The 61,659-nt window shown below is 32.2% G+C and overlaps 3 protein-coding genes, 1 long non-coding RNA gene and 2 pseudogenes across 4 annotated transcripts; 1 reads left to right on the top strand and 5 right to left on the bottom strand.

Annotated features, from left to right (window-relative positions):
* Positions 1–26,710: 26,710 nt before the first annotated feature.
* On the top strand, positions 26,711–28,401 carry LOC105116696 (WD repeat-containing protein 48 homolog). Its single transcript, XM_011014150.1, has one exon. The coding sequence runs from the start codon at positions 26,966–26,968 to the stop codon at positions 28,277–28,279; it is 1,314 nt and encodes a 437-aa protein (XP_011012452.1). The 5' UTR covers positions 26,711–26,965; the 3' UTR covers positions 28,280–28,401.
* Positions 28,402–38,536: 10,135 nt separating this feature from the next.
* LOC105116700 (uncharacterized) lies at positions 38,537–40,695 on the bottom strand (annotated as a pseudogene).
* Positions 40,696–40,749: 54 nt separating this feature from the next.
* On the bottom strand, positions 40,750–41,325 carry LOC105116694 (uncharacterized). The gene is made up of 3 exons (XR_840574.1): positions 41,254–41,325; positions 40,898–41,007; positions 40,750–40,763 (listed from the first exon to the last, which is right to left on the bottom strand). It is a non-coding gene; the product is annotated as an uncharacterized LOC105116694 (long non-coding RNA).
* On the bottom strand, positions 41,269–42,058 carry LOC105116698 (uncharacterized; annotated as a pseudogene).
* Positions 42,059–43,282: 1,224 nt separating this feature from the next.
* On the bottom strand, positions 43,283–49,737 carry LOC105116697 (uncharacterized). Its single transcript, XM_011014151.1, has 3 exons — positions 49,338–49,737; positions 48,990–49,251; positions 43,283–43,443 (listed from the first exon to the last, which is right to left on the bottom strand). The coding sequence occupies exons 1-3, from the start codon at positions 49,488–49,490 to the stop codon at positions 43,283–43,285; spliced, it is 576 nt and encodes a 191-aa protein (XP_011012453.1). The 5' UTR covers positions 49,491–49,737.
* A 1,511-nt stretch (positions 49,738–51,248) lies between these two features.
* LOC105116695 (uncharacterized) lies at positions 51,249–54,744 on the bottom strand. The gene is made up of 7 exons (XM_011014149.1): positions 54,456–54,744; positions 54,221–54,328; positions 53,688–54,136; positions 53,322–53,458; positions 53,045–53,187; positions 52,314–52,805; positions 51,249–52,092 (listed from the first exon to the last, which is right to left on the bottom strand). Exons 1-7 carry the CDS (start codon positions 54,654–54,656, stop codon positions 51,475–51,477), a joined length of 2,148 nt encoding a protein of 715 aa, XP_011012451.1. The 5' UTR covers positions 54,657–54,744; the 3' UTR covers positions 51,249–51,474.
* Positions 54,745–61,659: the final 6,915 nt, after the last annotated feature.

Raw genomic sequence — 61,659 nt, 5'->3', positions numbered from 1 at the left:
ATTATTATTATTATTATTATTATTATTGTTCCTATTGTTATTGTTGTTGTATTATTGTTATTTATAATTTGTACAATTAACCTCTCTGTGGTTCGACCCCGGTCTTGCCGGGTTATTTATTACTTCGACACTCCTGCACTTGGGAGAAGACATCAATCTTTTAGTCGTGTCATTTACTTACTTTTGTATGTTGATGACATAGTCCTCACTAGTAGTGACCCTTCTTTGATTCATACCTTTATTACTTGGCTTTCCCAAGAATTCTCCATGAAAAATTTGGGTGATTTTCATTATTTTTTTGGTATTGAGGTTCAAACTAATGAGAAGGGCTTGTTCCTTAGTCAACTTGATCTCTTGCAATGAGCTTCCATGACTTATGCCAAACTTATTTCTATACCATTTGTAGTTGGTCAGCATCTGTTAGCTAAAGGCAAGTTGTTCTCTGACCCTACTATGTTTTGCTCATTAACTGATGCTCTATAATACTTGACCATCACCAGGCCAGATTTATCATTTTCTGTTAATTTCATTTGTTAATTTATACAAGCTTCCATCGAAGATCATTTTCGTGCTTTGGAGTGTATTTTGTGCTATGTTAAAGGCATAAATCATTATGGACTTCAACTTCATATCCATTCATGTAGATTGGGCTGGTTGTCCTGATACACATCACTCTACTACCAATTATGCTATATAATCTCTTGGTCCTTTAAGAAACAAAGCACTATCTCTTGTTCAAATGCATAAGTCGAATATCGCTCCTTAGTTGTTACCACTACTAATATTGCGTAGCTTGCTTAACTCTTTCGAGACCTTCATGTTACACTATCAACTCCACGCTGAAATTTTTTATGACAATCAAAGTGCAATTTTTATGGCAATCAATAGTTATTCATCCTTGGTCCAAACATATTGTAATTTACTATCACTTTTTTCGTGAGCTTATCGCTATTGGAACTTTGAAAATTAATTTTGTTCCTTCACACTTGCAACTCATTGATTCACTAACCAAAGGCATCACCAAGCCTTAGTTTTTTCTCTTTTGAAGGAAGCTTAGTGTTATCCCTTCTCCCATACTCACCTTGCAAGGAGGACAAGGAATAATCAAATGATTCTCTATAATATCCGATGCACTCCTTTTTTGTTACCATAATATTTACGTATGTATAGTTGTAAAATAATTACTTGATTATTTGTATCCTGATATTTCCTATTATATAGGATCACGTAGCTATCATTATGTTATATAAGGAATAAACTTCTTCCTTACATGTTAAGGAGACTTTCAAACATTACCTCTGTCTGTCAAACCTCTTCAAAGGCACATCCTATAATTTTCAAGGAGGAATACATGGACTAGTACTTGGATATAACACATTGAATTATTATACCAAACCTAATGCAAATTCCTCCATGCAAGGACATGCAGTGTAATCCACATGCGTATCAAATTGAAAATGTTGTAAATATTTGTAACTCCACATTCACTTGATGAAAAACAATGTGATTTATTTATGGATCATTAAATATATGTGTTTAATATTGGGTTGCGCAATTGTTACTTGATGGTCAACATGCCCATCTGATATTCGGTATTTCAAAGATGATGATGGACATGCTTATTATTATGCATCTTCTTGGTTCGAGAAATGTCATACTACACTTGAGTTATAAAGAGAGATATTAAGTCTATATGATGTTGTCTTAAAGAATAAAACCATACAAATAGGTGAAAGTTGTGTTATTAATGAAGTTGGCTCAACCACTCATTGTTGTAGATATAGATAAACTTGGATGTGTTTATTTATGTTGTGTATAATTATATTATGTTATTTTTGTAGTTAAGATTTTTGTTATTATTACTTTTGTAATATTGTTTGGGCCAATTATCAGGTTGATTTTAATATTGTCTTACATATTATGAATTTCTTATATTTATTTTGGATAAGTAGAATTTAAAATTATTAATTTACAAGTGAACATATGAACACAACAAACAAATTATTTATAATTTCAAATTAGGCGTTTATAGGTTAAAAAAAGGCATATTGTTATATTCTTTTATTGCCAACATCAATTATGTTTATAATTAACAAATAAAAATAATATTTAAAGATTGCAAGAATAATCGTTACTGTTACAATGAACGAGTAACACAATGTTGAAATATCACTCCAATTATCATTATAACACCAATTATGAGTTTACACTCATTCAGGGTTTAAGTTTAAGGTTTATGGGCTTAAAGTTTTGATGTTAGAATTTAGAATTTTAGAATTTGGGGTATAAAGTTAAGAATTATAGGCTTAAGTTTAGGGTTTATAATTTTAGGTTTAAGGTTAGGGTTCGTGTTTATGGTTAGGGATTTGAGGTTTGGATTTTAAGGTTTACAGATTGAGGTTAGAGTTGTCTATGTTAATTTATGGTTAAGATAGTTTAGGGGTTTTTGTTTAGGGTTGATTTAGGGTTAGGATACTTTAGGGTTTGATTTAAGTTATGGTAGTTTAAGGTTCTACTTAATATCAAAATCAGGCTTCTTATTAGTGATTGCTTAATTAAACTGATATTTTCATTAGCGGTTATGTAAAAGTATGTTATTTTTCAAATACTTTTCTAGCCTATGATATAATATGAATCCTATGGATATAAATAGAAACTCACAATCAAATTGACTCTTCTCAAGAAAGCTAAAATCAAGTTTGTAATTGAGGATGACATAATGATAACCTATATCAAGGCACCAAGATTATAAGTAATCGAACCCCCACTCAAAGACTATAAAAAGACATGAACAAGAAGTATAGAAGACACCATGAAGCTTGCTAATTCTTTGATAAATCAAAGTAGTTCAATAAAGAATCAAAAAGTATAAGCAAAACCTCTCACACACAATAATAATTGTCAAAATCAAAGTTTGTTCCCCCCCAAGAAAACCCAAATACAAGTTAAATAATTCCATTTATAATAAGTAAAAACATCTTAAATAGTGCTGAAAAAATAATATAAGAGTTCTAAATAAAATTTAAAAAAAAAACTAAATATAGTAGGAAACTAATATAATTTTTGCACAATAGTTTTGAACTTTATCACAAGGCCTTCCTAATTCTTTATTGCCTTGAAAATCTAACCCAATATAGAACAAGATCTCTATAAACTTTTGGTAAAATTTTAACTTGATTTAAGTTGGATTGAGAATTATGTTAGAGTAAAACTATGCATTGAAAAAAATAAGCCTTTAACTGCCAAAATTAATTAGCCTATAAAGTAGATGGATAAGGCCTTCCTTGTGCATTAAATAAATTGACTAAGGTTTTATCTTCACTTATTGATGTTTCCTTATTGAAATCCACCTTTGCCTAAATATTTTGAAAAAAAACTCATTAAATGTATCTTTGAGATTTTTTTTCTCTCTTGATCTTGTAATTTGACCAATTAGAACATGCAATTGATTTTTTTGTGTAGTTTTAATCGTATCATGTTGCATGCTTAAAACTTTAACCAAACAATGTTAGTTTAGTAAAAGACCACAAATCTTATGGATTAAAAATCAAGATAGTAACTAAAGCAAACTATAAACTCCCGACTAAACTTTTTTTGAAATATAAACATTTTAAACTGGAAATAAAATGGGTTAAATTAAGATTTAGGATGTAAATCTTTAGATAAAAATCCATAATATTAATAAAAGGAATAAGGCTAAATAGGGAAAGTGATAATTAAATTATGAGAATGATAATAGTCTTAGGAGTTTGAAATAAAATGATATATACAAGTGATTAAAAATAAAAATATGAAAAATACCCAAACAAATATAAACACAAAAACACGAGAAAAATTTTAATGGAAGTGATTTATACAAAAATCAAAAGTACCAATATGTAACTAAATGAAATTCAAAATAGCGCAGGTAAAATTTATTATAAACAAGTGTCAGGATCTAAGAATTTTATCTGTAAAACATAAAAGTGTAATATTAAGGGATATAATGGGAATTTGACTAATTGTTAGATATGTGTGTATATGTGTGTGTGCCAACCATGAAGAGAAAAGGAAGAGAGGAAAAATAAATTGCTATCTTACTTGAGAAGGTGATAAAAATCCTTAGGAAAACTTTAAAAAGTTGAGAGAAAATCTTGAGAAAACATAGAATCAAACATATTAAACACAAAATTTGAGAAAAAAGGCAAGTGAGGGAGAGTAAAGGAAGAGGCAGGGGAGGCGACAAAGTGAGAAGAAGAAGGATTGGAAATATTTCTTTGGTGAGTGTTTGGAGCCTTAATTATTGCTTTGTAAAGTGTTTTGACACATTTGAATAAGTTGTTATGGATTAATACTTTAAATTGATTGAATTCTTATAAATTAAGGTATAGGGTTCTTGAAAATTTTTTGAAGGAAATGGAGATTGGTTGTTAATTAGTGTAATGATTAAATGATTAGAGAAGGTAAGGAATTTATTGAAATTGAAAATTATGGTGTCTAGAAGTGTTAGTGGGCGGCCAAAAAGGGGATGAAATATGAATGTATTATAATGTAGTTAGATGTTGTAAATTGTATGTATAATGATGATTTGAAATGAAATAAGAACTCAAATGTTTATTGTGAAGGAAATTTGATTATGTTTTGCTTTAAAAACCTTGTTAATCTTGATAACTTTATGAAAAAATTGTGTTGATGATAGGTTTATCAAGTGTGATATAAGGTGCACTTTAAAGTATAATAAGTTGGAAATAATTTTGAGAGGATGAAAATAAAAATACTAGTTATTCATGGTGAAAGTTTAGACATGCATGTTATGTTTACGAAAATAAAGTTGTTTAGAATGCACTAACATATAAAATTATGTAAGAATTTTTTTTGGAAGGAAACAATGAGGGAATAAAATAAAAGAATAAAATATCAAAAATGATTTGGTAATTAAATAAAAAAAATTGTATATTGGATTAAAAAATTCTTCTTATGTGCTCTTTGAATCTAGGCAAATTAGAATTATTGATAGGTTAATAATATGATAAAAATCCTATTGATTTAGGAGAGGTTATTGAAGCAGGATCTTAGGCGGGAGAAGTTGGATCATCTCAAATAATTAGTAGGTGTTATGTACCTTATCACTTTTCTTTTCCTAGTTTATTGTAATAATTAGTTGTAAATATAATGATATGTGGTGTTTGTAATTGTGGTTTAAGATATATGAAATTAGTTTTCTGATAATAGGATTAATGCTCAGTAGAAGATGATGGAATTAGATTCTTAATAATGAGACTAATACTTGAGAAGAGATAAAAAAAAAAAAAAATTATTTTTGGTAACAAAACTAATGTCAAGGCATGGGTGAAAGAAACAAGGTACCTAGAGAAGGGGTATTATCTAGAAAACAAGCTTGGGAATTTTGATATAGACTATTGTTGGAAATAGGTTGATTACTTTAGATTGACGATGACCAAGAAATTTTGATGTGAGGAATGAATTTTATTGATTAATAAAACAAAGTTAGTGATAATGACGAGTTTACAATTTAAATGTATTATTATGGTTGTTTCTTATTTGTTAATTTTTTTATAGTATTATTATTTTTATTATGAAAAATTAATTAAAAGTATCTCACAGTTAAATGATATATGTTTAGAAAGGTTTTATTAATTTTGAATGATAGGTAATAGATACTGTTTTTGTCCTATAAATAGGTTATGTTACAAATTATAGTCATATTGAAGTTTACGTGGCTTTAATTAGATCTTTTATATAAATTTATGATACTTTATTAATTTTTTCTATTGCGTCAAAAATATAATTGCATATTATTGTGTTACATTAATTTTATATGAAATTATTATTTGCATATATACATACATATGCATTTGTGTTTATATATATTGAGAATTTGTGTTTGAGATACTCTTGACTTGGTGATATAATGTATTTAAGATGAATGAACAATGATTTAGATGTAAATTGTTGCATATTGAAGTAAAATAATTTTTAGTCGATAATTTAAAACTTTCTTGTATAGAAAAGACTATCAAAATTTTAGTAGATATTTCAATGAAAGATTATATATATATATATATATATATAGAGAGAGAGAGAGAGAGATCATGTGTTGATTGCATGTAAATATGAAAGATGTTGCATCAACATTCCAAATTAGTCACTTTGACTTTACCACTTACTTTGCATTTCAATCTTCTTTTAGATATATGATTTATAACTAGCATGATATATACTCTATTAAATATTATCAAGTTTAAATTCTTGTCATTGTTCCCTCAATCCTGTCTATAGAAAAAAAAAATCATGTTGGTTATATTGTTTGGTAAAAGTTAGGGGGTGAGTAGTGTTTCAACAAAGATCCCAGATTATGAACTATAGTGTTGATTTTGTTTTAAAAAAAAATAAATTTTGACCTCTCATGTATTATATTAAGGATTTTTTTAAAAAAAATATTAAAAATAAATCAATTTTAAAAGCTATTTTACTATCCGTTTATGTCTAAAAAGTGATAAATTTAGACAAAGTTAATACAAAGATACCATATTACTAATAAATATTCAAATCAAAATATTTTAAAGGATGATATTTATAAACATTTTGAAAATAAGTATAAACCTTTGAACTATCAATCATTTTGATTAGTATCTTTTGTATTTTTTTTCTTTCAATTTTAATACCTAAACTATGTAGTATTTATACAAGGTCCTCTATCATTAGATTTCATCACTATTATATTGAGTTTGATTAATGTACAAGGATATAAACATTTTTTATTCGATGAATAGAGATAAAAATATAAAATAATTTTATATTTAAAATAGTTTTAAAGTGAATTTTTGAATTTTTAAAATAAAAGATACAAGAAGATATATTTCCTTTGTTTTTTTTTTAAAAAAAATAATCAAATGTCACTTTAGAAACGAGAACACCACCAAATAAAAGTTATGATGAAAACAAGTTAATTTAAACCAATTTTAAATCCAATAATTACTAAATTTAAGTATTTTGAGATTTGCAAATTTCAAAAAAAAAAACAAAACTAAAAGTCAAATTTTGAGTTCATTTGAGCTTTGAAAGGGTTTTTTATGTTAAAATATTGTTTACAAGATTGAAAGAATTATTCTAAATCAGCATATTGTAATTTAAATCATAAATCGCAGCAACATGTATCTGATATAACCCATATTTGAGATAACCCACCTCAAACCCATCTAAATTCAACTTCAAGTCTAGGGTTTAGGATGATATAGAAAAAAATTGCATAAAGTTCAGGATGGAATTGTGAAATTACATTATTTTTGTATGAAATTGATACTCAATAATTCACTATGTGGTTTACAGACTTTTTTCTTCTTCCCAACTTTTTCCAGCTGAAAACTAAAAGTCTAATTCTCTTTCCCCTAATTTCAGCACATTTACTCGACGAGAAGCCTTTTTCCCCCCCCCCTTTTCATTTGTGTCTAAGCAATGCATCAAGAACTCTACAACAGTAAAGAAAAGAAGAGAAAAACATTGAAGCATCTTATAATAATAATAATAATAATAATAAAACAGAGAGAACGGAGACAGAAAGTATCCTTACAACAAGAGATCCAACATTGAAGCATCTTATTCACAAATTACAGTTTGCCAAAAAAGAAAAAAAAACACAGCCAGTATAATTCTGAAAACCACACTGTTTTACAATAACACAAAAGTTCGAAAAGGAAACAAAAGAAAAACACAAATACAAACAACTAGCAATCATCCTCGTGGAGGAGGGGTATATATATAGCCAGTTTTGGGGTTGGTATTTGGCTTTGGATCCAAATCGTAGTCCAATGCATGCATTCCCCCTGAATTCCCTGCACTTTCCTGGGAAACAAACACGGATCAATTTACCAAATTATCGGCAACAGTAACAACTATTATAAAGAGACAGATGAAAAAAAAATAGAGGAAAAGAACCAACCTCTAATTCAACCGAAGAATCTCCAAACTCAAATGTCTCAATCACTTTCCGACCGAATCCTACAATTAACATCAAAAAATTGTAAACCCCCCTCCCCCAAAGAAAAATGATTCCTTAGAAAAGTCATACAAAAATAACCCATCAAGAGGTTGTAATATACCACGTCCATGGGTGAAGCTTGGGAGAACCAGAAGAGCTAAAACAAGAAGCACCCTGAGAAAGCAAGACCAACCCATCATTTTTTGCACAGTTCTGGGAAATGGGTATGCCTTAGACTCTATGTATAGCCTTTGGGCAACTGTGAAACCGCTCAAGCTACAGATCCAAGAAAGAGGGTTTTTTAATGCCTTCTTCGGTGAGTAAATAATACCAAGGCACTTGGGAAGAAATGCAATCCTACATTAAGGCAGTTAACGTGGCCTAGGAGACAGTAGGTGTACGTTATGATTTTATTAGGACATCGAGACCCTATTTATAGTCAAACCTCTCTGACATGGAAAGTGCAACGGAGGTTTCGAGTGTTTTCTATTTATATGTTGTTCGAAACAGCTTCGATGATGTCAATGAGAAGAAATCCTCAATTCAGTCAGGTCCAACCTTGTGACTTCATTTCTACTGTTTTTTGTTTTGTTTTGTTTTCTTAAACCAGTTCTTCATGTTTGATAGGTAGTTTAAAGGCATCAATCATGCATGTTTAAGAATATCTTTGTTTCAAAATCTGTGGTTACTTTACCCGATTCAGTCAGGTCCAACCTTATGACTTTATTTCTACTATATTTTATTTTGATTTGATTTGATTTTTTTTTTTTGAAAACTAGTTCTTCATGTTTTATAGGTAGTTTAAAGAATCAATCATGCATGTTTAAGAATATCTTTGTTTCAAAATATATGGTTATTTTACTGGGATAAAATAACAAAAAATAATAGAGTTGTGTTTGGTTAGAAAAATAAAAATAAAAATATAAAAATGAATTTATATGAGGATAATTTTGCAGTATTTTTATAGTTTTAAAACAAGAGGGACATAGAAAACATGCCTCAAATGACAATATTTTTTTTTATTTTTAAAATATCTTTGTAAAAAACATTTAATTTCAAAATTGTTAAAGTAAGTCATGTAAAAATAAAAATGATTATTATTATAGTTTCAAAACTCAACTCAAGAGTCGATTAGGATCAAAGCCAAGGTCACAAGTCGAATTGACTCAAGTTAGCATTAGAATAAAAATGATTATTATCATAGTTTTAAACCTTGATTTGAGGATAATGAGTGAGATTGCTCTATGACTTGGGTCAAGATAAGGACAAAAATAGTTATTATCATATTTTTAAAATCTGATTTGAGAGTTGACTCGAAATAAGGTTGGAGTCAAGTATTAGGAAAGTCAACTCAAAATAAAAATATTTATTATCATAATTTTACAACTTGATTTGGGAGTTAACCTGGACTAAGTTCTAAATCACAAATCAGGCGGGTCAACTCGAGTTGACTCGAGTCAATATAAAGATAAAAATTGTTATTATCATAATTTTAAAACTTAACTCATGGATCAATTCAAGTAAGGCCCAAGACATTTATTAGAAGGGTTAACACAAATTGACCCGAGTTAATGTATAAATAAAAATAAATATTATTATAAATTTAAAATCTGACTACGGAGTTAACCTAAGACATAGATCACGAGTTGGGGTGGTCAACTTGTCAAGTCGGTCTTGGTTCGATAACTAGTGTTATTATAATATTATCAATGTCAATACTCAATATAAACTAAAGTAAGAGCAAATATATCTAATTATTTTTCTAAATAGATAAGTTTGACAATAATAAATATTAAGGGTAAAATAAATTATTTTTTATATTTTATTTTCTCTTATCAACCATAACCAAATAGCATAAAAATATAGTCACTTTGTATTATACATCATTATCAAATATAATTCTATCTTTATTTTATTTTTATTTTTTTATCTCATTTATTTTTTTTATCTTTATATTTTTTATCTTGAGACAATAACCAAAACCAAAAACTAAAAAGAATAATGTTTTTTATATCCCTTCATAAGTTTCTTCATAGTTGAGTTGCTAGGAATCATTTCATTTCTTTTTTTTACTTTTTTATCCTTTTATGAATAAACAAATGTAAGTCTTATATGTATGTATAATCGAATCTTAAACTTATCAATGCTTAAGTTGAAATAATTCATGATATATCACAACTCAGGAAGCTAAATTTAGTGTACAGAAATTAAAGATACTCAAACTTAACCTACTACTTATATATTTAATAATTTTGTTTAACCTAGTAATTATGCATATGATAATCTTGTTTAATAAAACTTGGTTTTGATGATCAGAGGCAAAATAAATTTTAAAATGGAGGAGCCACTGTAAAAATATCTTATGATAAGTTTGAAAATGAAATAACAAACAAAAGACTAAAAGACTGCAGAGATATTACATAATGTTTTAGGTACAACATACATATTTTCTAAGAAATAAGTATGAAATTTAAGAGTAATTTTTTTATAAAAAAATCAAAATTATAGGACTAAACTATAAACTTCCTCAAAGTTTAGAGGTCTGGCAGCCTTAACCCTATACCTAATTATGCCCACTACTAGTGATTTGACTAGAAATTACCTAGTAGAAAATTAATCAAGCATAGACGGTAAGAGAGGTGACCTGCCTGACACAACAAAAAATTTGATATTTTCTCCCAAGTGCAGGAGTGTCGAAGTAATAAATAACTCGGCAAGACTGGGGTCGAACCACAGGGAGGTTAATTGTACAAATTATAAATAACAATAATACAACACCAATAATAATAATAACAACAACAACAATAATAATAATAGTAAGAACAACAATAATAATAATAATAGTAGTAGTAGTAGTAGTAGTAATACTAATAATAATAGTAATATAATAATAATAATAATAATAAAGAAAAAGAAGGAGAAGAAGAAGAAGAAGATGAGAACTTTAAGATGGAATATTAATGTAACGATTAAACAATTATAATAACAAATGTCAAGGTTAGAGGTTCCACTAATGGTATGTCAAATAAGTATAGTATAAACTCTTATTATTCAATTGGAAACCACACATAAAGGAGGTTCCAATCTAATTATAGATTGTTAACATGATTACATGAGTCATCTTATTCGATTAATGCTAATACTTGTAAATCTTGTCAAGCATTCATGATTATAATTTATGTTAACAACAAATCAAGTTCCTTTCATAGCTCAGGTGTCGGTTATACCATACAGTATGGGCTATGAAAGTGCCAAGCATTTGTTGTACCAAGTGTTATACAACATAAATCAAGATTAGTAATTTAACAAGCAAAGTATTAAAGAGTGAATAAGATAATAAATACAAAACATGTTAGTATCAAATATTAAAGTCCATATTAAATTTACACTATACTTATTCTTACACCATTAGTGTAACCTTTTCACCTTGACATAATAAACTTAGCTAAACATAATGAAAGAAAGGAAAATAAATAAATAAAAGAAGAACATAAATAAGATAAGAGTTAACTAAGTAAAAGAAAGGAAATGAAAGGCATAAACTTGATATTAATGAAAGCAAAGCCTAAACATTATAAAAAATATAAAGAGAGAAAGGAAGAGCATGATCTTAATCTGGAGACCAAGATGCCTAAATGCATGGCAAATGCCTCCTTTTATAGGCCAAAATTGGGAACTATTGATTTGATGACTAATTGATGAGTGGGTGGTCAACTCTTGACTTGGTGACAATCCTTATCTTCTCTTGTCTGCCCAAAACGTTATTGATAACGTCAAAATTGGAGCCACTTGAAAACATAAAAGTTGTAGGCAATTATCTCATCTTTCTTGTGTAAAAACTTCAGCTTATTTGGACTTCTAGAACTCTATATATGGCCAAAATACTGAACAGTACTCAAGCTAGAGGACAGATTCAGACTTCTTTGTTATTGCTACAATTTGGACTTGAAAATGGCCTTTCCAGATCTTGGGCTCCATATGAAAGTTGTAGGCCTATGTCTTACCTTTCCATCCATATAAAGTAGACCTAAATCTGAGATCTATAGCTCTAGATATGACCCAATTACCGAACAGTGTTCCGGTTTGGATTGCACCGACATCTCTTTTCTAATTTTGGTCATCTCTTTGCCCTTGCAATTTAAGTTCTTAAAGTCATCAATCAATCCTTTCATTTATGTGATAGGCCTGTATTTAAAATGAACATTTACCACAAATTAAAGGTATCTTATATTATTAGATAAATTATTATAAAACATGTTTTAGTTAAGGAGTTATTGATACTTCAAGTGCAAAATGATGATATAAAACCATGATAAAAATGCACTTTTAATTACTAATCACACCCCCCAACCAGCTTATTACTAGTCCCTAGTAATCAAAGCGTTAAAATAGAAAAACAATTTACAAATTCCACAAAGCAAGGTATTCATCATTTAACTTCTATTAATCTATCCAGATAAATAAACTCTCGTTAAATTTATATACCTGCTCAATACCTCTTAACAAGATATTAATAAACCTTTCTTTTGTGCTCAATGTATCAACACATAATTATGGGGCTTTTCTTGGAAGAAAACAAAAAATTTTGTTCTAATGTTTAAGGTTAACTTCCTTGGGTTGGGATTACTATTTTTGTCTTTTTTATTTTTAACTCTATATACATATACTTTAAAAACATCATGTATCTTTAACCCATGTAACGAGCTTTCAGCTAATGACTCCCAGACCAGTTGGTCTTAGGGCATTAGGTGTTAAGACACCCCTACGAGCTTAGTAACTCGGGTCGCAGATACTGATATGTAGATAGTGCAATGTTTGATTCCCTTAAGCTTTTCTCCTTAACCCATGTAACAAGCGTTGGGCCAATAGCTCCCAAGTCAGTTGACTTTAGGGTATTAGGTGTTAAAACACCCCTTCGGGCTTAATTGCTTAGGTTAGGGAGGCTACGAAACCAAACTTATCTACATTTTTATTATTATCATTTTTTTTTCTCTTTTTTTCTTTTTTTTAATTATATACAATTCCTTTCCCTTAGTTGTTACCTTTAACAAAAGAACATAAATAATATAATAATCCAATATGCAACCCACAATCATATGTTAAAGTGTGTGTGTGTGTAAATTAAGGTTTAAGAATACATGTTAAATAAGTATATGAGCAGAATTAAGTGATAACAATGTGAGAGTTTGTAAACCTGAATATTTCCAGAAGTATTATAATAGACCTTGTTAAGAATGGTTACTAAGATGCGTCTCAAGAGTCACTTTAACAAAAGAGCTCCTTTACTCTGCCATCCTAGTAACAACAATTATGCACATGCTTTATGAAATGAAAAATATATATATATTTTTTTATCAACTACTACCCTCTCCCCCTAACTAAAATGAGACATTGTCCTCAATGTTTAAAGGTAGAAAGATAGAGTATAGAAGATATCACCTGAAATAACGAACAATGACAAACCTGAAACACATTGAAATAAAAATAAGAAATAACAAAACACAATAATAAAACCAAAAGACACAAAAATTCACAAATGAAGGCTCAAATCCAATTTAAGCTTTTTACGGCTTTCCTTAGTTGACCAATTTATGCGACTCATGGAAGGATCAATTACAGGAATAAAGGATTGTCGTTGGTCAATTAATTGTTCAGCAGTAGCAGCAGAGATTATGATTTGTCGTGCAGAAGATGTTAGAAATTCCTATTCCACAGCATGTTCAAGAAAAGACAACAACTTATCATAATAACTATTAACATTTAACAAGCCGACATTGTGGAGACCTGAAGTTCCTCTCCAATTGTTTTTCCAATTATGTCCCCTTGTGCTAAAGCTTCGGGGACGACCCCCAAAACTTAACTACCTCTTAAAAATACTGCTATTGACACACCTCCCATTAACCCAAGACTGCCTCCTCCATACACTAAATGAATCTTTCTCTTAGCTAGCACTTGACCAAGATGATTTGTTGATTCTAAAAACTCATTTTCTTTCCTAGGACTAGATCCACCGAAAACACAAATATTTCTTATATGATGACTTGAGGAACTTGTCATTTCTACACACTTCTGTATTTCTTGAATGTATGGGTTGTGTAGAAATGAAATGAAGGAAGAGAGGGTTTTATAGATGAGAAATTAGAAAAGCAATCGTAACACCTATATGTAGGCCAGCTGGAATCTCACACACTCTCTCTCTCTCTCTCTCTTTATTTATTTATTTATTTACTTTTGAAAAAGCATGTGTATGTACAGGTGGTTGTGATTGTGGCTCACATCTTCCCTTGGTTTTACGTCCAAGAACGACTTAAACACCCTCCATGGGTCGAGGATAGGCTTCCCATCCAGTTTTCTTAAAAACTGGCAAACAGGGTCTTTTTCAGTCAGATTCCCAAGACTAAGTCGATCATGTTCTTTATGAAATAGTGGCCATAAATCATGAATTGCACGATGCACATCTCCACTAGGATGCGTCTCAAGAGTCAATAGAAGATTATCTAAAGACTCCTTACTCAGGCCATCCTTAATGAATTGTATTTTATCTTCACGGTTTATAGACACCATTCCTAAAGAACGACATTGTGTATTACAAGTCCATCTAGCACATCGATGACAGACTTTCAGTCGTTTTGCACGACGTTTCTTTGCAAAAGTACTTTTACCTGTTCCAGGCATGTGTGAAATGAAGGAGTTAGAGGACTCACCTGATAATCGGACCTTTACTTCAATCAACCAGCGAAAAAATCTTCAGGAATTCCATGATTCATTAACAATCTCAATCTTGCACATCTAGCATGGTAAATTTTTGTAATCGCATTCTAAGGCAGAGCGGGAAAATACTTTTTTAATTTTTCAAGATTAGTGTCCATTATCAAATGAGAATTGAAAGAGAGATTCAAAGAATTGCACAAATATATACACATATATCAGTTATTGTGGGAAACCGAAAGAACCGACTTAAGTCACGGAGTACCGTTATCCGCCATTTGACCGGGGTGAGAGAAACTAGCAAAAATCACTCAAAAAGAAAAAAAAATGAATCTTTATATATAGGATCACCCAATTCGATAGAGTCATGTTTAACTGAAAAATTGTCAAAGTAAACTTTCAAACGATGTCCATTTTCCTTAAAATCATTGTCATTCATTGAATTCTCAATATCACAGGCCCCATAAGGATTGCTCCATCTTGGTCTTAGCTCTCTAGGGAATGCATAGAGTTAAGAATTATAAAACAAAACTTTTTGACCAGTATCAACTTTTTGACAATTTTCACAAGTTTTGCAGAATGCATGCGTATCCTTGAACATGGTGGGCCAATAAAATCCATTTTGAAAGATTTTTTTAGTTGTCTTTTTTTACGAGAAATAACTTCCACATGCTTCAGAATGACAAAGTTTAATGACACTACTTACCTCATTGTCGGGAATGTATCTTTGAAATATTTGATCAGGACAATATTTGAATAAGTTAGGGTCATCCCAATAAAAGTTCTTCACTTCGTTCAAAAACTTTTCTTTATCTTGAGTACTCCAATCAGCTAGCAAATCTCCTAAAGCAAGAAAATTGATATTTTTATCATACCAAGGCATTGGACTAAGAGAAAGTAGGGATTCGTTAGGAAAGCAATCATCGATTGGTGTGATGTTAGATGTCGAATTTGTTGTCACTGTTGACAAAAGATTCGCATCAACATTTTCGGTGCTTGTTTCATCCGTGATTTTTTCCTTAGAATAAATCATTTGCAAATCTTCAGATTCATCTAACTTATTTTTACTTAAAGTAGATTCAAGTTGATCATAAACTAATTCATCAATATGATCTACTTCTTGTAAATCATTATCATCTATAGGTTGCTTGCAAATGTTGAAAATATTCATCTCCAATGTCATGTTTCCAAATGATAGCTTCATCAGTCCATTCCTACAATTAATCAATGCGTTAGAGGTTGCAAGAAACGGACGTCCTAAAATAACAGGAAATGAATTACATGCTTCAGTAGGTTCTGTGTCCAAGACAATAAAATCCACAAGATAAATGAATTTATTGACTTGTACTAACACATCTTCAATTATTCCTCTAGGCACTTTTACAGATCTATCGGCAAGTAAAAGAGATATAGAAGTTGGTTTTAACTCACCTAGATTAAGATTCTGAAAAACTGAATATGGAAGTAAATTCACACTAGCACCAAGATCAAGTAAGGCTCTTTCAATTTTATGCTCTCCAATAAAGCAAGAAATTGTAGGACAACCAGGGTCTTTATATTTTAAAGCATTATTGTTGTGAAGAATAGCACTTACTTGTTCGGCTAGAAAGGCTTTCTTTTTCACATTCAGTTTCCTCTTCACAGTGCATAGATCTTTCAAAAATTTAGCATAGGAAGGAACTTGTTTAATAGCATCCAGCAAAGGTATATTGATCCTTACTTGTTTAAAAATTTCTAAAATTTCAGAGTTGTGATTGACTTTCCTTTGTTTGGTCATGGCTTGAGGAAATGGAAGTGTTGGCGGAGAATCAGTCTTTTCTTTGTAATTTTCAGATTCAACCCCTTCCTTACCCTTAGAGATTGACTCATCATCTTTCTCATAAGGTTCAAGAGAGGGTTTTTCAATAACCTTACCACTGCGCAGAGTAGTGACTGATTTGACTTGATCCATGTGTTGGCTTCTAGAACTACTTGCATTTGCATTGTATTGCCCCTTGGGATTTTGTTGATTTTGCAAGAGTATCTTTAAAATCTGTCATGTTTTGAGCAAGTTGAGTATTGATTGTCTCTTGCTTTTCAATGAATGCATGCAATGTTTCCTCAAGATTTCTTCTAGGAGGTGGAGCATAAGGAGGTGCATATCCATGAGAATTTTGGAAAATATGGTGTGCCTGAAATGGTGGTTGTGAAGTTTGTGCATTATTGTTCTCACTCTTCCAACTGAAATTTGGGTGATTTCTCCAACCAGGGTTGTATGTTTGTGAGTATGGGTTATGGTTAGGCCTTTGGAAATTGTTTAAAGCATGGGCTTGTTCATGGAGACATTCCTTAAAAGAAGGCAAGGTTGGACAATCGTTGGTTGAGTGTTCATTTGTTTCACAGATTTGACACACAATGTTTTCAACAGATTTTAATTGACCACTCTTTTTCAATTCTAGTGCCTCGACTTTTCTAGCTAAAGATGCAAACTTGGCTTGAAGGTCATGATCTTCCCTAAGGTTGTACATACCTTCACTAGATGTATGAGGTTGAGTTTTACTCGGTGCCTCATAAGTACCCGCAGTGTTCCAATTTTGAGCATTTTCAGCTAATAAGTCTAAGTACTCCATTGCTTCATCAGGGTCTTTATCTTCAAAAGTTTCATTGCACATCAATTCAACCATTTGCCTATCTCTAGGTGTTAACCCTTCATAAAAATGTGAAACCAATCTCCATGTTTCAAAACCATGATGAGGGCAAGTACTAAGCAAGTCTCGATACCTATCCCAACATTGGTAAAATGTTTCTCCTGGTTTTTGAGTGAAAGTAGTGATTTGTCTTTTGAAAGAGTTTGTTCTGTGAGATGGGAAAAACTTCTTCAAAAACTGTTGTTGCATTTCATCCTAAGCACAAATGGATCCTGGTCTTAAATTTTGTAGCCATGTCTTAGCTTTATCTTTTAATGAAAAAGAAAAAAGCTTTAATCTGATGGTGTTCATGCTACAATTTAAATTATTATATGTGTTGCAGACCTCCTCAAATTCCCTTAAATGCAAGTATGGATTTTCCAATTCTAAGCCATGAAAAGAAGGTAAAAGTTGAATAATACCTGGTTTAAAATTAAAATGAGATGCATCGGGAGGAAAAACTATGCATGATGGTGCACTTGTTCTTGTGGGATTCATGTGGTCTCTAAGTGTTCTAGCACGGTTATTCTCATTATTCTCATTATGAAATGATTGATTATCTTCTTCAGCCATATTTTCTGAAAATGATGAGGATACCCTACAAAGTCTACCACTTGATGTACGTGACCACACTCTCATGCACGTGTAGGAATAGAATAAAAGGAAGAAGAAAACAAAGGAAGAAGAAACAAGAGAAAAGAAACAAAGTCATATATAAGAAAAGTGAAAAGCGAAAATAAAATAACTACTATCATTTATACAAGAACTTACCTCCCCGGCAACGGCGCCAAAAACTTGACACAACCAAAAGATTGTTGTCTTCTCCCAAGTGCAGGAGTGTCGAAGTAATAAATAACCCGGCAAGACCGGGGTCGAATCACAGGGAGGTTAACTGTACAAATTATAAACAGCAATTATAAACAACAACAATAGTAACAACAACAACACAATAATAGTAATAGTAGCAATAATAATAATAATAATACTAGTAGTAGTAGTAGTACTAATAATAATAAAGAAAGAGAATAAGAAGAAGAAGATGAGAACTTGGAGATGAAATATTAATGTAAGGATTAAACGATGATAATAACAAATGTCAAGGTTAGAGGATCCACTAATAGTATGTCAAACAAGTATAGTATAAACTCTTATTATTCAATTGGAAACCACACACAAAGGAGGTTCCAATCAGATTATAGATTGTTAACATGATTACATTAGTCATCTTATTCAATTAATGCTAATACTTGTAAATCTCGTCAAGCATTCATGATTATAACTTATGTTAACAACAAATCAAGTTCCTTTCATAGCTCAGGTGTTGGTTATACCATACAATATGACCTATGAAAGTGCCAAGCATTTGTTGTACCAAGTGTTATACAACATAAATCAAGATTAATCATTTAACAAGCAAAGTATTAAAGAGAGAATAAGATAACAAATACAAAACATGTTAGTATCAAACATTAAAGTCCATATTGAGTTTACACTATACTTATTCTTACACCATTAGTGTAACCTTTTCACCTTGACATAATAAACTTAACTAGACATAATGAAAGAAAGAAAAATAGATAAACAAAATAAGAACATAAATAAGATAAGAGTTAACAAAGTAAAGGAAAGGAAATGAAAGGTATAAACTTGATATTAATGAAAGCAAAGCATAAACATTAGAAAAAATACAAAGAGAGAAAACAAGAGCATGATCTTGATCTGGACACCAAGATGCCTAAATGCATGACAAATGCCTCCTTTTATAGGCCAAAATTGGAAACTATTGATTTGATGACTAATTGATGAGTGGGTAGCCAACTCTTGACTTGGTGACAATCCTTATCTTCTCTTGTCTGCCCAAAACGTCATTGATAACATCAAAATTGGAGCCACTGGAAAACATGAAAGTTGTAGGCAATTGTCTCAGCTTTCTTGTGTAAAAACTTAAGCTCATTTGGACTTCTAAAACTCTAGATATGGCCAAAATACTGAACAGTGCTCGGGCTGGAGGACAGATTCGGGCTTCTTTGTTGTTGCTATAATTTGGACTTGAAAATGACCTTTTTAGATCTTGGACTCCATATGAAAGGTGTAGGCCTATGTCTTAACTTTCTATCCATATAAAGTAGACCTAAATTTGAGATTTATAGCTCCAGATATGACCCAATTACCAAACAGTGTTCCGGTTTGGATTGCACCGACATCTCTTTTCCAATTTTGGTCATCTCTTTGCCCTTGCAATTTAAGTTCTTAAAGTCATCAATCAATCCTTTTATTTATGTGATAGGCCTGCATTTAAAATGAACATTTACCACAAATTAAAGGTATCTTATATTATTAGATATATTATTATAAAGCATGCTTTAGTTGAGGAGTTATTGATACTTCAAGTGCAAAATGATGATATAAAACCATGATAAAAATGCACTTTTAAGTACTAATCAATGGACAACATGCAGTGTTTCGATCATTAGATGCTCGTAATTGATCTTGAGCACTTAATCTCTGGAGTTCGTGGACTTGATAGATCAAGGAGTACAAAAACGTAAGTCTCATCTCAATAAAAAAATATGAACTACTCTTTACGGATTATGAATAACTTTGTTGGGTGCTAATAGAGATGAGATAAAAAATAAATGATACATGTGCATCCTTTTATTGGCCCCATGGTCTTGGAAACGACCAACCTTATTCTCCTCCTCCTCCTCCTCCTCCAACGCAACTTTTATTTTAATTTTATTATATTTGAATGTACAAATGTTTAAATTTTTAACAAATATTTCACTTTTATATTAAAATAATTTATTTTTAAATATTTGAATTCTATATTAATTTAATTTTTGTAATTATTTTCTTTTATGTTTAATAGATTTTTAAAAAATATAATTTTTAAATTATTACTGATGAGATTACGAATAAACTTATTTCATTGGTATATTACAAAAAGTTGTAAAAAAATTACAGTAAATACCAATGTTACTGTTAACTTACCAACAGAATAAATTCATCGGTATATTTTTGAGAGTTGAAAAAGAATTATTGCAAATACTACTATAACTGTTAACTCACTAACATAATTAGTTTGTTAGTATCTTCTAGAGAGTTGAGAAATATTTATTGCAAATATCATTGTAACTATTAACTCACTAAAAGAATTACATATATTTTTCATGTTGGTGATATGTTAAATAATACCGAGAGAAATACCAATCGAATGAAGTGGGTAAGTTTTTTTTTTTGTGAGCATGGTCCTTTTGTCATACCAGATATCACGACAGTCTTAAAAATATTTTGATGAAAAGAAAATAGATTTCTAGCATTTTGTTCTTTGATAAGAAAAGGTCTTATTTAAGGAGTCGATACCTAATATTATGGTCACTAAAAATCATAATTGATCGACAAAAATTCTATAGTACAAGACTGATTATGATTAAAGAAGATATTGACAATCCTAATGCATCCTAACTAAAATAAGATGTATTTTTAGTCTTGTCTCAAATTACTAAAAATCTAATGATTTTTTCCATAATATTTTTTTATAATATTTTTAACTTTAATGTTAATAAAAATTCAACTATAATATTTTTAATTTTAATATTAATAAATATTCCGTGGTTAAATAAATAAAAATTTATTATTTATTTAATAAAAAAGAGGTACGAAATTAATTAATTAACTACAATGACTTTGATAAGATCGCTCAGCTCCATCTGCTTCGAGGGACCCATTCCAAACTACACGGGAGGGGGCCGCATGCCAATTTATAGCTTGTTAATTTTCCCTACGTAACTAAAAATTAAAAATAAAAAAAATAAAAAAACGAAGCAGAAAAGTGCTAACATTACGCCAAAGATGATGAGCAGTGAAGCATTTTATGGCATGATAATGCTATGAAGGGAAATGCATGCATGGTGGACTTTGCTTTCATTACAGCGCAGGCTTTGATGTATCAGACCAAAAAAGTGAATCATGTAGCTTTAAGCAAATAACTTTATGCTGCTCTTGTCTTTGCTGCTGACGTTTTATTATGGCAAGCAATTCCAATCAATGCCACAGCCGTCAAAAGCATTGAGACATCCATTTAATTATGAACTCTTCGGCTTTTAGTTTTTGCAAGTGGCATAAAATAGACAAATAATAATTGTTTGGGGGTAAATAAAGAAAATTACTACACCGTGTTAGAGAAATACTCTCTTTTAGATGTTTATAGATCTAAGTTTTTATTAAATAGTAAATTAAATAAAATTTATGATGGCTGAACTTTTCTAGCAGTTTTTTAAATATTATTATATGAATATTTATAATATCAAAATATAATATTGTTAATGATTATTAGAATAAAACTAAATATAACTATTCAGTTTAATTCAAAATATAATTGTATTATCAATAATTATGTAATTTTATTAAAATATTATTATTTTTATTTTTTAAAAGATTTAAAAAGTTTAATTATATCTTATAAGTCTTTTAAAAAAATATGTTTATTTCTTTAAATTAATTGATTTTATTATTTATTTGTTTCCATGCTCAAAATATTACTAAGAATAATTGTTACCATCAAACAATAAAACACCTTAATATATGTTACTTCCATGTAAAATAATAGGAGTAATAACTAATTTTTATTATGGTAAGAGTGACTATCCCGACCTTTTTTGATTTACATGTTTTATCTGATTTTTTTTTTCTTTTGAAGATATCAAGTTTTAAGACCATGTCAATTTCTTGCCACCACATCTTATAAACAAAGTTAACCACTGCATCATAACGTAGATATGTCATCATCTCTTTGGCTTTTCATAATTTATTTTCTATTAATCTTCAATATATTTGGATTGGAATCATAAATTACAAAAAAAAAAATGAGCCATATTCTTTACTAGTACCTTTATGACAAGGGGGAAAAATTTCAATTCATAATTATAATTATAAACAAAACTAAAAGATTTGGGTGAATTGAAGATATTTTTCTACTACTTCCCCGAACATAAAATATTGTGTATTGTTTTATACAAACAATGAATTTGTTTGTGATTTTTCCATTTAAATTCATCTATTTTGTTTCAATTCAATCATAAAACTTAATTTATTTATAATTTCCCTCATAAATTATATTTACATTGTTTTATATTTTTTTTGTCTTACATACTTTTTTTTACATATGTGAAATGTGAAGCGTTATAAAATATTTTAACATTAAATCAGAATTTGATATTGTGAAATAGAATTTAATGTTATAACTAAAATAAATAAATGAAGTACCAATAATAGTTATCTATGAATTTACGTTAGAAATTAACATAAAATCTCAACCATAATATAACGCAAAAACCCTTAGTAGTTGTCTATGAATTATCATCTATAGCATAACATATATCAATGTTCCTGTCAAAGAGAAATTAATAAACTCCATTTTCTAAATGAATATTGGATTAGGATAGGTTGACATTATGAGTTATGAATGTTCTAATTGGTGTTACACACACACACGGATAAGTATAAATTCATAGTTCCTAATTAACGTGGACTAAAACAGTGCTTCTTCTTTTTTTCCAGGGTCGCCAAATAGTGTAGTCAGTGCAATGACTCAAAGTATATCTTAAAAACAAATTTCATTCTACACCCGTAGATGTTCCTTTAATTCATTTAGAAAAAAAAAAATTGAATTATATAAAGATTAAGATAATATAATTTGGTTGACTTAATAAATTAAAAGATAATTTGAACGACTGTTAAACATATAGTTTGACTTAAAAAAACTAGAATATTTTAAAAAAAATATTAAAATAAAAATATATTGGATCAACTCGATTAAATATGTCAAATTTACTACTTAAGGTATGAGACCTTGATAACTTTATAGAAAATAAATATAAAATTATGTTGAAACCTAATTCTCGATCAATCCAATATTGGAAGATAAAATTAAAAATAAAATTCAACTAGAAAAATAAATCGAGTTAACTTGGGCTAACCTACAAAACATGGGTCATAAGATTGGGATAATCCTGTTGAAAGCAAATAAAAAAAAATTTAAAACTCAATTCTCAATTAATCATATGTTAGAGTGTGAAATTTAAAAAAAAAATCAATTAAAAACATGACATAAAAAACCTTCTAAGTAAACCGACTAAACTCATGACCCAAGTTATGAGACTAAAATAACCTCATAGAATACAAGCCAAAATAAATTACAAAGCTTAATTCTTAATTAATCTAATATTGAAGAATGAAATTCAAAACAATTCAACTAAAAAAAAACCTTGAGTCTACTGGCATAACCCGCGTTGTTATAAGACCGTGACAACCCTATAGAAAACAAATAATTTTTTTATGTATAAATCTCAATTTCCAATCAACCTAATTTTCAAGGATTAAATTAAAAAAAATAAAAAATGATAAAAAATAACTTGAACCAACCCGAGTTAATCTGCAAAACTCAGGTCAAAAGATCAGGATAACTCCATAGAAAGTGAATAAAATTAAATAAAATTAAATTAAATTCTTAATCAACCTAATGTTGAAGGATGAAATTAAAAAAAAATAAAAAAATAGACAAAAAAAAAAACCTAAGTTAACATAACTATCTCAAAAAATTATCATAAGACCAACATAACTTCATAAAAAATAAATTAAAACACAGCATGAAGTCATGTACCTTTTAATGTTCGATGATGGAAAAAAAAAACTAAGCATAAAATTTTAAAAAAAGTCCTTGATTTTTTAGGATCAAAATAAAAAAATGCTTGGCTTTTTATTGTTCATTGTTACCGTGAAAAAACAAGCTCTTTTAATATATACTAGTACATTTGCCCACGTCTTGCAAGGTTATTAAAAATATTTTTTTGACATAAAATAAAAAATACAATATAAACTCGAATTGTAAACTCTGATTGTAAAATCACAAGTAATTTTTTTAACTAATTATATATCGACAATTTAAATCATGAAATTAAATTACATTAAAATCTGATAAAGTGAGTCAAAAATATTGTAATCAATGAGTGATTTAAATAAAAAAAAAAAAATAAATAGTATAAATCAATAAATTAATGATATGGAGAAATAAAAAGTTTTAGAACAAAATTTTCCAATACAACAAAGTCACTGAATGATAAAAAGTATACACTTGGTTGTTCTCATCATAATAAGTCCTAATGGACCCTTTCGGGTTGCAAACTAATGAGCCTAAACTAGTAATTAACTAATATAAATTCAATAATGAAATAAACTCATAAATAATGTCTAATATGCTATAAAAAAATAAAATTCCAAATAATGATTCCAAATTAATTAAATAAATAAAATAGAATAATAAAAAAGCCTTTATGTTAAAATTCTTCTATGTAGCCCATATTTCCAATTTTTGCATATATCTTAGCAGATTTGAGTTATGATTTCAAACATGTCGCTTTTTCTCATCTGGATGAATTACTTGACCTGCGATAGATGTTTGGAAAGCTTCAGATATCTAGTTTCTAACCCAACTTTAATCATAGTAAAATTCAGTCAGTAGTTTCATATATGTCCTAAATAGTACATAAATATCTAGTTTAACATATTTGAAAAAATTCATCTGCTAATTTGACCATCTGAAATATTATATTCCTGAACTCTTTTTGACTTGAAAATTTATCACAATATATTTTTATTTGTCTATATTTCTCTATAAAATTTAAAAATTTTAGCTATATCCAACATACGATGTGAAAGATATATTTAATTTTGTAAAACTGGTCATCAGATATTTTAAAGCCAAATTTAAACCTGACTTGATTCATATAACAAATTTAGTAAACTTGTAAAATTGGATGGAGTTTATTAAGTTTACTTGATTTTACTGATTTTAAGTTTTTAGTTCGATTTTGCATGTTAAATACATATTGACTAGTAAAATCATGATTTTAACAACAATGACTCTTTGCTGCGGGTCAGAATATTTTACAAATAACTTGGATCTGACGTGGTTGTTAAATCCAAGCACTTTGAATCTGATAGCCACACAAGACCTTGGATCTAGCATGACAATAAGATCCAAGATAGTTAGATTTTACATATCTTGCCTAATCTAACTAAAGAAATATAATAAATGGAAACAAAAGAATGAAGAGGTAATTGGGTCTTGTGTTGGGGTTTGACAAGGATAATAGATCCATGCTATTTAGATATTTTTTTTGTTTTTTGTTTTATCAACATCCTTAGAGATTAACTTTTTTCTTAATATTTTGAGTAAATTATTGAAAAATAAATTAAATAGTTGCTCTAGTTTTAAAAATCAATCACCAAGTTCTTTATTTAGTGTTGATAATGTTTAATTTAGTAATATTTTGTTTCAAAAATATATTCTTTTCTCTTTTTTTTTAATATTATCTACTTAATTTTTTCCTTACTCTAGTTATTAAAATAAATAAATAAAACATGAAATGGATAAGAATGATTAAGTTACTGAAGAATTCAAAAAATATAAAAACTAAATACATAATCCATGAAACTATGAGAATTAATAAAAAATTATCATGTGAAGCCTATCCATACATGTGAACTTGACTCGGTAACCATGCACATTATGGCTTCGTTAGTCAATTAAAACAAAAATAATATTGTTTTGATTATAACAATCAAATTAAGTTGGGATGTTCTTGCGGGTCAACCCTATGAACCCCTGATCTAGGGACAATATAATTTTAAATTCTTTTTTGCCCCTTTTCAGTTTTCATCACCATCTTAGGTGCCTTTTATCTTATTTCCCTGGCACCAGTCCATAAACGAGCCTGGACTCGATGAATTCGTCATTTTGAGATCCTGTTGGCAAGTGGAAATTCCAAGGCCCATGCTACAGGTCATAAATACAGCAGGCTTGTGTTCTGTGGGGTGCTCTAATAAATACAGCAGGCTTGTGTTCTGTGGGGTGCTCTATTTTCTTTCGTTTTTTGCTTTATTCTTAATTAATCAAGGATGGTTAATTAAAGACTTAAACTTGTGTTAGTGGTGTAACATTGTTTCCCTTAATCCAAAATATATAATTGGTTTTATAAGGAAAGAAAATTGAGGATTATAATTTGTCTCTAATGTTATTAGAACTTATATTCAAATTAGACAGCTTGAGCGTCCTCCTCCTCTTCTCCGCCAGCCCTGTGGAGATATCGCCATCGCCATCAATTTCTTAAAAAGAAAAGACAAATCAAAACCCAGAGGACCCATTTATGAAACAAGGAAGATAAGCCACCAACAATACCATTCCTTGTTTTTGTTTACGGGTACAATAGAAACGCGTCGTTTGGCCACCCCAACTCTCACTGTAAAGCACCTGTTAGGAGTTAGGACCCACCCCACTTTATCTCTCCTCGATTACTATAATACCCCTACTTGCTATATCTTCTCTACATATAGATCAAAGGTAAGAAGAGACGCGATACCATTCCACATTCTCCCTCCAACCGCCCGTTCAGAACCTCGGATGGATCGTACTGTCCTTTCTGACCGTCTACGGGACATCTCTTTAATTTAGCACCTTCCCCTCGTTCTACTATATAGGATAGGAGTTTCCCATCTACTTTCTGCCAGATTTTCCTTCCTGCCTTCGTTCTATCAAGGATCTAAGCTACCAACCATGAGAGTCCGATCATGGCTAGCCTCCACCTGCGCCACCAATTCCACTCTAGACTCCACTTTCTCCTTCTCACATAGCCAATCACAGCCTCCGAAGCATCTTGCTTCCGACACAAGCAGCTCCTCCGACAGCACTCCATCGACCACTAGTACCGCGACAAGCAGTGTCAGCAGCCTTCAAAGCAATCTCTCCCTCCAGACTCTTCCTTCTGTCCCTTCCCTCCAAAAAATCACACCCGAAACTTTCAACGTCTCTTCTCTTTGCATAAATTCTCTTAAACCCCAGCAAAGTCACCTGCCGATCACCTGTCTAGTAGTTCAAGATAACCTTCTGTATGCTGCTTCCTCTCACGAAATCAATGTCTATGATCGAACCAACTTATCCCTTGTCGATTCCTTCAACAATAAAGATTCCTCCTTGGGCTCCGTCAAGTCAGTCTCTTTCTGTGACGGAAAAATCTTCACTGCTCACCAAGACTGTAAAATCCGTGCCTGGAAGATATCGTCAACTACCAAACACCACAAGTTGGTAACAGTTCTCCCCACGCTCAACGACCGCTTACGCCGTTTCGTTCTCCCTAAGAACTACGTGAATGTTCGGCGTCACAAGAAGCTGCTGTGGATAAAGCACGCTGATGCCGTTACAGGTCTTGCAGTTAACTATAACAACGGTTTGATCTATTCTGTTTCTTGGGATAGGAGCTTGAAGATATGGAGGGCCAGTGATTTGCAATGTCTAGAGTCTATCAAAGCTCATGAGGACGCAGTCAACGCTGTGGCTGTCTCCGTTGACGGCATGGTTTACACTGGGTCAGCGGATTGTAGGATTCGGGTTTGGGGCAAACCGTTAAACGAGAAGCGACACGTGTTGGTAGCTACTTTGGAGAAGCATAAATCGGCCGTTAATGCATTGGCCTTGAACGACGACGGATCGGTGTTGTTTTCAGGTGCTTGTGACCGTTCTATTTTGGTGTGGGAGAAAGAGGACAGTGCTAACCATATGGTGGTGACTGGAGCTTTAAGGGGACATAATAAGGCCATCCTGAGTTTGATTAACATCTCTGATTTGTTGCTGAGTGGGTCAGCTGATCGGACGGTTAGGATTTGGAAAGAGGGGCATGACGGGAAGTACATTTGTTTGTCTGTTCTTGACGGGCATCAGAAACCGGTGAAGACTTTGGCTGCCGTCAGGGATAACGATAGCGATGTCGTTTCGGTGTTTAGTGGCACTCTAGACGGAGAAATTAAGAAGTGGCAGTTGTCGGTTTCACCTTGCAGCCAAAGATACTCCAAAAATGAATTTGTAAAATATTAAAAAAAAACAAAAATTATTTCGATAAATGCGTGCCTCTCATTCACTTTGGCTGCATTAATTATTTGAACTGTATTTTTTGTTTTTGAATTAATCATGTGATTGGCCTTTTGCATGTGTGTTCATCAATAGTTTGTGATTGTGTATGTACCTAGCCAGCGAGAGAAGGGCGACAGTATGCCTGACATAAAGGTGACCACATTAATTAATTAGTTGGCATGTCATGTCGTCTTAATTAATACAATGGCGTGATTAACTTAATTTTTACATTTTTCTTAAATAAAAAAATTAATTAATTCAGTCTCCACCTTTCTTTTTTTCTTCTTCACAAATATCACTGTGTTTTTTCTATAAATAAAGACCTTTTGTTCTCATATTGTCATTAAATTACTGAACTTTCCAACTTCATCATAATAAAAAACTCACTACATTTGGAATTTATGGATACTCATCACAATTGGATACAAAATATAATTAATATCTTTCACATCTCCATACATGTAAACGGATCCCTTTATATATATATATGTGTGTGTGTGTGTGTGTGTGTGTGTATAATCCATTGACCAATGAGAGAACTCAAACATTGATGATTTCTTGAGGATTTTTTATTTTGCATTTCAATTAAAATTTTAAAAAATTAATTCTTAAAATTTTTTATGTCTATAAATTGTATGAATTGGACGCTGATATAAAAAATATTTTTAAAGAGACCTAAATCAACCGACAATCCCTCATGTCATATGATTTTTCTCTACATCATCCGGAACCATTAATTAGGAACATAAATTAATTACATATACCACAAGAAAAATGCTGAGGATGCCAAGTTCTGTACTGTTTTCATGGAAATGTGAGAGAGCAAGCTAATTACGGGTTAAAAAAAAAAAAACAATTATTTTATTAAACAAGCATTTTACTCGGCTGTTACTTTTGCAATAACGTTGTTTCAACAAAGCGTTCAGTCCCTCCATCCTATCTAGATAAAATAAAGGTCAACAAAACCATCAATGGAAATTGCTTGCCAAGTTGGTAAGAAATTACCACAGTTGACTGTTGGGAGACTTGGTAAACATCTCTTGCTCAGCTGGGATTAATTATTCTTTACGTGTCTAACTTTTCAATTTTCCTCGGCACTCAACCACGACCAAAAAAAAAAAAAGATTCCGACGTGCTGACAAAGCTGCTGGTAAAATGGTGTAAATCAATGTCAAAGAAGGTGCAAGAAATGTGCCGACACGTGAAGACTATTCTTGAAGAGATCCTTTATCAAGCTCTGACCTAGCTCATTCATTGCAAAATTCTTTGGGGCCAATCACTCGATATTTTGACTCTGAAATCCAAATAATGGAAGTCTACCAAACTGAAGAAGCATCTCCTCTGAAGGTTCTAGCAAGAGGATTTAGTTTCAGGTTAATTGGAAGTGCGTTTGTAATTGATTTTAAAGTATTTTTTATTTGTAAATATATTAAAATAGCATTTTTTTTATTTTTTAATATCAGTTGGAATTAAAGAAAATTTGAAATTGCAGACCACAGAAAAGAAAAGAAAAAAATTATAATGCAATTTAATACTGTGTAACCAAGCAACAGTAGTTGGTTCAAGTGATTCCGCACTTTTTTTCTTCTTTTAAATAAAGTTTTGAATTCAAGCCTTATATATGAAACATATTATAGTTGAGAGAGTTTTGACCTAACTCGATCGAACTAGTTAGAGTGAAATGAACTTTCAGATACTTACTGGTGTTTAGAAAAAAAAAAAAAAGGACATGGAGTCTGGAGAAACTAATTGCTAGCGACCGTGTTAGTGTTAGGTCTATATGTTTATAGGGGGGCAAAAGGGTAGATTCAACGTAATATGTGAGGCCATGAGTCAACTTCTAGGTTTAGGATGTCAAAATTGCTGGTCTTGTATTTCTCACCATATCCATAGCTTGGGGGAAAAGGGGATTAATTCTCGAAACATGATCCCCGCTCGTCTTCTCTCCCCTTGCTATTTACGGCGATGATTGCAGTGTCGTCTAAGCATCGAAATGAAAGTAAATTCAAAGAGAACGGCCACGAAAAACAACGATGACCAAAGCAAAGGGCCCCCCTCTGAATTTTAGAACCTTTTGCATGAAGCTTCTCCTTATATATATATTCCTTTTACATTTGTTAGCAGGTTGTGCAAGACAGCAAGCATAAAGCTTCCAGGTTTTGCCCGGACGCATGAACATTGACCGTACAATTATTTTGTAGTTTCTTCTTTGTTTAGACAGCCTAGCTAAAAACGAAGAAAAACAATGCTGGAAAATTTGTCAAAGACGAGACAAATACGAGTGCACATAGAAAAGGATACGTTTCTTCGAGGTTGTTCGCCACAAGAATGAAATGCAGGGTATGTTATTTTAATACCAAATCATTTTGCTTATTAAAAAAATTGGCTCGCCAACATGTATAAATCTTAATTACGTTATCTGGGTTGGTATAGCAAGCAAACTTTAAACCGGCAAAATTACCATGTAAATATATATTTTAAGAAACAATAAAATTTTAAATTATTTATATACAACAACTTCTACAAGTTTTTGAAAAATTTGTGTTGTTTCTAATAAATATAAATAAAGAGTTTGTAGAAAAAAATAAAAAGAAAAAAGGATTGTTTTCTAATTGATTTTTGCTATTATCAAACTGATCTATATTTATAAAAAAACAACACAATTTCATATTAATATGTTCATAAATTTAAAAAGACACACCTTTTTAGATCTTGTAGAATTCAAAAGATGACTCTTAATACAAGGATGCCATATATAATTAATTAATTCTGAAAACAAAAAAAATATTTATTTTACATAATATATATAGTGGCTTTCCTTTCAAATCTTCCATCCATATTCCTTGTATAAACTTATATTATACATTATGACAAAACTTCTTATCTTTCTGATATATAATAAAATTCTTTTTATTTATCTAAAAAATATACTAGCTATTTTATGACATGATCATGCCTCTATATGTGCCATTGTATAGCCCAGGCTGTCAAGAAGGAAGCAAAGGGAAAGGGTGTTGGTCGGCGGGCGTGACCAAGTTGGCAAGTTGAGATATGGAGGTAAGGATCATCCAAGGCAGAAAGCCTGGTGCATGATAGACTGTAGAGTCAAGTTGGTAAAAGCATTGAAGAAGATAATGTGAACATTTGAGGCATGGCTCATATTAATAATTATTTCACCACAGCACAGCACGAAAATTATATGGTCTCCCCAAAAAATAATAATTACATTTTATATTACTATAACACAATTGGATCACATTCCCCAAGTATTCACAGTTCGATGCTAAATTGGGTCAAATATTAATAATTATTTCACCACACGTCACCGACCCCACGAATTCCTAATTTAGGGCTGTGATCTGTAACGCATATTAGTTGAGACTGCAAAAAAAAAAAAAAATCCACACTGAGTAGAAAAATTGAAATGAAGTCATATGCATGCTAGTCTCGTCCGTGTAGAGGTATTATAAGAGTAGAACTTCCATGATTTGATCACAATATATATTTAATGATAAAGTTATTTCATGAGCTCATTCTTGCAACCTGATTAAACTCTAGTAAATAAGATTTCTCACGCTGCTTTTCCAATGTAATCTCCAATTAAGTAGAATTAAGTACACAAATCTAAACGTGATTTCTTGTCTTATACAACCGTTAAACAAGCAATTAGCAGAGGTAAGCACATGAATCTGTCTCCTTGCCACTTTCTTTATCGGTTTATAATTAATTAAGTAAGATTGTGCATGGACCGATGTCCATTGCATAAACCAGGGATTATGACTTAATCATGAGATTAAAAATGGGTAAAGTCAACACTTGAACATTGATTACACAGCTTAAATATTAAATGCTTAAAATAAGCAAGCGTAGAGTGGGGAAAGGACTTGGGAGTTGCATTGAAATATCTTGTATGAAGGGGTAACATGATCTTAAGTGACCTAGCTTATCTTATTTTTATAAATGAGTATTTTATTTTTAATGTTATTCAAATAAGTGTACAATATTTTATTTTATACAATAAAATATTTAAGTGTGGATGCATGTTAGTTTAGTGATAATTTGTTTATTAAATGATGTCATGCATGTATTTGAGGCTGGTGTTCTTCTTGAGATGTCGTATCAACAAGAGTAAATGAATCCAGATAAGATTTTAAAAGCAAAAGTACTTTGTTTATTGTAAATTGATAAGTCATCAGCTTAATTGAACATTTGATTTGGATAGGACCGACGGGCTTTGTAGTCTTGTTGATAAATTGATTTGAAAAGATCATTCAAATATGATAAATAATTATAGAATCTAATTAAATATGCTCAGATCGTTGGATATCAGTGAAATAATTGATCTGATCGATCAATTCAAGCGTAAAAAAATGAAGAAATATAGCTAGTTCATGCATGGGACTCGAACCTGCTACTTTTGTATAAAAAACAATTATTTTCTGCAATATATATATTCGAGAACTCTTAGCTTACGGATGGGTGTTCAAGAATTAACGAAATAATTTGATTCAGAAGGAAATATAACCGAGAGAGATCAATATCAAAATGTTGTCATCCATCAACAATGATTTCTTCAGCTTGATTATTCCTTGAACTGCATGCAATTCCTGGAGGCAAGAGTTTCTTGAAAAGAAAATTCTGTCATTGTTAGTTCCGACGGTAGCCACGATAGGGCATTGCCTGGACAAGCATTGCACAGTCAACTTGCCAAGTTGAGTGCTCATTGTTCTGTTTTGGAAGATGATAATTGTAATATTTTATCCATGCACGCATCTTGGACTTATGTAAAGCTGCCAAAAAGGCTTTGCTATCAAATCCTGAGGATATGTATAAAGTCCTGAGCTGTCTCCCACAAATTCACCTTTGCAAATCGCAGAAAAGATAGATTCAAGAAAGAGCTGGGAAACAGGGCATGGTCAGAGAAAATGGATTGCTGTCTTCTCATGATATTACCAGTGGTGAAGGAGCGCAGCAGAATTAGATGGGGGCAGTTTTTTCAACTCGTACGAAATGGCTTTGAATTGTTATTATTTTGAAGTAGCTGATATATTATTGAATACTACAAAACGAGTATCTGTAAATTTGTATCCAACGCTAATGTAAAATAAAATATGAAATCCCTTTTCATTTGCCTATACTTGTGATAATGTTAGTCAGAACTAATGTTAAAGTCTTGATTAAAGTAAGGTTTTGAAAAAATCACTCTGATGGATATAATATTTATATTATTTAATTTGATTTAACTTGTTAAGATAGATAATATGATATTATAAATGACAATATGTAAATAAAACCTCTAAAAAATAAATATTAAAGGTTGTGTGGTTGGTTGAGATTTTTGAAACTTGATCAACTTGTATACCATCAATTTCTTTTGTTTTTATACCATCAATTCCTTTTGTTTTTATACTTGATAGTTTGTGAATTAAGTATTTGTTTTTATTTTATTTAAAAATATTTTGGCTCTAGAGATTTTGTCAATGGACTTTCTATTAAATTTCTTTGATATAACAAAAAAAACATGCTTGTCTTTTTGCTTGAAAAGAAATGAAAGGTAAATAGAATTTAATATAAATATAAGATATAAAATTCAGACCTAACATTAAAGGTATTATGATACCTATAATTTATATTGTATACTCGCCTTGATGCAGTTCGATGAAAATAATTCAATATTAACATGAGATGGTGTATCTACTTTGCTTAAATAAAATAAATAAATAAATTGAATTTATAATTTATAAAATATATTAAAATAATTTTTTTACAACTATGAACCTGAATCCAACGTAATTATATTTATGAATACTGTAGAGTAAATCATTAAAAATATTTAAAGGATCACGGGCTAGTATATAAAATAATATCATAATAAATAGAAAAAAATAATTAAATGATGATTTTACATGGTACCTATATATATTGAAATATAAAACATGATAAACTTTACTATTATAAAATTCAATGCAACTTTAAATAACTTTAACTTCAAATCTCAAGTGCACTCAATCCTCACATGAATAATAACTTACAAGAGAATATAATTTGGCAAAAAAGAGAGAAAGAGAGTCTAATAATTCTTTCCCATTAGGGAAAAGATTGGTTACAATTTAATTGCTAAGCCAAGTAAATCCTAAAACCATAAGGATTCTATTGTCAAGTCCTTATATAATTAAGATTAAAATTCCCTTGATATTCAAAACCCTTTATCTTCACCGTCAAACCCTATAGAGCTAAGCCTACTTATCAACACATAATTAAGTTGGATTATTTATAATATCAATCCACCCTACAAAAATCATCAAAATGATAATATCTCAAACGAAATTCTTGATATCAATGAGCTTTGTTCTCTCCTAAAACATGTGATCTCTAGCCAAATGTGTGGCACTTAGATTATTACAATTCAGAACACTCTCGTCTTTATAGAAACCGAGCTCACCGAAAAACCCCTAAATCAAACAATTTAAATTTATATAACTTAAATTGATTTATTTTTTAAATGATGATATTACATGGATGTTTATGATACATATGGACTTTATATTTTACTAATTTAGTCTAACAAAAAAAATCCATGTTGTGATGTTATTTTTCTAAATATTACTCAGCCTTGTAATAGCTTATGAAAATCTTAAGATTTTGCCCCTCTTAATTACCAATCATTGCTTTGCTAATGACTATCGCAAGTCATTTAGATTTAATTTTTAATTTTTAATGTAATACGTGTGAAGTTATGTAAATTAGTTGCTAGCCTCGATCATTGACCCACTTTATAGATTCGATCATTTAAAAAAAATTAAAAAATATTTAAGTATTATTATTGTATTTAAAAAAAAAAAACTTTAAATTAAGTATAAATTAATTTGATATGATCTGGTTAACTTGATAATTTTAAAAATAACTTGAATATTAAAAAAATAAAATATAGTTTGAATAAAAAAAATGATATAATTTTTTTAAAAAAATATTAAAACAATAATAAATTGAATTTAAATTGAGTCAATTCGGGTTAACAATTAAAATTTATAACTAGAGTAATGAGATTGTAATAACTCCAAATAAAACAAATATAAAAAACATATTAAAGCCAAATTGTAATACTTGATGTTAAAGAATGACGATGAATAGAATCAATTAAAACAAAAGATAAAAAAATATGAGTCAATCCTGGATGACCTGTCAAACTTTAATTATGAGATTGAAATAACTTAATAAAAAATAAATTAAAATAAATTATAAAACTTAATTTTTAATTAGTTCAACATTGAAAGATTAAATTAAAAAAATAATTAAAAAATAAGAAAAAGACCGAGTTAACGTAGTTTAACCCGCAAAATTCTTGACTCGAGTTATGAGACTGAAACAGCCTCATAGTAAATTAAAATTAAAATAAATTATAAAATTTAATTTCTAGTCAACCCAAATAATAAATGATAAAATAAAAAAAAATCAGTTACAAAAAAAGATGTAAAAAAGCTGAGTCAACCGGGTTAATCTGTAAAACTTGCGACTCAAGTTATAAGACTAATATAACCTTGCAAAAAATAAACTAAAATAAATCATAAAATTTAATCTTCAATAAATTTAATATTTATAAATAAAATTAAAAAAAATATTATTCCAATAAACAAAATAACTTGAGAAGAAAAATCAATAATTTCCTCTTCACAATCGGTCCTTATTAATTTTGAAAGTTAAAGATGGTGCACTCAGTACCTATTTTCTTATGATATAAACACTAGCAGGTTAATTATAAAACAAAAGGAAATAATATTGTTTTATTACTGTTAATTAGTTAAATTTTAATTAAAGAGGTAAGATTTTTTTAAAAAAATATTAAACTAAAATTTCATACTCTAACTCTTACTATATCGATGACTTAGACTATGACTCGAACCATGTCATGAATCAAATAAAAACAATTCACATAAAAAAATGTTAAGTTATTATGAGTATATTTTCTAGAAATAAACTTTTTTTTTTTTAATGATTTCAATATGATAATTTTCATAGATCTAAATAGGTTTAATAACTTTGTTTTTAATTTATATGATAATAAAAAAAATTCAACCATGATAAATAGTAAGAATTAAGAATTTTTTTTTTATCATTATGACATGCACAAAAACAATGCTTTAAAATTATGAAAACATTTTTATAATCTTACTTGATAGAAAAGCTAAAATGAAATGAAATTTAATAAAATAAAATATAAAAACACATCTTTAATTAATATTATAACATAAAAGAATATATAAAATAATAAAATATTGGAAGATAAAATTGAGTGAAAAATTCAATTTAAAAAGATACAAAAAACATAAATTAACCAATTAAACATCCAATTTGGGTCATAAGTCTTGGACACTCTCATGTAAATAATATAAAAAAATATAACCAATCAACAAAACATTGAAGAACAAAATAAAAGAAAAACATTTAGTTTTTAAAAATTAACAACCTGTCAATTCACATACCGGGACATGAAAATATGATAACCTAATAAAAAGTAAATCAAAATAAATTATTAAAAAATAAACCTAATGTTAAAGATGAAATTAAATAAACAAATTTAGAAAATATCAAAAAATAACCTAAGTCTACCTGAGTTAACTTGACAAAATCGCAACTCGAATCATCAAATCAAGATAACCCAATAGAAAAAAGTTAAAATAAATTATGAGTCTAAATTCTCCATCAACCTAGTGTTAAAAGATAAAATTAAAAAAAATAAAAAATCGACTCAAGTCAACTCATGTTAATCCACTAAACACTTGATCCTATTCACAAGATTAACTTGATAATAGATCATGAAGCTAATTTCTAGTCAACCCAATATTGAAGGATAAAATTGAGAAAAAAAGTTAATGAGAAAAATAAAAAAAATAATCAAGCCAACTAAATTAATTTGTCAAATCCACAGCTGGGGGCATGAGACTAGGATAATTTTATATAAAGTAAATTGAAAAAAATCATAAAGGTCAATCCGTAATAAATATAATATTAAAAGATAAAATTTAAAAATTAATTAAAAATATAAAAAATGACTCGAATAAACTTAAGTCAACTTATCAAACTTGTAGTTTGAGTCATCAGATTGAGATAACCATATGAAAAAAAATTAAAAAAATAATGAAGTTAAATTCTCAACAAACCTAATATTTTAGGATAAAATTAATTTTTTTCAAAAAAAATATAGGTTTTCTTTTTCCAAAATCCAAAGAAAGAAAAAAAAATACTATTACAGTGAATACGGTTTGCAAGGAGAGAAAGAAAAAAATCCCTTCTTTTATAAATGTTTTATAAAATTAAAAGAAAAATTAATTTTAATAAACCCATCAAATTTGCAGTTTAGATAAAAAGACTGAAAAAGTATCATAAACAATAAATTAAAAAAATTATAAAATTCAATATTAAATAAAAATAATATTAAAAAATAATTTTTTAAAAAATAATAATTATAAAAAAAAACACTATTCAAGTGAGTACAACAAAATCCCCACTTTCTCTTCAGTTTTTTTGTGAATTCAAAATACAGGAAGGTCTTAACCTACACAACCCAACCCAACCCAACCCGAACCGACGCGCCTCAGAAGTACCGGTTGGACTGAAGCCCATCCGTGTTGGCTTCCATTAATTATCATTCTGGGCCTTCGCTTGAGGGGCATTCTTGTCATGTCACGAAAAGGAAATCACATCCACTCTATATAAATAAAACCCCTAGCAGACGCACTAGAAGAAGCATAAGAATCCCTAACGCCGCACTTCCCTCCTCATCCCTCCTCTCTTCTACGTGTAGATCAACTTGTTCTAAGTCTCAATTTGTTTGTGTTTCTTGTTTTTGTGTTTGCTGTTGATCGCTTTCGATAGGCGTTGCGTTCTTCAATGGCTTTTACAGTTCCGTAAGGACGTGTCAACGGAAGCGTATATTTATTGCAATCCCAAACCCTTTCATATATACTTATGTATGTATGTGTATAATACATGCTACGTTTCCTTGGAAATGCGTAGTTGGTTTCATGGCTGGGTTTGCAACACTGCGTAGTTGGTTTCATGGCTGGGGTTGCAACACTTTTAATTAATTTCCATCTTTATGATAACTTGGTGTTTATCTTGCTGTTGCTTCCTACTGGTGAACTCTCCCTTGTAATTAGTGGGAGAAATTCATGTTTCCGAAGCATAAATTAATTGATAAAATTCATGTTTTCCGAAGCATAAATTAATTGATGTTATTACCAGTATTAAACAGCACGGTGCTTTGTTTCCAGCACCGTGTTACCTGTCTCCTGGTACATTCCTATCTTTATTTTTCGATCTGGTCTCTTGTTTTCCACATTTTTTTTTAAAGAAATTTTATGGTAATGAAATTGATCGAAGCCCCACGAAATAAACAATCTATTCGAACAAGGATCTGAGACAAAGAGTGTTCAAAGATCGAAAGGTTAATTTCAAGTCTTCAAGAACTTCCAAGGGGGAAACGAAATTGAAAACGCCACACGCAATAAGAAATATGAATCAGTTACTGGGAAGTCATCAAGGTTTGAGTATGGATTCAAATCCCCAAAGTTTAATGGCTTTATATTCTAAATCAAATCCTTGTCATCGAGGCCTAAGATATGCTCTGATTTCTTGTAGATTTTCTGATGAGTGCTAAGAACATTGCTAAGCAAAATGGACATGTAGAACTGGACATGTTACAGCAAACAACACCTGGTTTCATTAATTATAAGCATCATATTACAATTCTAATACCAGAAGAAATTCTCCTTTGGACGGCCGCATTCACCACAAACAACCCTCCCTGGGATGCTCCCTGTAGCCCCTCTATGGTGTTCATGGAGGTAATCAATCAGTGCAGGCAGAAAACCCTCTTCCCGTGCACCCTCCCTCTATACCTCAAAGGGAACAAAAGATTTCAATATGGTTTATCCCTTTGCCTTGGCCATATCAGTAGGTCCCCTGCTGATCACTGCCCATCCTTGATCACTTCCATCGAAGCTGAGCATTCTCACTATCTCCTGCATGATGGCGTCATTCTCTACAGTCCTCTTGTGATGCGCCTTGGAATGCCACATGCTCTCCAGCGTCACCCAAAAGAACCAGATCAAAGTGAGGTCTGGCAATACATGGCTAAGTTTCTCGGTCGTAATAATAGAGTTATTTTTTTCCTAACTTTCTCCCTGGGGTTGCTCTTCCCTGCTTAGAGCATTTCTAACGTTGTAGCGGCCTTGTTCGCAACTTCTATTGCAGTAACGGCCAATTTACGGATCCACTCCATGTCCTCCCCACCATACAAGCATATGTACTTCCCTTGATCTATCTGCAATAACAATTAATTAGTTGTGTAAAATTCATGAATAATGCGCGTACGAAATTCATGTTCACCAGTCGGGTTGTAGTCTAGTTTATGAATCAGTTTCAAGTTGGGAAATTTGAATCCCTCTGCTGAGAAATTGCAAGTAGTAGATGATGTCGATAGATGTTGAGATAAAGACTGCATTTTAGTTTGATTATGCATGCAAGGGAGCACAGCTATACCCAAGACAAGATCATTGGATCAATGCTATCTGCCAATAGCTCGATATTCCAGTTTTCTTCTTTCCAGAGTGCTTCCTCCCTTAAGCTGGTGAAAGGGAAAGCCAGGCTTCCCCAAATCCACATCATGTGGATTGCATTGGGGTTGACTCCTCTCCCTTGTGGATCCAAAACACAAGCTAGGGCCTCTTGTTGAATTGCCACACCTCTTTGATGTACTTGATGATTGCAACATCTATCAATGAAGGGTGATAGACAGAGTACCATGGCATCATCCTTTGAAAATCCTTCAACAGCTTTTGCTTTGTTTCACTCGACGGGGATGATCTGTCCTCAACTGGGAGCCATACAACCTCATACTGGCTCTCTGGCCTTCCTGGTTGCTCCCGCACCTCACTGTACATTTGTTGCTGGATTGAAAGCTCTTTGTGGGAGATTTCAAGGTCCGAAACCAGCAGGATCACACTCCTCCTTCTCAACACATCAAGGCTTGCCTGTAATTAACAGTGGGAAATCTGTTTTATCCTTGTATATTCATATAGGAGGATCATTGACAAACATTCTCGTCAGGAAGTATGATTGATATCTGCATAACTATTATGTGGTAAGATTTCAAGCAAGACCGCATGCAGTTTTTACTCAACAGTCTCTCTGGTCTTTATCAAGTTTATACTCAACAATCTCTCTGGTCTCTATCATCCAGTGAATTAACTAACAGCAACACAATCTGAATAAAATGGACTGAAAGAACAGAACAATAACCGAACCCTTTTCTTGGTGGAACCATCAAAGAGTGGTAGTTGACCGTCATTGTCATAAATCAAAGCCTTTAGAATCTTCATGTTGTCAATGTGGAAAGCTTCGAACAGGCTTCCAAGCGTTTGAAATACTTAAATATGCATTTTCTCATCTTGGCCACAGAGAGATCACTAGTTATTACCATCCAGCATGTATTTTGGATCAAAACATAATTTTTTTAAATGGTGAATATTATAATATACTGCTTGATATGAATTGCAGTTGTTTGAGTGGGCTCGGACTCACCTATGTGCTGAAAACAAAAGGGTGGGCTGCTTGATGAGATAGCTGTGAATGTTATGAACCTCGTGGGCAAGCTTGATAGGTCCCAAGCCTCTGTTGTGGATGCTATGTACCTGTGGAGCAGATAGTGAGATGCAAAAGAAAAGTTTAGCACCCTTTTCACTCTACTTTTGGCTGCTTTGCATGCTTGTGCAAACCGTTCTCTACTACTTTCATGACCAGAGCCAGAGTAGACTGAGCTTGTCTATATGCTATTCTGGTGCAAAAATATTTCGGATTGATATAAGCAAGTCATTGAGAAGCAACATGTATACTGGTTGGGAATGGAGCAAATTTTTCATGGAGAAGGAAACACATACTCATGACCCATGCCACTAAGGGCCATAATTTGTGATGCGCAAGCCACAATACTCCTGATGGTCCAGTTGTGATGCGCAAGCCACAATACTCCTGATGGTCCAGTAAACAGCAGTGGGGATATGCGCAGTGGCAGTTAACATTTCTGGAGTGTCTGGATGTGTTGAGACGGAAGCTTCTTGAACTTAAATATGCCTTGGGCCACATCCATCATGGCCTTGATAAGGCTTGTAAGTTCCTCAAACTTGGGCTTCAGATTGTCAGCTCGTTCAATTATATCCGGCAATTGCTTCAGAAGTGCAACCGCTTTAGCTAGTGGGTTTGTAAGGTAAAACTGGGCGACAAGCCTAAAGCTGGGCGACAAGCCAAAACTCCCCATAGTTCACGGCAAATCCAGCTAACGCTAGCACCACCTTTTCGTCCCACGAGTAGTTTGATACCAAGTTGAATATTGCCAAAGTTGTTGCATGTGCATCTCCACCTCCAGAACACTTGCAGGACATCTGTTGGAAAAAAGCAGCGTATTCATAAGTGTCTTTAAACATCATGAATTTATAAACTCGTATTCATAAGTTTCTTTAAACATCATGAAGTTATAAACCCACAAATCTTTTCTGTCCAAACTTACCTCGCAGGAAATCTTGTTGATATTGTAAGACAGCATGTCGATCGTTTCGTGAAAGCCATTTTGAAGAGCCTTCTCTTCCAATTCATCAAGTAGCTCCCTAAAATATAGAAGTCACCAGTGATGATCAGAAACACAATAATAATGCTGAATAAATTATCATACCAGTATAATAAGCACATAAAAATATAGCATGCAAGAGGCAGTACCACTGGTTATGTATATACCTGCTGCTGACCCTAGGGCAGGAGCGGCACGGAGGAAAATGTCCTCAACAATATGAAGAAGAGGCTTCAATGAAAATTCACGGCCATCATGAGCATGAGTGGCCTGAACTTGCTTCATCATTGCAGTGTCATCCGATGATGAAAACGTACTGCGTTGACGGCCATCAGGAGCATGAGTGGCCATCGAGGTCAAAGAAAACTATATAGATTGGCCATCGAGGTCAAAGAAAACTATGTAGATTCAAATTCTAAGAGGGAAAGAAAGAGGAGTGAGCAGCTTGTGTTGGTATGGATTTCGTTAGCTGATCCGAGACTTGTATTTATAGGTCAAAGCTAGAATTACCTTGCTTCAGACGGGGGGTTTAAGCTCTAAAGTGTCCCAGCGATATTTTAGAATACTCACATGCAAACTCGACAAGATAAAAAATAAAAAACCAGATAAAATAACAAATAAGATACACAATAATTTACGTGGTTCATCCAATTGGACTACATCTATAGGCAAGGGATTTTACTAAGTAATGTGGGAATTACAACCTCTCTCTATTAATAGGAGAACAACTAAAATCTCTCTAATAATAGGAGAAAATATCTCATTTACTCTTACAAATACTTTATAATTTTGTGAAATTATTTTCCCTCTCTCACTCTATTCTTCCTCTCTTATTTCTCTCTTGTGTGTGTTCAATATGGCGAGGATGCACTGCCTATTTATAGACAAGCATCCTTGCCTTTGTCTTGCAAAAGACAAAAGCAAGGTAGGCACCAATTGGTGTTGCAAGTGGCACCGAATTGGTGCCCATTGTTTTTGACCAAGCTGGCGGTGCCAGCTTGCTTCACATTCTCCCACTTGAAGACTTTGATGATTTAATCAAGTCTTCACACTTGATCATCTGTGTTTCTTCTATCCTTTCTATACTTGTCATCTTCATGCTGCTTGCGTTTCTGCTAGGCCGTAAGAGGATCTGCACCATATATACTTATCAGTGTTGACCGGTTTCGTCAAAGCATCTGTTGGGTTTTCCTTTGTGTGAACCTTTTGAAAATCCACACTTCCATCTTCCACCACTTCGCGAACAAAGTGATACTAACATCTATGTGTTTTGTTCTTGAATAAAATGCTGAATTCCTTGCAATATACAAGACACTTTGACTATCACAATACAAAAGAATATTATCTTATTTGTACCCGAGCTTCTCCATAAGTTTCTTCATCCATATTGCTTCTTTACATGCTTGTGTAGCTGCCATGTACTCAGTTTCTGTTATGGACAATGCTACAACAGTCTGAAGTTTAAAAATCCAGCTCACAGCTCCTCTTGCAATTATGAACACATAGCCTGTAGTGGATTTTCTTTTCTCAGGGTCACCAGCAAAATCTGAGTCAACATAACCTCTGACCGTAAATTTTGATCCTCCATAACATAATGCAGCATCTAAGGTACCCTTGATGTATCTCAAGATCCTCTTAATAGTATTTCAATACTTTTTACCAGGATTTTCCATGTATCGACTAGTTGCTCCCACTGCTTGTGCAATGTCTGGTTTTGTACATATCATAACAAACATTAAACTTCCCACTGCTGATGCATACGGTACTCGAGACATCTCCATCCTCTCTACTTCATTGCTAGGAGACATACTTGAGGATAATTTGAAGTTAATAGGAAGTGGGGTGGAAATTGATTTACAATCTTGCATGTTGAAGTGTCGCAAGATCTTCTTTAAATAATTCTTCTGAGAAAGCCAAATCTTCCTCTTACTTCTGTCTTGGTAAATTTGCATCCCTAGAATCTTGTTTGCTGGTCCCAAGTCCTTCATATCAAACTCCCTAGCCAATTGTGCCTTTAATTCTTTGACTCGATCTTTGTTGGGGCCTATTACCAACATGTCATCCACGTACAACAACAGAATGATGAAAACATCATCTTTCTCAAACCTCTTGTAATACGTACAATGGTCTGAACTGAATCTGTTGTACCCAAGGCTAATTATGAAGGAATCAAATCTCTTTTACCAACACCTCGACGCCTGTTTGAGGCTGTATAGAGATTTGTTCAACCTGTAAACCAAGTTCTTCTTGCCTGTTTCAGCAAAACCCTCTGGTTGGAGCATATAAATTTCTTCTTTAAGTTCTCCATGAAGAAATGCAGTTTTCACATCTAACTGCTCTAAGTGAAGATTAAATATAACACACATTGCCAAGACTACTCTGATTGTAGTAAGTTGTACCACCAGAGAAAATATCTCATTGAAGTCTATTTCTTCTTTCTGAGCATATCCTTTCACTACCAATCTTGTACGATACCGCTCCACTTGATCATTGCCATCATGCTTTATCTTGTAAACCCATTTGTTACTAATGGCCTTTCTTTCTTGTGGTAGTGGAACAAGATCCCAAGTATTATTCTTGTGCAGAGTTTCAATCTCCTCTTGCATTACTGTCATCCACATAGATACATCTGTGCTTTTGATAGCCTCATGAAAAGTTGAAGGCTCTCCATCCTCTGTTAGAAGACAGTATGCAATGTTACTTTCAGTAACATAGTCTGAGTGTCAGGCTGGTGGTCTTCTTTCACGAGTCGACCGCCGAATTTCAGGAGTTTTGGACTTTATTTGTTCTTGTTCTTCATGCTCTGGTGCAACTTCAGAAGAAGTATGATTCTGAGAATTTTCCACATGGACTGCTGTAGTCTCCTTTAGAATGCTATTATGTTTTTCCATTTTTATTTTACCTTCTACAAATATGACATCTCTGTTGATGACTACCTTGTGGGCAGTGGGATCCCACAAACGATACCCCTTCACTCCATCAACATATCCCAAGAATACACATTTTCTGGATTTTGAATCCAGTTTGCTAACTTCTTGTGTATTGTACATCACGCACACAAGACTTCCAAATATATGCAATCGAGAATAATCATCTGGTTTTCTAGTCCATATCTCCATCGGTGTCTTTAGCTTAATTGCAGTTAATGGAGATCGATTTATCACATAACAGGCAGTATTGACTGCTTCTGCCCAGAATGACTTTCCTAGACCTGTTGCCTTCAACATTGCTCTTGTTCTTTCTAATAGAGTTCTGTTCATCCGCTCTGCCACTCCATTTTGTTGTGGAGTGTATGCCGTTGTGAACTGCCTTTTGATACCTTCATGTTGACAGAAGTTATGAAATTCATCACTGGTATATTCTCTTCCATTGTCAGTCCTTAAACACTTGATCTTCTTTTTAGATTCAAGTTCCACTCGGGCTTTGAAAGTTTTAAAGACTGCAATCACATCTACCTTCCTTCTAATTGGATACACCCAACATCTCCTAGAGAAGTCATCTATGAATGATACAAAGTACCTTACTCCTCCCAAAGATACAACCGGTGCTTGCCAAAAATCAGAGTGAATCAGGTCTAAGATGCATTTGCTCTTAGTTGTTGATGTGTCAAAATTCAACCTGTGTTGTTTACTTGTAACACAGTGCTCATAAAAAGGTAAAGTAACCTTTATAAGCCCAGGGAGTAACTTCTGATCAGAGAGAACCTTTAAACCTTTCTCTGACATGTGACCTAATTTTTGATGCCACATCATCGTCTTCTTTTCTGTAGGATTGGCTGATGCGATTGACGCTTCTGCTTTATGATGTGTTTCTCCCATTAATGCAAATATATTTGCAACTGTCTTTCTTGCCTTTAAAACCACCAGCGCTCCTTTGATGATTTTCATAATTCCATTGTCTATTCAAATCTTACAACCAAGACTATCAAATTGTCCTATGGACAAAAGATTCTTCTTTAAGTCTTTCACATGTCGTACTCCTGAAATAGTACGAATTAAGCCATCATACATATTTAATTTGATGGTGCCAATGCCAACAATCTCTAAAGCATGATTATCACCCACAAACACTTTGCCTCCAGAGATGGGTTTATATGTATGGAACCAATCTCGATTAGGAGTCATATGCCATGTTGCTCCTGAATCCATTAGCTAGACCTCAGTGAGCTCTTCTCTATCTGTAGAGATTGTCGCTGCTTCACTATATAAAACCTCTCCATCTTCTGAGGTGCTCGCAACACATCCTTGAGATTTTGACGACTCTGCAGTATTCTCTATACCTTTTTTAAACCAATAATCCTTTTTGAAATGCCTCTTTTTACCATAGTTGTAGCATTTCACAGTTTTCTTACTTCTTGATTTGGACCTCCCCTGCCTTTGACTCCCACTGGAGCCACGCTCTGTTGATCTTCTCTTGACACCAACAACGCCTCTGCTTAGTTTGAACTGTTTCTGTCTCCTTTGTTTTTGCGCCTATTTTCTTCTTCCAAGATAGCGGCTGTAACATCATCAAAGACTAGATAGTCTGAGAGGATATTATTTATCAAGTTGATAATGAGTTGATCATATAAATCAGGAAGACTTTGAAGTAAAAGCTCTGTACGTTCATTTTTCTCTATTTGCTGACCCACTATGGTGAGTTGTGAAAATAGAGTTCTTATTATGTTGATGTGGTCAGTCACCAATGTGGTTTCTGCCATTCAAAGGGTATAAAGTCTCCGTTTTAAGAAAATCTTATTATGCAAGGACTTGGACTCCTATATCTCCTTAGCTCTTTTCTTCTCCACCACACTTGATAATACTTCATCGGCTAATGCTAAATGTATGTTAGCAATAACATTGCCATCCATCTCATTCCATTTTGCATTATCAGTGATCTCCGTGGGCCGATCCCTAATTGCTGCCAAGCAATTGTCTTTCTTTAAGATTGCCTTGATTCTTATTTTCTACAGTGAGAAATTGCTTCTATTAAACCTCTCAATCTCGTACTTTGTTGCCATTGTATTCACCAAGATCTATTCAGCTATCACCGTTTCACAGATCTGTAATATATACAGAAATAGTATCGTGTGAATAATACTTCACTAAGTTCGTTCCTAGGAAAGATTGGAGGGGTCACAAACGGTCCCGCTTAAAACTCAATCTTCTTAGACAGAACTTCCTAGACTATATTTAATCACCGCACAGACTTTCTATATACGCCAACAGTAACGGATGTGAACAATACTGTATGGATGAATAGTATTGTATAGGTGAATAGTGCCGTAGCCGTGAATAGTAACAGCATACACGAATAATTTCTTATGTATTAACAACACCAACTAGAAAGCTCTGATATCACTGTTAGGATACTAGCATGCAAACCTGACAAGATAAAAGGTAAAGGACCGGATAAAATGAGAAATGAGACACATAAGAATTTACGTGATTCACCCAATTGGGCTACGTTCACAGGCAAGTATAGAAGGATTTTACTAAGTAATGTAGGAATTACAACCTCTCTCTATTAATAGGAGAACAACTGAAATCTCTCTAATAATAGAAGAAAATACCTCACTTACTCTCACAAATACCTTATAATTTTATGAGATTATTTTCCCTCTCTCACTCTGTTCTTCCTCTCTTATTTCTCTCTTGTGTGTGTTCAATATGGCGAGGGTGCACTGCCTTATTTATAGGCAAGCATTCTTGTCTTTGTCTTGCAAAAAACAAAAACAAGGTAGGCATCAATTGGTGCTGCAAGTGACACCGAATTGGTACCTATTGTTTTTTACCAAGCCGGCGGTGCTAGCTTGCTTAACAGGATATATATAATTTTGGATAAGGTCCTTTCTATAATTAATTTAACTGATTTTACTCTCTCTTTTGGCTTTGATTTTAACAATGTTGTCGAAGATTCGAATACTATGATTGCTGATTTTACTTCTATTTTGTGGAACACGTTGGTGCTGAGTATGTCTCAGTTTAAATTTTAATTTTGTGGAACACGTTGATGCCGAGCATGTCACAGGTCCATACTTTCCAGTCAGCCCATGATCGGAATGTTGTTTCAGCGGCAACGCCCTTGCTATGCTTGTTGAGACTCAGAAGACAGAAATCATTAACAAGCTGTAACTCATCTGACATCAATGTAATTTACTCTTTTCAAGAGATCTGGAATTCAAATTCCAACGTCATAGAATGAAATTACGTTCTCAAACAAAGAAAAAGGCAGCAGTACTCTGATCATATTTCACGTGTTATTCTGAAATGGCTGCACGCTAATTCTAACCAGACAATAAGATGAAGGAATGGAGAAAATGTTTATGAACTTTCTCTGAAGAATGTTTCTTTGTCTTTTATGATTTATTTCTGTTAAATTTAATGGTAAAGTGTGCAACACATTATATATCGTTTTAATATTATTTAACAAAAAAGAACTTTAAGTCAATGTAATACCTTTAAAAACTATTAATGCTCGTGTGCGTTGCGTTACATGAGGTCGTTTCAATATATAACTAAGCTTACCCAAGTTCAAATCTTTTTTATTATTATATATTTACTTAAAAGGGTACTTTTTTATTATTATATATTTACGTATGATTACTTTTTTTCTTTGAAAAAAGGATGATTGAGAAATTAAAAATATCAAATAAACCATAAAACTTTATGAAATTCCAAAGAATGACATGGGGCCAAAATCAAAGTATAAGGTGGAAAAGAAAAAGGATAAACCCGTTTAATTTGAAACTGGATTGGATTGAAAAATAAAAATTAATTGACTCAATAATCGATTTCATCAATGTCTAACCCTGATTACAATTTGACTACTAATTAGTTGATTTATTTATAATTTTTTTATTAAAATAATATTATTTTAATTCTTTAAAAATAATTAGGTTAATTTAGATTAATCATTTTGGCTCATAACCATAGACTTGCTCTTGTTACTTTAAATAGCGTTTTAAAACTATAATAGATGAGTTACTAAGTTATTGAGTTAATTTGTTGGTTATTATATCAATTTAAATAAATTATTTTATTAAAAAGTATAGTTTTTTAAAATCTTCCACACCCAGTTGGAGTTCTGATCTTCTGATACTCTCCAACCGAAGCCAAAAGAAATGAAGTTTTGTGAAAGAGAATAAACTTCTGTGCAGTTCTTCATCGATAATAGCTAACAGGCGTCTTACTTGTTCGCCAAGGTCTTTGCAGCCAACATACACCATTTCAAGTTGCACACCAGCATTTCTGATCACCTTACATGTGGCATTGAATTCCCTAATCCAGTCTAGGTTGTCACTTCCATAAATGCAAATATTTCTGCCTTCTTCTACCTGACATCAATGCAATGTAATGAGTGCAAAGGCGATAAAAGTAATTCCTTAAGTATGCAACCTTATTGAAGATGCTAGTATCATACCCAGGTGGTTAATAGAGGGTCAATTTCATCAAGCAAAAGTTTCAGGGTCCAATTCTCTTCGTCCCAGAGTTCCTTTTCTTTCGAAGTTGAGAAGGGGTATGCTCTGGCACCCCAGATGAACAACATATCCATTGCATTTGATTTTCTGACCATACCTTGTGAATCCAAACACTACAATAGGAGGGACATTTTTGTAGTCCCATTCTTGTTTTATGTAGTTCACAACAGCTTGGTAGAGCACCCACGGTCGCCTGACTGAGTACCATGGCAAAGAGTTTGACAAAAAATCGAGTATGTCCCTTTCAGCATCAGTCCATGTATCAGAAATTGAGATCCAAACAATTTCATAACTTCCCTCTAACTTCTTGTGGTAAGGATGATCATATGTTCTATCAAGCAGCAGAAGGAAGCTATCCTTCCTGTGGAAGGAGCTCTGCCTTTGATATCAAAAGTAAAACTAACTTGCCCTTCATTTCAGATACACCTGGCTGTAAATGAACTCATAGAAAATCGTATCAGATGCAATGTTGTGGATAGAACGAAAATCAAAGGTTTTTTTTTTTTGAAATCCAAAGGAAGGAAAAAAAAATTATTAAAGTGAATAATATTTTAAGGAGACGTACGGTGAAACCTTATTCTATTTTTTTTTTTGTGACATTAAGAAAAAAATTAATTAGAAAAAAAATTGATTCAAATAATTAAATTTATAATTTAAATCATGAGTCTAAAACAATTTCATAAAAAATAAATTCAAACAGTAAATAAAATTAATATTAAAAAATAAAATTAATTTTTTTTAAATACAAATTATAAAAAAAAATCCAAAGAAAAAAAAACCACTATTCAAGTGAGTAAAATAAAATCCCCCTATCTCTTAGTTTTTTTATGTGAATTCAAAATACAGGAAGGTCATACAACCTCCGCAACCCAACCCAACCCGACCCGAACCCACGTGCCTGTGAAGCCCATCCGTGTCGGCTTCCATTAATTATCATTCTGGGCCTTGGCTCGAGGGGCATTCTTGTCAGGTCACGAAAAGGAAATCACATCCTCTGCTCTCCTCTCATCTCCGTGTAGATCAACTTGTTTCAAGTCTCAATTTGTTTGTGTTTCTTTTTGTTTTTACTGTTAATCGCTTTCGATAGGCGTTGCGTTCTCCAATGGCTTTTACAGATCTGTAAGCACGTGTCAACGGAAGCGTATATTTATTGCAATCCCAAACGCTTTCATATATGTATGTATATATGTATGTAATACATGCTACGTTTCTTTGGAAATGCGTGGTTGTGTTTCGTGGCCGGGCTTGCAACATTTTTAATTAATTTCCATCTTTAATGGTAATTTGGTGTTCATCTTTCTGTTGCTTCCTACTGGTGAACTCTCCCCTGTAATTAGTGGGAGAAATTCATGTTTTCCGAAGCATAAATTAATTGATGTTATTACCAGTATTAAACAGCACGGTGCTTTGTTTCCAGCACCGTGTTACCTGTCTCCTGGTACATTCCTGTCTTTCTTTTCCGATCTGGTCTCTTGTTTTCTACTGTTTTTTTTTTTAAAAAAATTTTATGTTGATGAAATTGATCGAAGCCAGCCTGCAAACAATCTTCCTTCTGCGAAATAAACAATCTATTCTAATAAGGAGCAGATACAGAGTGTTCAAAGATCGAAAGGTTAATTTCAAGTCTTCATGAACTTCCAGGGGGGAAACGAGATTAAAAACGCCCCGCGCTATAAGAAATCTGAATTAGTTACTGGATGTTATTAAGGGTTGAGTATGGATTCAAATCCCTAAAGTTCAATGGCTTTATGTTCTATATCAAATCCTTGTCATCGTGCCCTAAGATATGCTCTGATTTCTAGCAGATTTTCTGATGAGTGGTAAGAACATTGCTAAGCAAATGGACATGTAGAAACCAGAAATGGTATTGCAAACAACACCTTTCATTAATTATAAGCATCATATTACAATACAAATAACATGTAGTAGAAGAAAAGTCTTGACATATTCCACACCAGAGCTGATTTTGCAACATCACGGATAGTAGCGGCGGCGACAGTGGCCGTGTCTGCCTTGGTTTTATTGAAATAGATAGTGATTTAAAACGTAAATAGCATGCCGTTGTACTTGTAATAAAGCTCAATCGGTACAGCAACGATACATGATGAACTTCTCCATTGGACGGCCGCATTCAGCACAAACAACCCTCTCTGGGATGCCCCCTGTAGCCCCTGGCAGTATCAGACGGTTGCAGTGGAATGGGCTATGGAGTTGATGGAGGTAATCAATCAGTGCAGGCAGAAAACCATTTTCCTGTGCACCCTCCTTCCACATCTCGAATTCATCAAAAGATTTCAATATGGTTTCTCCCTTTGCTTTGGCCATATCAGTAGGTCCCCTGCTGATCACAGCCCATCCTTGATCACTTCCATCGAAGCTGAGCATTGTCATTATCTCCTGCATGATGGTGTCATTCTCTACAGTCCTCTTGTGTTGCACCTTGGAATGCCACATGCTTTCCAGCCTCACCCAAAAGAACCAGATCAAAGTGAGGTCTGGCAATACATGGCTAAGTTTCTCGGTCGTAATAATAGAGTTATTTTTCCTAACTTTCTCCCTGGGGTTGCTCTTCCCTACATAGAGCATTTCTAACGTTATAGCGGCCTTGCTCGCAACTTCTTTTGCAGTAACGGTGAATTTACGGATCCACTCAATGTCCTCCCCACCATACAAGCATATGTGCTTCCCTTGTTCTATCTGCAATAACAATTAATTACTTGTGTTAAATCCATGAATAATGCGTGTATGAAATTCCTATGCACCGGTAGGGTTGTTGTCTATTTTATGAATCAGTTTCAAGTTGGGAAATTTGAATCCCTCTGCTGAGAAATTGCAAGTGGCAGATGATGTCGATAGAATGTTGAGATAAAGACTGCATTTTAGTTTGGTTATGCATGCAAGAGAGCAAAGCTATATACCCAAGACACGATCAGTGGATCAATGCTATCTGCCAATAGCTCGATTTTCCAGGTTTCTTCTTTCCAGAGTGCTTCCTCCCTTAAGCTGGTGAAAGGGAAAGCCAGGCTTCCCCAAATCCACATCATGTGGATTGCATTGGGGTTGACTACTCTCCCTTGTGGATCCAAAACCACTAGCAAGGGCCTCTTGCTGAAGTGCCACACCTCTTTGATGTACCTGATGACTGCAACATCTAGTAATGAAGGGTGATAGACAGAGTACCATGGCATCATCCTTTGAAAATCCTCAAACAGCTTTTGCTTTGTTTCAGTCCACGGGGTTGATCTGTCCACAACTGGGAGCCATACAACCTCATATTGGCTCTCTGGTCTTCCTGGTTGCTCCCGCGCCTCACTGTACATTTGTTGCAGCATTGAAAGCTCTTCGTGGGAGATTTCGAGGTCCGAAATCAGCAGCAACACACTCCTCCTTCTCAACACATCAAGGCTTGCCTGTAATTAACAGTGGGAAATCTGTTTTATCCTTGTATATTCATATAGGAGGATCATTGACAAACATTCTCGTCAGGAAGTATGATTGATATCTGCATAACTATTATGTGGTAAGATTTCAAGCAAGACCGCATGCAGTTTTTACTCAACAGTCTCTCTGGTCTTTATCATCCAGTGAATTAACTAACAGCAACACAATCTGAATAAAATGGACTGAAAGAACAGAACAATAAACGAACCCTTTTCTTGGTGGAACCATCAAAGAGTGGTAGTTGATCGTCCTTGGCATAAATCAAAGCCTTTAGAATCTTCATGTTGTCAATGTGGAAAGCTTCGAACAGGCTCACAAGTGTTTGAAATGCTTCAATATGTCTTTTCTCATCTGGGTCACAGAGAGATCACTAGTTATCACCATCCAGCATGTATTTTGCATGAAAACATAATTTTTTTAAATGGTGAATATTATAATATACTGCTTGATATGAATTGCAGTTGTTTGAGAGGGCTCGGACTCACCTATGTGCTGAAAACAAAGAGTGAGCTGCTTCATGAGATGGCTGTGAATGTTATTAACCTTGTGGGCCAAGCTTGACAACATGAACCTCGTGGGCAAGCTTGATAGGTCCCAAGCCTCTGTTGTGGATGCTATGTACCTGTGGAGCAGATAGTGAGATGCAAAAGAAAAGTTTAGCGCCTTTTTCACTCTACTTTTGGCTGCTTTGCATGCATGTGCAAACCATTCTACTTTCATAGCAAGAGCCAGAGTAGACTGAGCTTGTCAACATGTTATTTTGGTGCAAGAATATTTCTGATTAACATAAGCAAGTCATTGAGAAGCAACATGTATATTGGCTAATTTATCATGGAGAAGGAAACACATACTCATGACCCATGCCAATAAGCCCCATAATCTGTGATGCGCAAGCCACAATACTCCTGATGGTCCAGTAAACAGCAGTGGGGATATGCGCAGTGGCAGTTAACATTTCTGGAGTGTCAGGGGTGATGTACTGAGAAGGAAGCTCCTTGAACTCAACTATGCATTTGGCCACATCCATCATGGCCCTGATAAGGCTTGTCAGTGCCTCAAACTTGGGCTTCAGATTGTCAGCTCGTTCAATTATATCCGGCAATTGTTTCAAAAGTGCAACCGCTTTAGCTAGTGGGTTTGTAAGGTAAAGCTGGGCGACAAGCCAAAACTCCCCATAGTTCACGGCAAATCCAGCTAACGCTAGCACCACCTTTTCGTCCCACGAGTAGTTTGATACCAAGTTGAATATTGCCAAAGTTGTTGCATGTGCATCTCCACCTCCAGAACACTTGCAGGACATCTGTTGGAAAAAAGCAGCGTATTCATAAGTGTCTTTAAACATCATGAATTTATAAACCCACAAATCTTTTCTGTCCAAACTTACCTCGCAGGAAATCTTGTTGATATTGTAAGACAGCATCTCGATCGTTTCGTGAAAGCCATTTTGAAGAGCCTTCTCTTCCAATTCATCAAGTTGTGCTTGATGAGCTCCCTAAAATATAGAAGTCACCAGTGACGATCAGAAACATAATAATAATGCTGAATAAATTATCATGCCAATATAATAAGCACATAAAAATATAGCATGCAAGAGGCAGTACTTCTGGTTACGTAAATACCTGCTGCTGAACAATGCTGGTCATGCCTAGGGCAGGAGTGGCGCGGAGGAAAATGTCCTCGACAATATGAAGAAGAGGCTTCACTGAAAATTCACGGCCATCAGGAGCATGAGTGGCCTGAATTTGCTTCATCATTGCAGTGTCATCCGATGATGAAAACATACTGCGTTCACGCCTCGTCTTTTGAGGTACCACTGCCATCGATGTCAAAGAAAACTATATAGATTCAAATTCTAAGAGGGAAAGAGAGAGGAGTGAACAGCTTGTGTTGGTATGGATTTGGTTAGCTGATCCGAGACTTGTATTTATATGTCAAAGCTAGAATGAATACCTTGCTTCAGACGGGGTTTAAGCTCTAAAGCGCACCAGGGATATAATTTTGGATAAGGTCCTGCCTCTAATTAATGTAACTGATTTTACTCTCTCTTTTGGCTTTGATTTTAACAATGTTGTCGAAGATTCGAATACTATGATTGCTGATTTAACTTCTATTTTGTGGAACACGTTGGGGCTGAGTATGTCTCAGTTTAAATTTTAATTTTGTGGAACACGTTGATGCCGAGCATGTCACAGGTCCATACTTTCCAGTCAGCCCAGATCGGAATGTTGTTTCAGCGGCAACGCCCTTGCCATGCTTGTTGAGACTCAGAAGCTGAATTCCTTCCGTTTTCTTTCAGAAATCATGAACGAATCAATGTAATTTACTCTTTTCAAGAGTTCTGGAATTCAAATTTCAACGTCATAGAATGAAATTACGTTCTCAAACAAAGACAAAGGCAGCAGTACTCTGATCATATTATTATGATGAAAGGCAACATTCAATCCACTAGCAATTATCTGTGCTGCACCCGTGTGTAAAACAGAATTTCATGTGTTATTCTGAAATGGTTGCCCGTTAATTTTCACTAGACAATAAGATGAAGGAATGCAGAAAATGTTTATGAACTTTCACTGAAGAATGTTTCTTTGTCTTTTATGACGTAAGAAACCTTGCATCATTAAAGTTAAAGGTGATTAGATGCTCTCATTGTTTTCTCTGTTTTCCAGTTCACCAGCAATAATGACGCATCTCTTTCTCACTTTGTAGTAGGGTTTGGTGTTTTAATAATGTTTTTTTTTTTAAAAGAAAAAATAATTTTTTATTTATTTTCATTTTCATTTTAAATTAAAATTTTTAAATAATTTTGATATATTGCTATCAAAAATAAATTTTATCTTGTTTATATTTTTTTAAAGAAATTTTAAAAAATAACCATACTACTATAACAAATGGGTTCATTATCATGAATTATTAAAATAATAATAATAAATAAATAAATTCATACATTCATACTACTATAACAAATGGGTTCATTATCATGAATTATTAAAATAATAATAATAAATATGTCTGCCGTATTCCCTCATTAAAATTAATTAACTAGTTTTTATAGCATAAAAATGACTAAACAGTCCCTTAACCAATACTTCCCATCCTTAATCCATACTGATTAGATCTCTTCATCTTACATGTTCCTTTAATTTCTCTTTTCTTTTTATTTCGCAAAAACAAAAAAAAATAAAAATAAAAACCGAAACAAATATAAAATTGAAGAAAGGAACATCCAAACCAAGCCACCTTTCTAAATTTATGAGGATTGATTAATTAATTTTGTCAGACTGTAAATACTAATTTATAGTTTAGTTACCACGAACCAGGCAGATTCTGAACTCCAAGCCAAGCCACTTTTCTCCCCATGTTTGCTATTTGCTCATCCTGCATGAGTCAAGTTATTAAAATTCTCCTCTATCCTCTGTAGCACTTCGCCGATATGACCAGTGACCACCGTCAGGTTGGGAATGCCGCCGCCGCTAGCTTCTGTCTTATACAAGGTCCAAAGCCAATAGAATCCGATGTATAGAAGAAAACAGATTAAATATATTACTATGCTTACCCAAGTTCAAATCTTTTTTTATTATTATATATTTATTTTAAAGGGTACTTTTATTAATTCAAATTAAAGTCACTCAAGCGTTGCAAACGTAACTGTCATTTAAAAAAATAAATAAATTATGTGACAAAAAATATTAGAGTATAATAAAAAGTTAAAGTTTATAATTGATTGCCTTTTATCTTTGAAAAAAAGTGTGATTGATAAATAAGAGCGTATTGATAAGTATTTATTTCCTTAATTAAAAAAAAAAACTCTCACCAAATTTTAAGTGAGAAATATAACATTATCTCAAACTAATCATAAAGAAATTATAAAAAAAACCCACAAGGAAAAGCTAATTAAGGACCATTAATTAAACTGTGCGATTCTATTAGTTGATTCTTCATTTGAATATAATTTAATGAAATAATTAATTAGTAAAATACTAATGCTATTCGTTATTTTCAATACAAGAAAGCCACAAGATAGGGTAAGAGCATTCATGAGATATAAAGATTCGTTTTATTTATACTAACTGTGACCTTAATTGTCAGGAACCCATTCAGATCCCTTGAATTTCATGTAGAAAAATAAATAATTCCATTTAGAAAAATAAATAATTCCATTTAGAAAAATAAATAATTCCATTTAGTTAGTTCTATATTCTCTATACTTTATTATTATTATTATTACTACTACTACACACACTCATTTAAATATACTTGGTATAATTATATAAGAATTCTAATAATTTTAAGAAATCTTTCTAATAATATTATTACATCAAGATACTTAGAAGTTTTGAGCAAATATATGATGTGAAATCTGATTTTAAACAAAAATGAGTTATTTTTTTTTAAATATTAATAAACCCTACTATTTCAAGGTTGTGAACTACCTACCATTAACGAACTCTCTTTTTTATCTCAAACTAAAGCATGAAAATACATAGGTAGAGGTGCTGATAGGTAGAGTTTTAAATTTTTTTTAATATTATTTTGATGTATATATAAATAAAAAAACACTTTAAAACATAATATCTATCAGAGTTCCAAACACCCCCCCACATAAAATAGGGTACAACTCATCTTAAAAAGTGATAAACCCACAAAAATACCATCCAAGAAGAGTGAAGGAATAGAAAAGGAAGGTCGACTTTGAGTTCAAGTTTAGAACAAATGTCAAATATAGCATCAAACAATCCAGACACCCTTGTTTAGATTTATTACAGCGGAGTGACCCAATCATCACTGGTGCCTGTAACTGATTTTGAAAGAACATCACATCACTCCGAATGATTTTTGATCCTGTCGAGCTTGAACTTGAAATAATAGCCCAAACTTTATAAAATTCCAAAGAATGCCATGGGGACCAAAATCAAAGCGAAAGGGAAAGGGATAAGGAAGAACCTTATATTCTCTAGACTTGGAGGCCAAGGAATGTGGGAATAAGACAGGCGTTCAGCACCTATACCTGGGAGGGGGGTTAAAAAAAGTGGTGGATAACAAAGTTTTGCAACAAAACCTGTTTTATTTGAGATTGTCCTAGTCTAGATTGGTTAAAAAAAATTAATTGAATCAGATAGAGTTTGCCCTAATTGTAATATGATTATTAATTATTGATTTATTTTTATTTTTTATCAAAATAATATTGTTTTAATTCTTTGAAAAAATTAGATTAATTAATCATCCTGCCGTGTAATATAAAATTGCTCTTGTTGTTATAGGTGGAGTTTTAAAACTATAATGGATGAGTTACTAAATTATTAAGTTAATCCATAAGTTATTAATTTAAATCAATTATTTTTGTTTACAAATATTTTTTTTAAACTCAGTCTCAATCTAGTCAAGTTTATACTAAGCTAATCAGATTATTAAAAAAAGTGATCAATAACAAATTTTAACAACAAAACCTGTCTAATTTGAGATTGGACTAGCTTGAATTGATAAAAAAAATTAACTGAATCAGTTATCAATTTGATAGGATCTGACCTGATTGTAATATGATTATTAATTTATTGATTTGTTTTTAATTTTTTTTATTAAAATAATATTATTTTGATTCTTTAAAAAAAATACATCAATTTAAGTTAATCACTCATAATATAGACTTGCTCTTATTTTTGTATTATTGTTATAGGTGAAGTTTTAAAACTATAATGGATGAATTACTAAGTTATTAAGTTAATTTATGAATTTAAATTAATTATTTTTATTAAAAATATTTAAAAAAAAAACACAAATCTTTCAAACTCAATCTTAATCTAGTCAAATTTAGATCAAGTTCATCAAATTATTAAAATCTCAATCGAGTTAATCATAATTTTTTTTATTCAACTTAAAACTCAACGGTGATAAAACTTTGGGTTATGGTTTTCTATGATCAACTTGTCACGACCCGAATCCCGGATCCATGATCGGCACATAGGCAAGGTTCCCCTCCAAGGTTCCAAACCTATGCGAACCCAAACTTACACACAAACTTATCCTAACTCAATCAAAGTTCAACGCAACATTAATAACAAAATCAACTTCATAATATAATTGAATTGTTTTAATACAAGAGTTAATATAATTTTATAGTTTTGGAGCACTAATTAGACATAAAGGAAAATGTACGAATTACAATCAAAAGAGCAGGTTCTGAAGGTCCAACAAAAGTGACATGCTATCAAGCTATAAGCCTGAAAATGATAAATAATGAGAGTGTGAGTTCAACGACTCAGTGAGTAGATAATGTTCAATATACACACACGAGATAATACAACAATAAGAAATATATATACAAGTATGGCTTTAGGTTCTTATAAAAAGGTTTCTCAAATAGGCCATAACAAGAATATCATATGGTAAAATTCGTCAGAAAATCAAAATGCAATGAGCATGAGGCTCCGTACTATGGGATGATCAGTCCACACAGGTTGGTGACTCCCTCGACCAACTAGGGTTCAGATACGATGTGCACAAAAACTAACACTACCCTGTTAGCATGTGTATTTTGACTGACATACCATAGGGTCATAATCATACTCAAACAGACATATTAATATCTCAAGGCTCAACTCATGACATCAATCAAATGAAGAGCTATCAATTCAGAAGTCAATCCAAAATACATACTGGTTCATATCAAGAATTCAGATTCAACAAATGATCATGCTTATCATAACAAGGATAATAGTCACCATATATATTATCAAGAAGCATGATCCAATTCATATTAACAAATCAAATATTTATAATATTTCTCTTGCATATGGAAAATTATCCACTCACCTGACTCGAAAGCAAACAGAAATCAAAAGCAGACACTGAAGAAAATCCTACTGACGTCCCGCCGGTAGAATATCAGGATTATCTGAATATAAAGAAAACATATTTAAGAATGACTCAAAAGAACATATAACCTATTTAATACACTTAACAAGGGTCTATTTCATAACCTTATATGTATTTAGACTAAACTAGTTATTTTTCTAAAAACCCAAAAATTAACGGTTTTCTCAAAATCTAATCCATAATAAAACAAATAATAAAATTGGTAATACTTCACTAACTAACCCTCAATTATTCATCAAACCCATCTGCAAAATCTAATATTACAGCTAGGGACTAATATGTAATTTCTCATATTTTTAAGGGTCAAATTGTAACTTTATCCATTTGAAGGACCAAACTAAACTTATCATAAATCCATGAATATACTGAAATTCTGACCATAATCAATCCTCATTTCTGTCCAGATCATCTCATTATACTCCAGGGACCATTCTGGAATTTTATCAAATTTTTAGGGTTAAATGGTAATTTTTGTCAAATTGAAGGACCAAATTGAAAGTGTTAAAATTTTATAACTATATAGGAATTCTGCCCATAATTTATCTTTTATTCTGTTCAGAATCTCGGAATATGCCACAAGGACCAATCTGTAAATTTTTCAAAGTTTGGGGACTAAACTGTAATTTCCACAAATTGAAGGACCAAAATGAATTTTCGTCATCTTCAACCTCCAAAACAAAATTTCAACAGAAACCCACTGTGCTTTCCTTATTTCTAACATAATTTCACCATTCAAACAAAAATCATAACTCAAAATTATCATATTTCAATTCAATCTCTCAAAATCCACCAAATAATCCATTACCCATAACAATCAACCCATAACATTCAATTAATTCATCAATCAAACCCAAAACACAAATTTTCAAAACCCTAACATTTATCAAAACCAAAATTAAAACTTAATCAACATATATTTATATATAATCTTACCTTTAAACTTATTTCCTTCAACTCTTTTATATTTTTCTTCTAATTTCCCTCTTTTCTCTTCTTCTTCTTTCTCCCTTCTCTCTCCTGTCGATTCTCTCTTAAATTTCAGATCACTTCTTTTGTTTTTTTTTTTTACTTTCTATTTATATTTATCAAGTTTTTGTTGAATTACTACACTACCCCTCATTCATTTATACCCACACTTTAAGCCACCAAGGGCTTTATTGTATTTTCCTACTCATTTATTCAAAACATCACACAACTAGTGGAGACTAGCCGGGTTTAATTGTTAAAGAACTATCTCAACCTAAAATTTTAAGGTATTAGATGAGGATTCAAAATATGATTTATATTATTCTCTAACATACCCCCTCAAGTGATGCAAATTGCATATACTCACATTACCTTTTATTTAACTTTTTATCAAATCAATAGAGATGATGAGATTCGAACTTGAGATCATTTAGTCATCAAAGCTCTGATACCATGTTAAGGAACCATTTCTACTTAGTAATTTAAACTATTAGATGAAGTTTTAAGATATCATTCATGTTATTCTCTAACATTAATATCTACGAATTAATTAACTATGCTAGTGCAGGAAAACTGATAAGAAACCACAGATTAACTGCTATTTGCTTCTAGCAAGTTTGGTTTTATTTTATTTGTGATGGGGAGATTCTCGTTTCTTTCTTTGCTGTCGTCTTTCTACTAATTTTATCAATGGGCCTATATCCAGAGGATCAAAAGCTGCATCTTGTAGAAGGCCGCCTTTTCTACCTTATTTTTCTGCTCTTTATCTTTATACAGATCGCCGAGAATTAACAGAATATGATAGCAAGGATATAGTTACTGCATTGTTTACTAAGTACATGATCAAGTGTACTGTAAAATTAAGTTGCATCAATCTGTAATTAGATATTCATAATAAATTGTCAGACATTCTGTTTAACAGCGATAATCAAATAAATAGCTTGATGTTTGCTTGCTCAGTACATATCAATATTTCACTCATAAACA

Source organism: Populus euphratica, unplaced genomic scaffold (assembly GCF_000495115.2).
Source record: "Populus euphratica unplaced genomic scaffold, PopEup_1.0 scaffold1013.1, whole genome shotgun sequence".
In the NCBI taxonomy this organism is placed as follows: domain Eukaryota; kingdom Viridiplantae; phylum Streptophyta; class Magnoliopsida; order Malpighiales; family Salicaceae; genus Populus; species Populus euphratica.
This window is presented reverse-complemented; position numbering and strand designations above follow the sequence as displayed.

Bases quoted from the DNA above. Each gene is read 5' to 3' on its own strand.
- LOC105116696 (XM_011014150.1), top strand. From the start codon at position 26,966: ATGAGAGTCCGATCATGGCTAGCCTCCACCTGCGCCACCAATTCCACT.
- LOC105116697 (XM_011014151.1), bottom strand. From the start codon at position 49,490: ATGGTCAGAAAATCAAATGCAATGGATATGTTGTTCATCTGGGGTGCC. The intron at 49,252-49,337 runs GTATGATACTAG...CATTGATGTCAG, and splicing joins ACCCTCTATTAACCACCTGG to GTAGAAGAAGGCAGAAATAT. The intron at 43,444-48,989 runs GTGTGGAAGATT...AATCCACTACAG, and splicing joins AAGATCAGAACTCCAACTGG to GCTATGTGTTCATAATTGCA.
- LOC105116695 (XM_011014149.1), bottom strand. From the start codon at position 54,656: ATGGCAGTGGTACCTCAAAAGACGAGGCGTGAACGCAGTATGTTTTCA. The intron at 54,329-54,455 runs GTATTTACGTAA...TCTATATTTTAG, and splicing joins CCAGCATTGTTCAGCAGCAG to GGAGCTCATCAAGCACAACT. The intron at 53,459-53,687 runs GTATGTGTTTCC...TCTGCTCCACAG, and splicing joins CTTATTGGCATGGGTCATGA to GTACATAGCATCCACAACAG.